Source organism: Thalia democratica, chromosome 8, assembly GCF_965202585.1.
Source record: "Thalia democratica chromosome 8, ktThaDemo2.hap1.1, whole genome shotgun sequence".
In the NCBI taxonomy this organism is placed as follows: Eukaryota; Metazoa; Chordata; class Thaliacea; order Salpida; family Salpidae; genus Thalia; species Thalia democratica.
The window spans coordinates 38,903,697-38,975,785 of NC_139172.1; the positions used below are offsets into that span (position 1 = coordinate 38,903,697).

Genomic DNA, 72,089 nt, shown 5'->3' on the forward strand with positions numbered 1-72,089 from the left:
CTCAGGATAAGTCAGAGAACTCAGGATAAATTCAGTATTATAAAATTTTGAAATTTAATATAGTTTTTTATTTTTGACTTGATGAGTAGCAATCCTCTAAGACTTAATTTAAAAAAAAAACTTTAAGTCAAAATTATATGTATTCAATACAACCTTTTAAAAAAATAATCTTCAACATGGAGTTTAGTTTATTTTCTGTGAAAACTTATTTTATGAACTAGTAAGTAGATTTACTGTTGTCTTTAGTTATTTAATTTTTTTTTTCACATAAAGTAAGATAATTTTAAATCGATTTTTTTTTTATTTTGACATCAAATATAATTTTTTTTATTAAGATAGCTCTAAATTTTGCTAATTTAGTTTACCATGCTTTTATTTTGACTACAGTGATACAATTATATACTATTCTCAGTTAAAATTTTGTATATACTTTTAACCTACAGTTATTAATTTTATTAAATAAGTAGAATTTTTTACATTGAAATATTTCTGTATATCAAATCTTTAAAACCTTTAAAAAAAATAACACAGAATATTTTGTCAATCAAAGCAGTCTATATTAATGTTTTATACCAATATGACATAAATCTATTTTATATTTAAGTATTTCAAGAGAGTTTTATTGATTAATCAGTTTTTTGTTTTTAAAATGAATAAGCTTGGAGGCAGCATTGTGTCAAATGAAAGTTAGTAATGCTTATATAATACTTTTAAAACTTCTAACGTAAAAAAAATCAAGTTTTTTAAGTTATCATCTATTTAACATAAAAAAAATATTTTATTATTATTTTTTTGTTTTTAACTAAATGACAATTATTTTAAAAACTATTTTATCTTTTTCAGATTTGAATCAAGCTGAGATGTTGATGTCAAGCTTGAAACAGCTTATTAAAAAGCAAAACTCAGAAAATCAAAATTTACAAGACAAGAATTTCAGTTTGGAATTGCAAAATAAACATCTTGTTAATAAAAATATTGAACTGTTAAAAGAAAATAAGAAGTAAGTGAAAATTTTGATTTTAACTACAATTTGTACAACTATAGTAAAATGTTATTAAGTTAAATAAAAAGTGAAATGATTAGTTAAGATTATATTTTTGAAATAAAAAAACTTCAATAATTTATATTGATTAAGTTTGAAAATATAAAATTATCACAGTTTTGAAATGGAAAATAAAAAATTGATTGAAGAAAAAGCTAGTTTATCAGATAAAATTGAGGCATTAGAAAAAGACCTCATATTAAAATGTTCACAGTAAGTGTTATTATTTCCACAGGTTATTAAACTATTCAACATTTTATTAAAACTATATGCTGTTGTTGTAATACTTATAATTGGTATTCATACTTTAATAATAAGTTTGAAATATTTATGATAATAAAAAGCAGAGATGAGTAGTCTTAAAGTTTAAGAACAAGATAAATAACCTAAAATATTTTATTTAACATAAATTATGTTTAAATTTTACCATAGTTAATTAGTTTTACCATATTTTAAAAATTGTGCTTAAGGTAGTTTTTTTACATTTCTTACGACATAATCACTGTAGTTAAAGTAGCTGTAATAAACTCTATAAATAATAGTTTCTAAAAAGAAGTCTTGATAATAAATTTATGCAATTTAAAATAAGTCAATAATAAAAACAAAATCTCTCTTTCACTATTCAACTATTTATTTTTTAGATTGAAAAATATCAAGAGACATTTCTTATTGAATCCATTGACTGAAAAAGATGAAACATCATGCAATAATCAGAATGGTAAAAACAATTTTAATAAAAAAAAGTTTTGTAAAATGTATGCTTTAAAAAAATCATTTTATTGCAGATACCACAACAGAGTCACCAGAATCCATCGCTGCAAATTCATTGGTTGATGACTTGAATGAATTCAAAGTAGAACAAGAAGATTTTCATGATCCTAGTTTGAATCAATCAAAAGGGAATGAAGTTACATCCAAAAATGTTTTAGTTGAGTTTGTTGACAAATCTCATGAGAACAGGACTGGTAAGTTTGAATTTTTTCTTGATTACTTTATTTATATTTACACATTTTCATAAACAGAAGCTGGGAACTCAAGTTTTAACAATCACACTATGAATGCAAGTGATATTAAATCTATGCAAATTAATGTAGATGAGTTGTTTACTGTTGGTGGAAGTTCTGACATACCTGACAATATTTCAATACAAGGAGTAAATAGTGGTAAAAAACAATAATAATAAATATTTCATATCATTAGAAAATACAAATTGTTAAAATTAGTAAATGCTACAAATAATATAATGTTATTAATTTTTTATATAGACTCAATCAATTCGTTTACTTCTCAGATAGTAAAATTTACTATATCTTTGAAATCTGTATATAATTAATTTTTATCTTAACATGTTTAAAATAGTTATGCTATGATCTACTGACTTTCTTAATATACTAACTCTACAGGCATTGAAAAAATTAGAGCTAACACTTGCATAAATAATGGAGGTGAATTTAATAATCCTGAAAACATTCAATCAGATAATGATATAGACTTAAACGCTGAAGGTAAACAATTTGACTAATTTAAAGTTCTACATATATTATTGTTTTTGCAATTATATATTTATATACTGAAGTTAGAATAAAAAGTTTAAACTACTTTTGAATTAAACCATTTGGGCCATGATAATATTTTCTATTACTAACCACTTAACTCAAAAGCAATGTTTTTTATTATATAAAGTTTTTTTATTTTTTTGTTTCTCTGAATGTTTTTAAATTCGTTTTTACTAACAGAGGTGGAAAATGATTACTCAAAAACCCTCAATTTAAATTTAAAAGAAGGTAATTTGGTAGAAGTTGACCCTGAAAGTGCTGAAAATTACAGTTTGCATTCTGATGGTGAAATTCAAACTACTGGTGACAACAACATAACAGGATCTGCTAACAAAAGTAAATGTTTCCTTTAATTATTTTTTTAGTTTTTTTCTTTATAAGTTTAAAATTTCATAAGGAACATTTTGACCTGTAAATACGTTAAGAAATATGTTCTTAAGAGTATAATTATTTTTAATATAAAGTAATTTAAACCAATGTGTTTGTTTTGCCTTAAAATGTTTTTTTCAGCACTTTAAGAATCATAATCAGTTTTTTATTCTGAATTTATTTATTTATTTTCAATTTCATAGTTTTGCCTCTTTTTTTATGTTTTATTTCTTGTGATAGAGCTATGATAAGTTTTACTAAATTTAATTTTATAAAAGTTTTCATTTTGTAATTGATGAAGCTTAACTAATTTTCTGGTTTTTAGCAAAAAAATTCATTAAAACTTAATGCTACAATAAATCTGTATTAAATAACATTAAAAAGTGTTAACTTATGAAAAAACTTTGCTTAATTTTTTATTTAATTTTTTTTTCAAAAATTTAAGTTAGCATACTAATTTAACAAAGAATATTCTTTTACTATCAATAAATAATCTTATTTTTTACAAACTAAGTACAGTTTTTGCTTGTAAAAAGTGATTTATAGTTTTAATATTTCAATTAATTTACTGTAAAATTTTTTATAATATAATAAAAAACCTAGAATCCTGATAAAACCTTAAATTTGACAATTTAGGCCGAAAAAACCTAAAAAACAGTATAGTTTAACAGTTTTTGAAAAAAAATAATTTTAAATAAAAATACAAAAAAGACTGGAATTTTGAAGACTTTTTACAAAATAGAAAATAAGTTTTAAATTAAACTATTTACCATTAACAAGTAATTAAATTGTAGTAAACTATTTTAACTTTTTAGTTTAATTTTAGTGTGTAGATTTTAATTATACTAAAATTTTAGTTCAATTTTATGAATAGGTACTTTTATATGTTGTGCTTAAAATATGTCAAATTTATCTTTAGGTTTGAAAATTCTCTACTACTTGAATAACAATTTTTTATGTCATGGGTGGCATAATATGTGTAATATGGTATAATATGTGTAATAGCTGATTTGTTTTGCTGAGACTGTTATTTTATTTTTTTTGTTGTGGAAGTAAAAAAGTATTTTTTAAATAATATTTCATAATTTTTAAAATTCGATGATTATTTATTGTGAATTATCATGGTTGTTGACTTGCAACTTATTATATTAAACTACAAACTTTGTTATAGCCTGGTCTTGTTAAAAGAGTTGACATTATTTAACATTTAGTTAGAGTTCTGCAGTATAATGTGACATTTACTTTTTTTAAACAATTGTTTGCATTATCTTATATTAGTAAAACATATTTGTTAATAAAAAAGTTACCTGTTTTCAACAGTCAAAATTTAAATAAGAACAAAAGAAGTTAAAAAAATGATTGACTTTGATATAATTTATTCAAGGGCATAGGGGGTCAAACACCATTTTTTGGTTTTTGATTTTATTTTATATAATTTTTACTAAGCTTTAAGGTGCTTTTTACAGATTTGAAAAATCTAAAATAATTTTTGAGATATAGCCGGTCAAAGTCGGAGGCAACAATAGGATCCTTATAGGAGGCGCAAAATAAAACAGCAAATAACTAGAAATCACTAAAATTCTATCTTCTCCTACATTTTTTGAGAAAACTACCTTAAATTTTTACGAAATGTTTCTTGTAATATTTAAAAAATTCTGTCAGAACAGAATTTGAAAAAAAATTAAAAAATAAAAATTTTATAACAAAAAAACTAAAAAAAACTTTTTTTTTGTTTTTTTTTTATATAAAATATTTATTTTATAATTAAAAAAAAATTCCTTCCTACCGCATTTTTTAAATATATTAAGAAGCATTTCCTAAAAATTTAAGGTAATTATCTCAAAAGATGTAGGAGAAGATAGAATTTTAGTGATTTCTAGTTATTTGCTGTTTTATTTTGCGCCTCCTATAAGGATCCTATAGTTGCCTCCGACTTTGACCGGCTATATCTCAAAAATTATTTTAGATTTTTCAAATCTGTAAAAAGCATCTTAAAGCTTAGTAAAAATTATATAAAATAAAATCAAAAACCAAAAAATGGTGTTTGACCCCCTATGCCAGTGGTTCCCAACCTTTTTGATGCCCCGCACCCCTAAAATCTCTTAATTTGATCTTGCACCCCTAACACTATATGCTATAATTATTTAGTAGTAATTTGATTATAAAATTGTTGATTTCATTAATTAATAACTTGTATTTAATTTTTATGATAGTTTTCTATATTAACAAAAATAAAATACTTGGAAATTTAAAAACATAACAAACTATATTCGAACAAGTTTTATCTATTTTTTATAAGGTAGAAAACATCATGCTTCAGCCTATGACTTCGTCATTTAGTTTTTTAACACTTAAAAAAATATTAGAAGTGAGGAAAAAGCACTAAAAAAGTAATAAATATTAGGCTTAAACTTAAATATCATACTGCTGCACACCAAATGTTAAGGCCCTTATAAATCCACACAACAAAAAACTCACGAAAAAATCAGATAAAAACGAAAAACTTTGTAATTGTAGATCAAAAACAAACTGCCCCGTGGATAACAAGTGTTGCCTAAGTAATGTCATATATCAAGCTAAAGTTTCCACATCCGTAAATGACCACAAAATTTATATTGGTTCAACCAAAAGAATATTTAAGTCTATATATAATGAACACAAAACCTCTTTCCCCAAGCCTTTTTAAAACAAACTCAAAAATTGTACCCAACTTGCAAATCACCTATGGGATCTATACAGTAACCATATAAAATACTCAATTGAAAGGAAAATAGTAGAATCAATAAAATCTAACACAAACCATACTAACATGTGCACTTTATGCAACCTAGAAAGACTCCATATAGCCCTAGCAGACAAAAGAAAAACCTTAAACAAGAGAAACGAGCTGATAACCCAATGCCCACATTACTTAAATGAATATCTATAGTTTATATCTCACATAGGTATAAATTTTATTAAGATATTTTATTATTTGTATATGTATTATAATATTATTCCCATTCTCAGTCTAAATTGTTAAAACTATTTTATTTTTATATATTTTTTTTCAAGTCTGTTTATTTGTAAAATATATTTTATTAAGATATAAGATAAGTTGTGCATGCTTTAGAATATACCCATTTCCAGTTGTAAATCATAATTATTGGAGAATTAGTATAATTTTTTTTTTTGAGTTGGATTATTATTAGTTTATACTTTATAGCTTTATAAAAGATTACATTATAAATGTAATGGACTTAACAGAACCTGTTCTTAACAGCTAATAATAAACCTGCTGAAGATACTAATTTTTATCTAAGTATTTCATAGATGCTAGCTCATAAACTGTTTTAAACAATTAATGGCCAGTTAAGAAAATAAAATATTTAAAAATAGATGATTAAAGTTCACAGGTGTAAAACTCTAAGAAATCTTTATTAAAACGTTACTTCTAAACTAACAGCGATTAAATGAAGTTAGTAAAATGAGTTTACTTCTAGAAAAGCGCTCTTGCTCTATGACGTATTAATAAAATTAATTTATTCGAAAAATTAGCGCCAACTTCTTTTTATAACAAAATGTACTTTTTAACTTTATAAACTTTATCAGAACCATACTACTCTATGTGACTGATTTTCCTCTGAATCATTTCAAAATTTGTCAACTACTTGCATCTTAAACTCACCATTTAAAACCTTTATGTCTGTATTAACCTGATATAACAAACAACTTTTATACTATTCCCAAAATTTTCTTTTAACAAAAGTACATTGAGTTTTTAACTATATTTAGTGTTGTTTCATTAGTATTAAACCTTTTAATCTTTCAAGAAATGATTTATCTTTAACACATACACAGAAAACAGTACAGCAAGTTATTGATAAAAGCTTGCTAGTGCATTCATATGAACTAAACAAATTGTTGATAGATAAAAGATTAGAAAGAAGTAAGTAATAGAAGAACAGAAAAACTTAAAACAAAAGTAAAAATAAACCTCATACACATATGCACTAACAACCTTTAAACTTTGCTTGCTGTGAACTGCTTTGTAAATGCATGAATGCAAACTTAAAATTTGGAACATTTTTCCATTTTGTTTACTAAAAAACCTAATCCTGATATGGTCAATATCAGTAAATCACTATAAATCAACCAATAAATAGAGTTTACATAAGATGAACAGAGCTTTTTTCATTTATTTATAAGCAGTAGGCTAGTATTTATTTTTCATCTTAGTAGGTTTTTATTTTTTTTGAGTATGTTAATTTGGTTTCAATGGCATTGGTTCAGTCTAGTTTATAGAAAATATTAGTACGTTTTTTTCTCTGTTTATAGTTTGTTAGTGTATCAGTAAACAATTTCATTCAATAATCTACATTTCATTTGTGTAAACGAAATCATTATTTTCTTTATAAATTTTTGCTAGAAAAAAAGAAAGTTAAATATATAAATCATAAGCTGAAACTACTGATAAAATCTGAAACTAGTAATAGGTTGACTTGTTTTATGATTACTATTGTTTTTCATTATTATTATTTCATAATTTTTAAGTTAGATCACCATAAATTTAGTTGTCTTCATGGGGTACACTTGCGCACACTAGTTAACAAAGAGACTAACCTATTGTGCACAGAAAGTTTTTAAAACGAAAAAGTATTTTTTATTGACGTATTTTGACTTTTTTTATTATATAAAACTATTTTTAACTTAAAATTTGTAGCTCTTATCCTGTTAGTATAAAAACATAAAATAGAAAAAAAGAAGTATTTTAAAATAAAAATTAATACAATTTATAGTCTAGTCTGCACAATAAATCTCCTATTTCTCCTTATTTATCATACAAAAATGAAATGCCATCTCGCACCCCCTGGATTGCTGCCTCGCACCCCCAAGGGGTCCGAGCACCCCTGGTTGGGAACCCCTGCCCTATGCCCTTAATAACATTATTAAGTTTTAATTTCAGTGTTGTAAACAAGAAGTATGATTAAAAAAATTAAATATGTTTCACTTTTAAATATAAACCTTTACTTGTTACTTTTAATAAACTTCAATTTTTTTATCTGCTTATACTGTATAAGTTGAAGTTCTGGTCTGTTAAAGGCTTTACTATTTAAAATAATGATTGACAAAAGTTTAAAAGTGATTTTTTTTTTGTAAAAACGTAAATTTTCAAATAAAAAATATCAAATATTGTATTTTAATGGTAAGTTGTAAGTTTTAAACTGCATTACTTTTTTAGTTTTAACCAAAAGTAATTTATTTATATTTATGAATTTTGTTAAAATAATGTTTTTATGGTATATTTATTATTTTTGACTATTTCTGCTAACGTTTTATATGATTCTTACTAAAAGCAAGTTTTTGTCTTGAATTGAGGGTGGCTACTAAGCCTGGATTTCTTGAAAAACTTGGAATTCGAAAGATTTAATAAAAAAAGCCTAAAAAACCATGGAATTTTAAACAAAAATCATTAAAAATCCTTGAATTTTTAAAGTTTTATAAAATGTGATATTTTAATACAATGCAAAAAATGTGTTATATAGATATTAATTTTTGGTCATAATCAATTTTTTTCAAGTAGTATACATTATCTTTTCAATGTTGTTATACTTTTTAAGACAACTTTTTACCTTAGACCTATTTAAACTTCATTTAGACCAAAAAACAAGCAATTATAAAATCCTGGAAGAAATTTTGTAAACAATATGATAGATACATAACGGTTCTTTTTACGGATCAAAACTGTTTTATAATTTTTCAGATGTAACTAGTTATGTAAAAAACCTGGTAAAAATACTGTGCTTTCTAACTTTAATCATTTTATATAAAAAAATACTTTTAGATTTTTAAAAATTGTACAAAATAATTTGTAGCTTATTTGTAATTTGTAGAATAAGACTTAATTGATGTACTTAAAAACAGCTATATGTTAAATAAAAACTTAGTTTAGTTTAAAAAGTATTGAAATATGAATTTATTCTTTCAAGAAATATAATTTATTTATTAAAATCAAAAACATATAATAAGTATGAAATATATTAAAATTGTTTATTTTGATACGTCTGTTGTATTTTTGTATTTAAAACTATTTAGCTGCCACAGGAGGCCAAACAACTTTTTATTAAATTATTTTTTTGTTTACCTAGTTTCTTGATTAATGTGTAGTAAATTTATGTTTAACTTTTTAGCAAATACAACTACGCACAAAAGGAATAAAAAAGTTTTTGAATGTTCAAAGTGCAACAAGAAGTTTGCGAGTAAAATAGGTTTAAGTTATCACAAGAATATCCATGACAAAACTTATCAGTGTGAAGTTTGCCTGAAGTGTTTTGGAAGTAAATTTATTCTTACTAATCACATGAGAAGCCACACGGGAGAAAAACCCTTCGTGTGTCATATTTGTTATAAAAGATTTGCTACAAAGCATACTTTACAAAACCATCTGGCATCTCACAGTGATGAGAGAAAGTTCAAATGCAAGATATGCCCAGATAACAGATATTTCAAAACTAAAAGTCAACTGAATAATCACATGCGTTTTCACTATGAACCAAAACACCGCTGCATGCAATGTAACAGGAAATTTTACACTTCAACTCACTTAAACCAACATATGAAAACTCATTTCGAACCAGCTCATTCTTGTGAAGTATGCGATAAAAAGTTTTTTGTTCTATCAAACTTGAAAACACATATGAAGTATCATTTTGATCCAACTCATTTATGTGCAAAATGTGGTAAAAAATTTTATACATCAGCCGACTTAAAACAGCATGAAAATAAAATACATGTTAGCTTTGTATGTACTTAAGTATTTTCAGTGGTAATTGACAGTGCTTCAAAAATTAAGATTTTTTTTTTAAATGTTTAAAAAACCTTTTTAGTTTATTTGTGTTTGTTTATTAAATTTTTCAAAAGTAGTAGCAAATATAAAAAAAAACGTAAAGTTAATTTTCAATACTTTGTTTGAAGTTTTATAAAATTGTATATCTAGAATCTATCCAAAAACAGTTTTTAAATATGTTTTTCTAATTAAATTAAGAAATAATAGTTTGTTACTGTCGTTAAAAAGTTGTATATTATTAAACACTATTAAAAGTAATATAGTTTTTATACTAAACATTACTACTCTATTTTCATAAATTGTCATACAATTTAAGCTGATTTAACGCCAACAAAAGTTTTTTGCAGTTTTAATTCAAACAAAACATATAAAACAAGTTTTGTTGTAATTTTCAGATTTAATTTTTTCAAAAAAAAACAGGATTTTTTTAAACAGGATTTAAAAACAATGTTTTAATTTTTTTATGTTCATGTTTAAGGTAATTGTAGATTTTCTAACTTTTATTCGAAGTCTTATTCAAAGTATATTTTCAAAATGTTTCTATAACTGACGTTTGATAATTTTTAATTTTTGTATTTTAAACACAATATGTTGGTTAAACAAATAGATTTTCAATGTAAAATAGAATTTTTTGGTCATTTAGAAAAATATATTTGATTCTTATGTGTAATATAAAACTTTGTCTCTACCCTGTTAATTTTGATTTTTTAATATGCTGATATTTTAAATTTTTTGTTTATTTAACTAAAATTTCTTATAAATTTGTTGCTTTACCATTTGTTTTTATATTTTATTTTAATATTACTTAAAGTCAAGACACTTGACAAATTACACACCTAAAATTCTGTATATAAAATTTAATTTGATGACATTTTTATATTTTTGTATTTGAAATGCGCAGTGTGCGCTGGTTGTTTTCTATCATAGTAGTAACATTTATAAATGAAAAATACACCTAACTCAGTTGGTTTTCATAAAGTTTTGAACTAAAATCACTAAAAACATGGAAATCCTTATACTCTGAATAACTTTACATGTTTAATTTTGAAATATTGTACAAATGTTTCGCGAAACCTTTTTTTAATTTTTTTTTAACTTTTTGTTTTGTGAACTATGCGTATTAACTCAGAGTTTATTATTCAGTGGTGTATAAAAGTTTATCAAATGATTATTTTGTTGTTCAATTAATTAAAAATACTCTTACAAGAAATTTAATGATTAATATAATATGATGGAAATGGACAAACTAGAAAAAAGCAAGGTGTTAAAAGAAAGTAAGTTTTATTTTTACAAAATATTAAAATCTTGTAAACTTGCCAATATCTTTTTTAATAGGTTTTATCATAATGTTTATCAGTAAAAACTTTGTTAAGTTATAGTATTTTTTATGTTAACAATGATAAATTTACTTCTATTTGATAGTTTAAAGTATAAACTTTTATTTAGTTTGTTAAGAATTTGAAGATTTATTTATTAAGTTTTGTAAAATTTTTCTTAACATAAATAAACAGAGAGAAAGTATTTTTTTATTAGTATGTGAGAATTATATATAACGAAAAGTATATCTCCTTGTTTATTTCTACTACAGATGTTAAGTTTTCAAAAAAGTATGTTGTATTTAAATAATAAGTGATAAAGAAGCATTCAAAAAGTATTTATAATGTAATCATTTTGGTTGTAGTATAATAAGTATAATATTTTCAAGGAAAAAATAAATATAATAAAGAGAAAAACATCATACATTAGTATAACTGATTTTATTAAAAACGAGACTGAAATACTAAAAACATTGACTAAAATATGAGAATAGCTAGACTTTAAATAAAACTTTCTATTTTTTAATGTTATAATTACCTTTTCCATATATTACATTCATAGATCTTCCTTACTTTGATTTTCGAAAATAACTTTGACTTTTTTTTATCTGTTGCAGGTACATAAACTGTAAGTAAACACTTAAAGCTAAATTAAGTTAAAATACAGTCTTACCTTCTTACTGATAATATTGTATTTTTATATAAAACTAAAAATGTCAAAGTTCTGAATAGTTGTTGTGTTTTTTAGATTTAAACCAAGCTGAGTTCTTGATGTCTAGCTTGAAACAGCTTATTGAAAAGCAAAACTCAGATAATCAAGATTTACAAGACAAGAATTGCAGTTTGGAAAGGGAAAATAAAATTCTTACTGATAAAAATACTGAATTGTTGGAACTAATAAAGAAGTAAGAAAGTTTATTTGAATTAAAACACATAATTTTCAAAATTAAGCTTATTTTATTAAATATATTTGTAAAAATTTAAATAAATATGTAAACAATGAAAAAGCTTGACTTTAGATAAGAAAATTTACTACTCATTTTTATACAATTACATAACACAGCTGTTATTTATTTTAAATTGTTACAAATAAACAAAAGTTTATATAGTACTAGTGCCTAGTTATTCATCAGTGAATCTAATATTTTTTTACAGTTAATTTCTTAATTTAATAGTGAACCAGTATACTATATAATGATTTTTTTTCAAATGTTCACAATCTTATAAAAAAATTAAGTTAACAAATGTAAAATTAAGATAGCTTTGAAATTGAAATGTAAAAAAAATATTTTGGCACACAATTAATTAATAGACAAATTTAATTCATAAAAACCCTTTAGCTTAAAAATTCAGGGTAAGAAACAGTTTACCTACATTTTGTTAATTTTGGTTTTGACTTTATTAAAGTTTAATTAAACTTTATATTATAATGTTATTATTATAAAAAAACATAGAATTTATACAAAATATAACAGTCACTGTAAAACATATTTTATTAGTAATAAGCATAATAGAGTTGTTTAACAGATGAAAAGCAGCTATTAACTAGCCAAACTATTTTAAAATTTATAATTAGTATTTTAGTTTAGATGTTTTAAAAAGCTCAAAGCTCAATATTACATAGTTTCTGTAAAAAATCTCTAGTTGTAATTTGTTTTTAGTATAAGAAAATATTGTTTGAAAAACATTCATGATGACAAAGTATGCTGTTTCAAATAGTATTATTTGAAATTAAAATTCTCATATTATATTTTAATATTAGCTATTTTAGATTGCAAAAAATCAATAGAAGTCCATTAGTTGATCAAATAACTGAAAAAGATGAAACAATAAACAATATTAGGAATGGTAGTAGTAATTTTTAATACTAAACTTATTGGTTCATAATGTTTTCATAAAGTAATGTTTCACTTAATTATTACGACTAATAAGATCCTTAGTTATGAAAAATATCTAAAAATTATTAGAAAAATATAAAGAGACATTAAAACATTTAGTTTTGTTAATAGGGTTGCCAAAAAACCTTGAATTCTGGAAAAAACCAAAAATGTAGAAAAAAAAGAGCTGAAAATTTAATCAATTTTTACGTGTAAAGTAATGAAATTTCATCTAAAAAAAATCTATCATATGAATAATAATTTTTTAAATCATTTATTTTTTTTTAATACAAATTTTAGTATCTTTTGATTGTTGCTGTACTATTTAAGATTTATTTTTACCAAAAACTTAATTTTGTAATAAAAGTAGACTTTAAAACTTGTACTTGAAGAAATTTATCTAAAGTATTTGGCAACCCTGTGTATAAAAATGTTATAATCATAGATGTTTACCTGTAAAATAACAATTTTTTGATACCATAACAGAGTCACCAGAAGTCATCTCTGATAGTGCATTGGTTCATGACTTGAATGAAGTCAATGTAGAACTAGCAGACTTACATGATTCTTATAGAAATCCAACAAAAGGAAATGAAGTTACATCAAATAATTCTGAGATGCCTCCATGTTTTAACAAATATCCTGAGAACAGGACTGGTGAGTTTGAAATAAATATTTGAAAGTAATACTTAAGACCATATGGGAGGGGGTGTATTTTTTATTAATTTAGACTATTTTATTCCACAAATATTAAGGTTTATGTTTACTGTTTTAAAAAAAAAATAGCTTATTAGATATAATGTTCGTTTATTTAGTAGGTTGAAAAAAAAAACATTTCACTAGAAATATATCTTCTCCTTTAGTTTTTAAGTAATTTTCATAATTTTTAAAGTCAAATTTAAAAAAAACGACTGTATGTTAAAGATTTTATTAATATGTATATACATATATATTTTTTTTTTTCAATTAAAATTTTTCATTTAATTTCATCTTTCTATTATTTATTAACTTCTCTTTCTACAAGCTGTTTATTGTACTATGAAAGAATGTTTCCAGAAAGGGTGTCCAATATACTTAAAGAGAAGGAAAAGGTATACTTTTAGTGAATTTTTAAGTTATGGAAAAATTAGCCAATTTTAATGTTTTGTTATAAACTTGGTATGTCTCAAGGTCTAGTTGATTTATTTTGTTACATAAAAAAATATAATAATCATTCAAGTAAGAGCCAATGTTATTTTCTCTGATGAAGTATATTGGACACCCCTATAGCCGCAAATTATTTAAAATTTAATTTAATTTCAACATATACAAAACTAGAAGCTGGAAACTCAAATTTTAACAACCACACTTCGGATGCAAGTGATATCGAATCGATGCAAATTGAACCAGATCAGTTGTTTAGCAACGAAGAAAATTCAAACAAGAGTCACAACAGTTCAAAACAAGGTGAGTTAATTTTTTTTTTTTCTATTTGAAATGAAAACATTTATATATGTTAAATGTTTTATACTAAATTTTGTTACTTATTAATAGTCTGAGTTATTATGTTAGCTTTATTTAGGCAAAATTTACTATAGAAGCTCTAATTAAACCTAGTGTATTTCAATAGCTATTATGTTATGATAAATATTATCCAATAAAATTTAATAAAATGATTACATACAGGAACAGGATTGGTTGGCATCAGGCCACATCAGCAGGCTAAATCAGGCTAAATCAGTTTTTTTAAGTTAAAAAACGTAAAGCTAAATTATTTTTTTGTTTAAAAATCTGAGAATATTAGTTTTTCTCAGTTGAAATGCTTGAAAATATTTGATAAAAAAAAAGAGAAATCTTTTTAAGATTAAATTGAGATGTGAAATTATTTCTAAATATAAATTTAGTTATTAAACACAAAATCAGTGAGTATTTTTAAAATTAAATGCTTAAAACCTTTTGTTGAACCTCTAAAATATTTTTAAGAATTTTCAATTTTTTGTTTTGAGTAAACTGTATACGTCATAATTATTAAAATTCATAAAAAAATACAGTTTGAACATTACAGTTTAGTTCAACAACTTAGCTGTTTGTTTGAATTAGTTTACATCATCTATGTTTTTTAGAGCTTAGTTGGTTGAACTGTATTAATTTCTAATTTAAAGAAGTTATACCAAGTATTTTTTACATTAAAACTCTTAGCAGTTAATTCATATATTTTACTGTTTGTATATTTAAAGTTATTACAGATATCCACAACACTAAATCTTAGCTTTAAGACATGAGTACTAAGTTTTGTAGGAATAAAAATTTTAGGTACAATTCATATTTCTTTACAAGAACAAAATATTAAAGATTTTATTTTAAACTAGTTGTAAGCATTTTAAATCTAATATGACACCAATAATCTCTGTATTTTAGAGTTTAGGATTTATAATTATGTATCAATCTACAGTACTAAAAAATACAATAACAAACACTCTTTACTTATTTTAATACTTGGTAAGCCTTTTATTTTTAAGGTTTATAAAACACGACAATGCAATTTGTTTTGTTATAGATTTTCTGGTTATAATGTTTTTACTTAGTGCTTAATTAAATTTAACAGTTGTGTTTAGTAATGTATATTAAATTTTTACACTTATAATAGATTAGGTATAACAATTATTTTAAAGCTTATCAAAACTTGTTATGTTAAGGGCATAAGGGGGGGGGTCAATCATCCTTTTCAAAATTTAGTCTCATTTTATTGAGTTTTAACTAAGCTATGAGTTGCTTTTTGAAGATTTTTTAAGCTTAAAATGTTTATTGATATAAAGCTGGTTAAAGTTGGAGACTACAATAGTACTAACAGGGTTGTTTATTTCCTGGAAAAACCTAGAATTTGACAATTTAGGCAAAAGAAAAACTTAATTTTGAGGAATAATTACTAAAATAACATGAAAATTTAACAGTTTTTACATGTTCAGTAGTAAAATTTTAATTTGACTCAGCAATATCATATAAAAAATTGACATCAAAATTGTGTCCTCATCAATTTTTTTTTTATTAAAAAACATATTTAATGTAGCTTTATTGTATCTTTTCAATAATTTTATACTATTTAACACAGTTTCTAACCTAAAACTTTACTTAATAATAAAAATAGACCCAAAAGTGTGTATATTTAAAAACCTGGAAGAAATTTGGAAAACTTTAAATAATTTTTGAAAAAACGAGTGGCAACACTGTACTAATCAAGACCCCCCAATACCCAAAATGAATCGTAAATGAAATTTTCCTTACTTTGAAAAAATATCATGCTAAATGAAAATAAAACCAGAGCTAACATCCACATAAATTGTGAGGTGATTGTCAATATTCTGAAAAAAAGTCAATCAGATAATGATATACACTAAATACTGAAGGAAAATGATTTAAGCAGTGTTTGCTTTCACCTTTATAATTTTACCACCATGCGTTAAACAAACAATGAAAATAAAAAATTATAAACATAAAACTTTTATAAAACCTGTTAAGCCACAAAGTAGTTTACAAACTTATTATTTCAAAAAGCAATAAATTCTACAAAAATTAACTAAATTGTGTGCTTAATTCTCGATTATGTTTTAGATTTTTTTACTAACAGAAATGGAGGATGATTGTTCAAAAAACGTCAATCAAAACTCAAACGACGATAATTTGATAAATATTGATCTTAAAAGTACTGCAAATTTAAACTTGCATTCTGAGAGTGAAGTTTCAACTACTGTGGACGAAAATTCTAAAGAACCCAATGCAAAAGGTAAATATATATTTTAATTATTAGTATTTGGTAATTCTGTAACTAATTTTATTAGTTTTATAAATAATATTTGTGTTTTAGATATTAATATTTTACAATAGCTTTGAAAAAGTTTCCTTTTAAGAATTTTTTTTCGCTTTGTATGTCTCTATGTTTCTTATATTTAGAAATTTATCGTTCAGTATAATTATATTTTTCACCGTAAGTAAATATAAACAGTTTTAGTTTTACTTCCATGTTAATGTTGCTTACTAACATTTAATTTATTTTCTTGTTGTTTTTTTTTGACATATTGTAGATTTAGAAATAAAGTCATAAAAATCTAAGAAAACGTTTACTAAACTTACAAAACAGACAAGAACAAATAATTAAATAAATTTTCTATTTATCAACTCATTTAATTACGAGATTTATAACTCAATTAGGTTTAGTTTAATTAAAATAAAAGCACAACTTAATTAATTATTTTTTATCTATTGAAAAGAATAATATAGTTTGTTTTATGTTATCCATTAAAAGTGAACACATATACAAGTTCGAAACTTTTGCGTAATCAATGAAGTTACGTCGTTTGCTGCAATCGTGCAAAAAGTCATTAAAATTTCACACTACACTGAACAACTTTGCTACTATTTTGAAAAAGATAACTTATTAATAAAAAAAAGTTTTAGTTAAAGTTTTTTTTTTGAAACTTAAGTTAATGCACAAAAGTACAACGAAAAAACTTTTGAAAATTAAAGTTTTTCACTTGAATAAAAAAAATTGTTTATTGTTGTTTATATCTTGATGATAAATTAATGTTTGATGTTTTACTTTGCCATGGATGATTTTTATTTGTTAAAATTTGAGCCAGTTGTTTTAAATCTTATTTTTTAAGTTTTTTATCATGTTTAAAGTCTTTTGGTACTTTCTAAGCTCTTACACAGTAAAGATTTTGTTTTTTGTATAGTAAGATTATTTTTGGTTCGTGTAAATGAGTTTGACTGCTAAATTTTTTATTTATATTATTACATATTTGTTCAACTCTTCGATTTAAAGATAACTTATAAATAGATGCAATTTTATATTTAAGAGTTCTAAATTACTAACAATTATTTTTAATAAGCTTCTTAAAATAGTTAAGTTTGTTTTTGTTGTTTAAAACCACTAAACAAAGATAATAAAAATTATAAAGTTTTATATCACTCATACAATAAATTTAAGGCTATTAAAAAAGCTCAAGCCAGTTTTTAAATGTTAAATAACTCACACCAACTCAAACTGTTAAAAACCTTTGAAAAACTTAAGCTTGTTTATTTTTACGAAAACTTATGATAGATTTTTTAAATCTCTTGCTGTTTTTAACAACTTAATTTTTTTTTTATGATTATGTGTTTTTATTTAATCGTTTTTTTACAGTTTAAAGAATTTTTATTAAACGTTAGTTAACATTAGTTTAGTTTTTAATTTTTATGAACTCTTGTTGACTCAAGCAAGCTTAGTGTAACTTAAACTAGTTTTTGGTCACTCAGTTTAGCTTTACTACCTTAAAGAGTGGCAACCCTATTACATACAATTGTTAATTAAAAATATTATTTTATTTGTTTTGTTATTAGATACCAAGTTTAATTTTTGTTAATATTACCAGTAGAAGTTTTAAAACTAAATTTCAAAATTTTGTCTGTGTTTAACTTTTGTTGTTTATGTTTTTGAATGATACTTTAAAACTTTAATAACATTTGTTTTTTGAACAGATGTATGCATTACGTAAGTGATTAAAAAGTTTTAAGAAATTAATTAACTCAAGCTGAACGTTTTTATATTTAAGAATGTTTGTTACAAATATAGATAATTTATAAAATTTCTCTGCTTAATGGATTATTAAACTGAAATTATAATAAAAAGAAACTAAAAAATTTGTTTCTTTTTTTTTTTTGTAAAAGGTTAAAAAATGACTAGTTCAACCTTATTAAATATAGTAAACTTTATTAAAGGAAAAGAAAACATGTTGTACAATTTTTTAAATATTTGTATAATAACCTAATTAACCATAGTATTGAATGCTAACAAATGTTTATTTATAGTTATTTTAAATAAATATAACTATTTTTTTTAACTATAACATTTTTTAAACCATTTTTTTAATTTTATTAACTTTTTTTTTTAATATCACTGTTACCCCTAAGCCTTACCCTTGGTCAGTAGCTTTTTTTTTTAATAAGTTTATAATTTGTTTTTGATTTTTTTTATTTTATTACTATCACTCTTACCCCTAACCCTCGGTCATTTACTTATTAATTATCATTTAGTATTTTTCTTTTTTCATTTAATTTTTACTCGAGTGCAAAAATGTAATTCGTGCAAATTTGGCTCCGTGCAATTTAGTCCCCTCGTGCAATTTATTAACCTTGTGCAATTTTGTCTTCGTGCAATTTAGACCCGTTTCCAAAAATTGACCCTAAAATGTGTAATATTTAAAACTTGGGAGAAATTTTAAAACCTGGATAAAATTTTTAAAAGCATTTGGCAACTTTTACTTACTCTTAATTAAAATATTCAAAAAAATTCTGTTGTTCTGTTTAACTAATTTTTCAAAAAATAAATTTGTATATGACATATATTTTTTGTTGATATATAAATTGCAAAAGGTAGCAATATTACTGTAATAGTTATAATTAAATTTGTAAAACTTAAGATTTTTTTACTTAATAAAAATATCTATTTTGTTAACTGAAGTGAATATAACTGTTTGAGTTACTTTTTTGTTTCGTCTAAATTTAGGGTATAGCATTAGTTAATTCATTTTCGTGTTTTATTTAGTTTTCTTTTAATATTTATTCTGTAACTATTTTTTACAACTCTTAATTAATATTTCTTTTTTACTTTTAACAACTGCCAAATTCCAAAAAAGAAATACAAATTAGCTTAATTCAGTTTGTAAATAAGTTTACACAAACCAACGTTTCAGATTGTGTAGCTGCATCCCGAAGAAAAAAGAAAAAAATTTCTTGCCAATCATGCAACAAGGTTTTTGCCAGCCAAAGTGGTCTAAGGTCACACAAGAATATACACAATAAAACTCATCAGTGTGAAGTTTGCCTGAAGTTTTTTGGAAACAAAGTTCTTCTTACTACTCACATGAGAATGCACACGGGAGAAAAACCCTACGTGTGTTCAAAATGTGGTAAGGGATTTGCTTAAAACTCTCATTTACAAAGACATCAGGCAACTCACAGTGATGAGAGAAAGTTCAAGTGCGAGATATGCCCTGATGACAGATACTTCAAGACTAAAAATGCACTGAGTATACATATGAAGTACCATTGTGAACCAGAACATTCATGTGCTTATTGTAACAAGAAGTTTCATACTTCGTCAAACTTGAAAGACCATATGAAATTTCATTTCGAACCGACTTATGCTTGTGCAAAATGTGGCAAAAAATTTCATACCTCATCAAATTTGAAAGTCCATGAGAAAAAAAGCATATGTTAGTTTTGTTTTTTTTATAGATTTGGTATAAAGATCAAATTTTGGAATTAGACTTATTTACTGTAGTGAAACATGTTTTATTTTTATATGTACAGTTATTAATAATTGTTTTAGTTTGTGTCTTTGTCATTTACTAACACTATTAGAAACTCGATGTACGCTCAAAAAGTACTATTATATATTTTTATCTTAGTTTTTAAAACTTTCTACTGCTAATCTTAGCGTTTTGCATACATGGTTTTAGTACAGTTATTTTTATAAGCAGAAACTATTGCTTGATTTTTTTTTCAGTTAAGGAACTTTATGTATGGTAGTATATATGGTTTCATAATAACTTGTTTGATTACTTTTATAAGTTTAAGTCACGTCACTTGTTTATAAAAATTGGTTACTAACCTTTTCTTACGTTTATAGTTTGAAAACTAAAAAAATACTAGTATCAACATTTACATTTTGTGTTGATTTAAAACTGTATACAACATATTAAGAAAACTTAATTAGTCTTTTAATAAATTACACATTTTATTTACTATTATGTTATTTTTTACTTTTTTGTAAAATTTTAAGATTTTAGAAAGTTTATTTAATTTTTACTATAATGACTTGTATTTTGCTATTTTGTTTCATTTTTCAGTTTATAGACTTAATTTTTCCTTACTACTAAATAGAATAACTTTTCTATAGTTATTAAAAAGTTTAATCTGTACAAACTTTTCCCTTTTATTGAACTAATTTATATCTTTGAAACGTTAATTTTTTAATAATTAAGTTGTTATACAAATAAGATTTCAAAAACTTAAAAGTAATTGCTTCTGAATTAAATCGTTGTTTATGTTTAATAAATTGAAAGAAGTGTTTTACTAAGACTAAATAATTTCTAAACTGCGCACAATTACTTTATTTTTTTGTACTTATGTTAATTTTGTATTTGTAATTATTATTAATAAGTTTAAAAAATTTTGTTTTTGAAAATCATTATTTCGACCAATAAATTTGTTTGTATGCTTACCAAAAACATATATATATAATTCAAAACTAAATGAATGTTCAAAGATAAAACTGGTAATAACAATGATTTTTCAAATATATTAAATAAAAATAAATTTATAATAAGAACGAATATTTGTATTTACAATAAATTAATCTAAAACTATTTAGTTTTTGTCAATATTAAACATTGTTTTATTAAATTGGGCTGAATATTTTGCAAAAATGGTTTTTATATTTTGGTTGATTAATAACTTTATAAACTTTTGAATGAGCAAGAAAGCTGTATTTTACAGCAAAAATTTAGATATAACTCCAAATAGCTGATTTAACTAAACCTAATAAGTGTTTTTAAAAAATTTATTCTTTTTGGTGAAAAAAAATCTTTATAGTACAAGTGTTTCACAACGAAACACAATTAAAGTAAGTTTTCAAAAAGTAATAAAATTCAATTTATTAAATTTCGCTTTAAAGGAGAACATTTTTGTCAGCATTTCAAATTTAATCATTCTAAATGGAAAAAAAAGCACAACAGAAATTAAAATGTGAAAAGTTATCTTTAAAATAATATAACATAAAGGTTTAGTCAAATAAAATGCTTTTAAAATTAAAGTTTTTAAACAAGATTGAAATCAAGTTGATACTATTTGTAACACATATTTAACCGTTGCTTAGATTTTTCCTTTATGAATCACAGTTGCTTATTTTAGTTTGTATAAATAATAATCTTTTCGTTTTAAACTTCAATTGATTCTTTAAAATGATTATTTTTTCTTATGGCCTAATCATCTTAAGAAAAATGCAGACATTATTAAAAAGTTAAAAGTAACCTCTTTTATGAATAGAACACTTGGTTTTAAAATTCCAACAAATAAATTGTTTTTAAGTGATGTTTAATTTAAAGCTATTCAAATTTTAACAACATATAAGAATAAATCTATATAGGGTAGATCAAAATAAAAAACAACTGAGACCAATAAGTTTCACACATATATTATAAATATAGTATTTACCTTGAGGAGATATGATAGCTTCATGTTAGTTAGTTTTATCAAGTTATCGTTTGCTTGTGGTCAAGTTATCAAAACAGAAATAAATTTTCAAACAAGACTCTTTGATGTTTTTTTTTATTTGTTCATCAATAAATTTAACTTCTTTTTAAAAAGACACCATCTAAAACGTAGCTTTGACTTTATACTAGTTTTTATATCATTTTGTAGCATAACTTTTTATATTTTTGACTTATTAAAGAAAATAATTACTTAGGTTTTAAAAGCTACAACTAAGTATATACATTTATTTTAAATGAGCAAACTTTATCATATTAAAGAACTTGATTATTGATAATATGATGATTATTGTAAATACGTTACATTTGCTCCTAGATCAAGATAAAAATATGTTTTATGTTATTGTTAATATTAAGTTAGTTTTTATTGTTGTAGAACATTATGTCTGCATTTTTAATATCGCCTAATACAATAAAGCAGTGTATAAATTTAAAACTTGATGGTTTTGATTATCGAATTCAGCACTTAAAGTTTTTTTTTTTTTCTCCCGCAATCTTGTCATTAATAAGAAAGTTTCCGGACGTCGCTTGCAGACAATAATAACTTTAATTTGCAGTTTCTTCTAAACCTTTGTTTTGCTGTTGAATTCTTGGCATCAAAGTATTAAAACTTCAAGAACGCTTGTTGATAAATTGAAGTAGTTAGAAGAACACATCACAAAAGTAAAAATTTATTAACTTCGCAATTTTAAATAAAGGCTTTGTACTGTACTCAAGGTTCAATAGACGTGATAAATTTGACTTTCGAAAAACATCTATTTTTTTAAAGATGACAAAAACGGATCCAAAATTTTGTATGGATTGTTGCTGATTATCATGTAACGCAGACCATATTTTATTATAGATATGTTTTTTATTAACATTATTTTTTTCAAAATTATTTTAAGAAGTATTTTATTTACTCGTATCAAATTTACTACATTTAACTCAAAAAAGCAGTGTTTGAATTAATTCATTGCGTCTTTCAGTTCATTAGAATTAAAAGTAAATTTAATTATTTTGTACTTGATATATACGTTTAAACTTGTCAAAGTATTACTAATCACCTCTAATTACTTTCCTTTATTAATATATATACATAATGCATTGGACTGTCGTTTTTTTATTGTACTTAAAGATCTTCTATAAATCAGTGAAATAGTGGTAGTACTGAATCAACGTTGGTATCTGAACGTTTTGTTATTATTATGATTATTGTTATTGTTCACGTTCATGTTTAAGCAGTTTGGTTTTATCGAGCTAGACACTTTGATAGTTAAACAAATGATAAAAAAAATATTCAGATGTATTTTAAAACAAGTGTCTCAGTTTAATATAGTTTAATAAGTAATTTTTAAAGAAAACTTACAACATATTTATTTGAGACAAGAAAGAAAAAAAAAGTGAAAAAATGTCATAAAAGCGCATAACTTTGTTGCTAACCATTCAAAGCCGCAATGAAACTGTTGTTCGCGTTAGTTTTTTGTTTTATGTTTTGCCATTATCGGCTCAACTGCAGGTCACCAATGTAACCAGTGTGTAGATAAGTCTGCACACTCTAAATACAATACATTAGAACCTGCTACTTGTGGATCATGGCAGAGATAGAAATACTGCGGAACTTTATCAATTGTAAATCAAAATGGTGAAACACAGATAGAAAAGTCGAGAATCATGCAGCTTGCAAACCAGGCATTTCCGTGAACGTAAATAACCCTACTGTTGCGAAGTCTACATTTCTTTGTTGCGAGGGTAACCTGTGCAACAGCTCGAATAGACATCACAATCAAAACGTTCTGTTCATGGCAATCTTGTTGGGATGGATTTACAGTGTTGGTGGTTGGCTGTTCAACTAAACATTTCTTTGATGTGAGCATAGAAAACTCTCTACATTTTTGCAAACAAGTTGGTCTATAACATTCTAATGATTTTGTTTTATTATTGCAGATGACTGTGTATCTGTACAATTTTACATGCAGTTAAAAAAATGTTGTACAAATTATATTTTTTTTTTAATTATTTTGTAAATATTAAATATCAATTTGAATTCTGATCGTTTGTTTGCAATTAAATTGACAAAAAATATATATAAAATAACATTTAAGTTCTAAGTTAAGATATTTAACACATAATAAAACATTTTTAACAAATTTAAATTTTATCAAAAGTTTTAAAATAAAAGATTAAATTAATACGTCAAACAGGATTAAAAACATCGTCAAAATTTTTAATAGCTTTTAATAGTATATTAATTTTAAATGAATATGTTCGATGTAGATTTTTTTATTTAACGTGATATATATTGATTTATAATTTTATTTTTAGATAAACATAGCATTTACATTTTTTAAACATATAAGTAGATTCGTTAATGTTATTACTTAAAATTTTTACTTAATTGGTATTAAAAGTAAGTTTTTAAGTGTTTGAATACTTCAATTCTAAAAGATGGTCGAACATATAATACTTTAAGGATAAAACCAATTAAAATAATATTTACAACGAAAAAAAAAACGTGTCTTTAACAAAACTTTATCCGAAAGTTGTTTATTTTTATAGACATAAAGTTTAACGATTGTATGTTTTAATGAGCACAGCAAAATTATTCTCTATAACTTATTTATTGTAGGCGACTGTAACAACAAGTTATGTAGATAATTGATAAACGAAACAATAAAACACGTCCTTATCGCTAATTTGAAACAATGTTAAATGTAAAACATTATTTGAATACTTGTAATTTTATTTTTTCATTTTACATTGCTATTATAAAATAAAAAATGACAGATTTAAGTTAAGTTGGTTAAAAAAAAACATTTAATCATTCATTTCAATTTAATCTAAAGTAAAAATAGCAACTTTTGAAATAGCTTTACTTAGAATTAGTTTGTTCTATAAAGAACAAACATTATTATTAGTCTTTAATGGTAGTACTCATTTATTATAAAATTAAAGTTATTGTAGTTAAAGATGTTCTTTTTTAAATTGCTCTTTATTTTTAAGTTTTTAATTTGAGTAGTAAAAAAAAATATTTAAGCCTATAACAGTATAGTCTTCAAAAAAAGGTTTTTACTTATTTAACTTAAGTTTTTGTTTTAGTGATAAAAAACCGTTATTGTTTTCTTTAATAAGGTTATATATATTTTTTAAATTATAATACAATATTTTAAGTATTAAGGCTAATGTATTTTAAAGCTCAAAATACTTTTAACTTAAAAAATACAGTCAATACTTATTAACCTAAAATCAGACGAAAAACACGAAACGAATTTAGTAATAGATAGTCAAAATATTTAAAAACAAGATTAATCATCTAATAAGAATGAACAGTAATTGTGATTTTTTATGGTTTATTAACATAGAAATAATAATAGTAAAATTAGGCTTAACTTTTCTCTTAAATTACGTGCATAAAATATATTCTTAGTTTTTATTTCTGTTCAGGAGTAAAAACAAAATTATAGTGCTTATGAACAAGCGTAATGGTAACTTTTAATATTTTAGTTAAATTATTAGCATTTCCACACTTTCAAAAATTGAGATAATTTAATAAAAATTTTAAACAAAACTGTCTTGTTAATAAATAACAAAATGTAAGGATTATTGACACAAATGATACAACACATCATGAAAAACAGTAACGTTTTTATATTTTGTGAATAAATTAACCGAGAAAATGTCTATATAACACTAAAGAAATACTTTTTGATAAATATAAATTTTAAAGTTTATTTAGAGATAAAAAATTGAAAACTTATTTTGTAGTTATAGGTACTTAAAAATCTTTATAATATATATACTTATTCTCAATAAAAAGCAAACACTTTAACTTAACAATTACAAACAATGAGTTATGTTGTTTATATTTAAGTAAAATTTACTTTTTAAAGTTTTTGTGGTTGAGAAAAACTTAACAAACTGCTAAAACAAGAAATTAGAAATAAAACATACATTTTAAAAACACATTTTTAAATCAAAGATATTAAATAAGTATAATGTAATAATTTTTGCTTGCCGAAAACCACACGGAACTTCTAAAGAAAATAAAAAACAGTAAAAAGTATACAAACTATAAACAAAAATACCTATAGTTCATTGTAACACTTTTTTCAAAGTTAATTATTTTTTAACGTTTGTTCAATGGAAAATAACACGAATTTTTTAGTTTAAACTATAACATAGAAGTATTTAAGAAAAAAACTAAAATATAAACTAAAGTTAATATTTTAAAATTATTACAACTGTTAATAAAAATTTCAAAGTTTGGAAAAACATATTTTAACAAAAATTTAAAACTAGTTAATTAAAAAAATTGTTATAGCAAAAAATATTACTTATATTGAATAAATTAACTTAAAAAAATTAAATAGAAAATTGAATACTTTAACTTTAATTAACAAAAAAATTTATTTATTTATTTTACTAAAAGTTACGACATTAGAAAAAAAAGAAAAACACACGAAAAATTCAAATTTTAAAAAGAAGTAGTTGTAGTATATATCATCGATGTTTGAAGTTTAAAGTTAAAGAAGTTAAATTTAAAGGAAAAATACAAGTAAGTTTCAAAACAAACTTACACAGACAAAGTTACGTGTAATAAAAAGTGTTTGAAGAATTCAAAAACTTTTCTTTGAATTTTGACTATCTTAAAAGCCTCCGAAAGGAGACTTAAGTGAAAAATACAAGTAGTTTTTGAAGGAAACTTAAAGCAAAAATAACTGAGATAACAAAAGAAAAAGGCAAAAATCTCATAAAATGCATAGTTTATTACTAAACAAGCAAAGTTGTAATGAAATTTTTGTTGGCGGTTGCTTTGATTTTTGGTTTTTGCCTCATCAGCTTAGCTGTTGGCCATCAGTGTTTCCAGTGTGACGACGGAATAGCGGAGGAAACCTGTAATGGAGATGAAAGCCCGGTGACTTGTGATGAAATGTCTAGTCAGCAATACTGCGTGTTGGTATTGTACGTAGAACCATTTGGTCACAAAAGCTTGGTAAGGGGCTGCATGTCAGCTGATAAAAAGTGCAACCCAGGTGAGACGGTATACGTTGCTCATCCTGGTTATTCTGTAAAGAAGTATATTCGCTGTTGCGAGGGTGATCGGTGCAATGATCCGGAACTAATGTCTAGCTCGAATAAGCTGACCAATCAAAACGTTTTATTCGCCGCAATGTTGTTGGGTTTTGTTTACAGTGCCGTTGACTGGTCGTTTAACTGAGTATTTTGTTTTTACAAGCAATATGTTTTTCATATTAAGTTATGTATTTTTCTTTAAAAAGTATATAGATGCTTTATTGCAACTGCGATTTAGTTATGACTTTTGAATTATTTTTATATAAAGTTATCGCATAGTTTAAAGCATGTTAGTTTAAAGCATTTTAGGATTAAAAAAATTTCTATTTCTTCACAAACTATTTTTTGTATTACATCATAATGAATATGTTAATACTTGTTATTTCAAAATGATAGTGTATCTGTACATATTTGTCTGCAGTTTAGAAATCTTATAGAATTAATATTTTAGTTTAAGATTTTTCTAAACAGTTCAAAAATTTCTTTTTATTTGAACTGTTAAATATGTTAATAAGTCTTCAAATGAACACTATATGTATAAAACAATAAAAAGTTTCTGCTTCTTGTATAGTTCATTTATAAACATAAAGTTGCTTTGATGAGTTTTATGTTGAATTTTTGTTAAAAGTTTTTGAACTATTTAAACATGAGACTTAGTGTTTGACATCAAGCCATAAAATCTAAGTTTTATTTGAAAGTTCAATAAGTATCAAAACCATTGTAAAAATGCCTATATAGTAATTATGTTATAGTAATTATTTTATAGTAATTATGACTTTATAATAATTTGGTTAAATCAAACTTTAAAAAAAACAATTTAAAACATAAGTAACTGTAAACATTTTTACAATTTTAAAGGTAGTTAAACTGATAATATTTTAAAGACAAATATTAAATATAAAATAATTAGGAAGATATATAGTTTTATTATCTTAGATGTAGTTCTAGCGTTAATCGTGCATTGTGAAGACGAATATACTGTTTTAATAAAAATTTCAACAATAAGGAATATATTTTAGGTGACTTGATCGACAGTTTTGGTTATAAAAAATACAAAGTAACACATGAGTAATAAAACTTTCATTTTAAAGGTCTCAAGTATTTTTTTAGTTGTAACTTTAATTTTAAAATGCATTCTCAAATTAGTAGTTTGCTTTGTTTTGCTGGGTTTACATTAAACTGATTTAATTCAAATTATTAACTCACATTAATTAACTTTTTTTTTAATTTAAAAAGTAATAAAGATTAATAATAAACACTGTAGTATTAACCTATTATTAATAAATATGCTGCATATTTTTATTTGGAATAACATTACATACTTGCATTACAACATCGCTTATATTTATAAAGTTAGAACTGATAGGTAAATATGATGTATGTTTAACTATTTTCATACTATTTAAAGTACAGATGAGTTAAACATTTATCGAGCTTTGAAGTAATATGAAAAGAATTTCATTTTGAACTAATCTAAAATAAGATGCGTCGTATAATAATTCTGTTTTACTATAAAAGTAAATTGTTCTGCCGACCAATAATTTTTATTTGCCTAAAATTAAGCATCAACTGTTATTTTTATTTCAAACGTTTAATTCTGACTGACTGATTAATTTTAACTAAATATATCATTGTAGGACTGTAAAAAAAAATTACAATAACGTCAACTATTTTAATAAATAGAAAAACATAGAATTCTTATATTGACTTATGTCTTTTTAACGTGTCTTATAAACTATTATGTTTAAAACTAATAGTTATTTGTTTTTTTAAGATTAAACAGATAAAGAACTATTTGAGGAATTATAATTATATCAGAGATAAGGATTTTTACAATAACTTATAAAAGTCAAACAGGTACATTAGTATTTTTTTTAAAGCTTATAAAGCTTTTGTTACATTTAGTTCTGTACAATAACTTTTTTAAGTCGTTTTAATAAAAAATAATTTAAATTATTGTTAGTTATCGAAGAATAAGAACTTAAGACGACTGAATACGTATTTTTTTATTAAGAAAATATATTAACTGCTGGAATGAAAGTTTTTAACAAAAGAAGTGTTTAAATTGTTCTGACTTTTTATTTTAACGAATAAAAGTATGTTTAGTGAACAAAAACGTACTAAAACTAACAAGTTTAAATATTTTACAAATTAAAAGCGAATATAGTTTAGATAACTTAAAGCACAAAAAAAAAATTAAAGCGAAAAATCCAGAAACAAAGAAAAACTATATCTTATGTTTTTATTTTCTTTTGTAACTTTAGTGCTTTAAAAATTAAAGATCTCTTTTGAAAGTAAATTAACAAGTATTTTTTATTCAACAAAAGATCAGGTAAAATAATAGTTTAATAGAATATCAAAATTTATATAAAAAAAAATATTTCTAAGAAATATGAATACTGGTAAAGTTCAAATATCACTGTCAAGTGGAAAACTGCAAGTACTTTTAAAAGGCCACTTACAGTAAAACTAACTGAGACAACAAAGAAAAAAGGTAAAAATGTCATAAAAGCGCATAACTATTTTTCTAATGTTTCAAAGTAAGAATGAAACTGTTGTTTGTGGTTAATAAAAAGTAGTTTAGTGAGATAATCAATTTAAAAAGGCAGTAGTTTCGTAAAAGCACACATTTTTATTACTAACTACTCAAAATCGCGATGAAACGCCTGTTGTTATTTGCTTTAGTATTTTGTATTAGCTCAGCATTCACCCACAAATTTTACTTATGTTCACCTTAAACAATAAAGTTTGTTATTTACACAAAAAACTGTTTTTGTTCTTATAACTTAAAAATTTAACAGTATTATTAAAAGTTTACCCTGTAGGCTTTCGCTTAAAAAATAACTTTCCTCTTTAGATGACTAGTATAAAATTGAAAAAAAAAAATCAGTTTATCTTTATTTTGAAAACTTATTTTCAGAGTACTAGTTAACCTTCAAAACAAACACAAACTACAAAATAAAAAAAAGTATTAATAGTTTTCTACTAAACTTTCATATTCTAAATGATAACAAAATATTATTTTTCGCTGATTTTATCGAAGTGTTGCTGGGTCATGACATTAAATAAAAATAAATATGTAATAAAAATTGTTTACATAAAAATAAGCACTTGTAAATTAAGTAAAACTATTTAAAAAAAAGTGTAAAATGTTTTTTTTTTGTTTTGCATCACATTTTAATAACTTCACACGATTTAATTACTTAAATGTTTCATACAAAATAACTGTAAAGAAAAATTTACACAAAGTTAATATTGAATTCAAGTAAAGATTGATAATTGTTTTAGTTAGCTAATCAACAAATTGGTTTCTTACAGTAAGTAAGTTTATAGAAAAAAAAATTAACTCGAATACTTAAATACCGATAAAAACAAAACTAACTACTGACAAAACTGCTTAAGTTACAAAATAGTTTTTAACTATTTTAAGTACTAAATAGAAAACAAAATATTGTACTATCAACAGGCTGCTTGAATGAAAACTTAAAATGCAGTTATAATAAAAAATATCGAAGTCACAACTTTTACACAAATAATAACGTGACCTTTTCACTTAGAACTTCTCCTTTTAACAGTTTATTTTATTACATAGTTATATGAATGTGCTAGCTACAATTTAAACAAACTAGTAATTCTTTTTATAAGCAAAAACTATACTTACAACACAAGTTTTAGGCTTGCAGTTAACCATTATGAAAAGTCTAAACATTGATATTAACGCGGTTTTTATTTTTTAACCGGAAAAAATCAAACTATTAACTAAAAAGCTATTTATAATATATATTTAAAAAAATATAATATGCATATAATTAATTGGACTAAAACATTTAAAGATACTTTAATCTTTTATTTATACTTTTTAGTAGAAAAAAATGAATGTTCATATATGTGTATCAATAAAAGACCCTAAGAAACTAGGCCTTGAAAATGAAAGTTTAGTAGTTAAAGCGGCTATAACTGTTGATAGTCAAAAACTAAAGCTAATTTTTAAGATAAATATCTACAACCATTAATTATGATATTAAGTTAGTTGTTTTTCTGTTTCTAGTAATGTGGATTTTTTTACTTAAAGCTTAAAAAAAAAATTATAATTTAATTTTAAAAAAACACATACAATCTTTAAAAAACAAATAGTTTTCGATAGGCATTACAAAACTTTAATAAAAAAAAAATTAAAAAAGTTACGTCAGTATTAAAGCAATAACACTGAATCAAAAATAAAACTTGCATCAGCAGTTTTGTACTAAAGCTGTACAGAGACAAAAATAATCTTCTGTGTTAAAATAATGCGTGCTTAGCAATTATTAGTTTCTTTATTCTGATTTCAATTTATTGTGAAATTAGCATTTTTGTTTCAAATAAGATATTAAAAAACTTTTAAAAATCTCATGCGCTATAAAACTTGATAACAATTATGGCTAATTTTTTTTTGTTTAACAACAAAAAAACATTTTCCTAAAAATTTATTAGTTTTTTAGTTTTTAATTTAATTTATGACCTATATAAAATGATTAAAAAGTATCAAAAATTAATTTAATTTAAAAACTAAACTTATGCTTTTACTAATTCTATTTGCTTTGAAACAGTTTAAAACAAGATGTAATAAACATAAACGTATTTGTAGGTATACTATCAAAATCCACCCGCGTTCAAAATCCACCCGATCAAAATCCATCCGCGTTCAAAATCCACCCGATCAAAATCCACCCGGTTCAAAATCCACCCGATCAAAATCCACCCAATTTAAAATCCACCCGATCAAAATCCACCCAATTTAAAATCCACCCGATCAAAATCCACCCGGTTCAAAATCCACCCGATCAAAATCCACCCGGTTCAAAATCCACCCGGTTCAAAATCAACCCGACTCTAAATCCACCCGGTTCAAAATCTACCCGATCAAAATCCACCCGATCAAAATCCACCCGGTTCAAAATCCACCCGATGAAAATCCACCCGGTTCAAAATCCACCCGATCAAAATCCATCCGGTTTAAAATCCACCCGATCAAAGTCAACCCGAGTCAAAATTCACCCGAGTCAAAATTCACCCGATCAAAATTCATCCGAGTTAAAATCAACCCGAGTCAAAATCCTACCGACACAAAATCAACCATAGTAAAAATTTAACCGAATCGAAACAAGCACCTTGCTTTATTTATTTCTTTTTAAATCAAGTATCATCTAAACAAATCTCACCACTCTAAAGTACCAATCTCAAACAACTTTTATTTAAAAAACACTTATAAAATCTTGTATTTTTGTCCCTTATAAATTGAACTAAGAATAAAAAAACTGTACTACAGATTGAACTTATTTTGTGAGGTTTTTTGAGTTGTTATTTAGTATTTTTGCTTATTATAAGGAATTTTTGACAAAAATATTTTTGTTTTTTTGATTACTGAATATAATTTTGAATAGCTACAGCCGGCAAGCAGCTTTTAAAGGAACTGTTGTTTTTGATATAAGTATAACTATATGAGCTAATAAAGTTAAACAACGTCAGGATAAATAAATTAAAGTTTTACTATACAAATATGACTATATTAAAACTTTTAGAAAACTAAAGAATGTGCCAGAAAAAATAATCTTGTATTATTTCAATCACAATTACACAATAATCAATTATAATTTACTGTTTCTAGGTATAAAATTTAATAATTTAGAACTTTTAAGTAATTTTTAAACAAATACGTCACACGATATAATTTTTATAAAAATTGAGTATTACAAGTGAAAGCTACCATTTATACTACAAATTAATTTATTTAATTTAGGGGTCAGCAAACTGCGGCCCTCGAAGTGTAAATATGTGGCCCTCGAGCATGTAAATTTGGTCCGCTAAACAAAACAAAATTTAAATTGAAATTTTCAAAAAAAGAAAAAGAAATCATAATAGTTTGTTTTTAAGTTCCTGAATATCATTTAAAAACCATTTATTATGCTTAAGCCTTAGATGTGAAAAAAGACAGATAGTAAATCTAGGAGTTTTTCATTAAAGTTTAGACTTTACTTTTCCCTTTAAACACAAAAAGTTTCATAGATTGCTTTCTTAATTATTAAACAGATAAGTGGTCATGAAAATTAAAAGTTTGTTATTTAATTTAAATAACCTTGAAAATAATGATAGAAATAATAATATGACACAAGTTTTTTAAAAAAATAGTTTTCGACTTTAGAAAAAAATATACATTTTAAATATGCCAGGCCTGATCCCTTTAAGTAGATAAACGTGACGAAAACAGATTAAAAACAAAAATTGAATAAAACAACGGCTCGCGGAAAAAATTGAAACATGAAATTTGGCCCGAGATAAACAATTGTTTGCCGACTCTGATTAAATCCAACTGCATCATCGTTACTTTTTATTACAAAAAATTTATATTTAATTATGATTGACTTTGGGAAATTAAATTAGAAGGAAGTTTAAATGTATTAAAACTGAGCGTAATTCTTTTTTTATTTTTTTTTAACTTCTTTTTTTAAAAGTAACACCAACACTACTAACATTAATAAATTATAAACATTTTAAATACTTGTAAAGCTACTATGAATATTTTTTTAATGCTGTTTAATTATATTGTTTAACTTATTTTTTTAATTATTTTATTAAATAAATTAAAATTTCTTTATTTACAAATACTTACTTTTTTTTATACCAATAGTTGTTTAAACATATAACTTTATTCAATATTGCAAAATTCTATTAGAAATTAATTCTTATTTCAAAAAAAAATGAACTCGGGTTGATTTTGTTCGGGTGGATTTTGAACCGGGTGGATTTTGATCGGGTGGATTTTAAACCGGGTGGATTTTGATCGGGTGGATTTTGACTTGGGTTGATTTTGATCGGGTGGATTTTGATTGGGTAGATTTTGAACCGGGTTGATTTTGACTCGGGTGGATTTTGAACTGGGTTGATTTTGATTGGGTGGATTTTGAACCGGGTTGATTTTGATCGGGTTGATTTTGATCTGGGTGGATTTTGAACTGGGTTGATTTTGATCGGGTGGATTTTGATCGGGTGGATTTTGACTCGGATGGATTTCAATCGGGTGGATATTGAACCGGGTTGATTTTGATCGGGTGGATTTTGACTCGGGTTGATTTTGACTCGGGTTGATTTTGATCGGGTTGATTTTAATCGGATGGATTTTGAACCGGGTTGATTTTGATCGGGTGGATTTTGACTCGGGTTGATTTTGAACGGGTGGATTTTGACTCGGGTGGATTTTGACCCGGGTGGATTTTGATCGGGTGGATTTTGAACCGGGTGGATTTTGATTGCGGGTGGATTTTGAACGTGTCCCTATTTGTAAGCTTATGTTTAACGCAAGTGAGATAAAACTAATTAGAAATATATAAGGATTGAAAATCATTGTTTTATTTAGCTGTTTTTACAATTATAACTACATAATTTTCACTTTTAAACAACTTGTTTTTGAAAATTATCTCAAAAAGTGTTAAATAGATTTAAAAAATAAGCGCCAAAAAAAACTTAAAAAACATTTACCTCCTTTTAACAATTGTTTTTGTTTACAAAAATACTTTTCCAAGTGTTTTTTATTATTCGTTTTGATCTTTTATGATTAAGAACTTAAATTTTTAAATGCAAAAAATTAAATAAGTATAAATATATATCTTGCAATCTTTTATCTAAAGGCACAGTTAATTTTATTGCAAAAACTTAATTAGTTTGTTAGGATGAGTTATTTTATTGTTTACCAGCTGACTTTTGGCTGTCTGCTGTTTTACTTAACCGTAAATCTTAAAACTTTCATATTAAAACAATACACTTTTGAACATGTGACTAGAAAAACTGTCAATTGAAATTATAAGTGCTTACAAAAACAAATTAAAGTTTTGTGCCATAAAAAATGCAAACTGAAAGTGGCTAACGAATTTTCTGCAACAATTCTTTTTATGAGCTTCATTAAAAGTCTGATAATCGTTAAAAAACTTAAACGATTATTTTTTAAGACTTGAAACAGAAGACAACCTAAAAGTGATATTATAATTATTTTATTGATTTTATATAATTTACTTATTATCTATCACACTAATTTGTACCTATCATTGTACTTTAAACTTTTGAAATCAAGCGAATAGTCTTTTTTATGAGTAAAACGTATGTAGTTACAATTAAGTATGTGTCTAATGATTAAACTATAACAAGTTAAATACCTTGCAATGTTTAAAGTTAGAAAGTAGAATAAGAAATAAACTCTTTATTAAAGTTAAAGTTCGTTGCAAAACTTCTGCCAGAATTTATATTTGATGAGATACTTATACTTTGATATATTCTTATATTAATAAAAAAAGCTTAAGTTTCGAAAGTTTCTATATATGAACAAAACAAATATATTAAAATAACATATTACAACAACTTCGAATTCAAATTGTCACAAAAGTTGCTTACTCAAAGTTTTAAATGATACTATTTAATAACTTATTAGATAATAAACTAAGTTTTTGTTTGAAAAACATAGTAACATTTTTTATAGCTTTGTTTACTATTGTTTACTATATTTCTTTTCGTGTTAAAAAGTACATGAAAGCATTTTAAAAGCAAAACAGATACGAAAATTAATATTTTTAGTTTTACTACAATGCAATAAAGTATTTTTGCAGATTGTAAAAGTTGTTACTGAAAAGCTTATCAAAACAAATAATTTATATTAAAATTGAAGTATATAAAAAGCTTATTTCATTAAATCGATTTAATATTTAAAGTATATAAAGCTAACTTGATTAAAATCTGTTCAAAGTTAATGTAATTTAACAATAAAATATTTTGTGTTTATTAGATCGTCTATAGCAGTATGTAAATTAAAGCTATTTTTCATCATTAATTATATGTTTTTACCTACTTTTAAATAAGGTAAAAGACTTAGACAATATTTATCCAATAGGTTATACTTAAAACTTTGGTAAAACAGTAAACTAAGTTTTTTTTCTAAAAAATTAGAAAACTTGTAGTCTTGAAATGATTGTGATTTAATGACAAAATTAAGTAAACATGAAAATACTTAAAAAAATTTTAACTGTTAAATATTTTTTAATAAAGGAAAACTTACTCCTTTTTTGCATTGCTTTTTTCAGACTTGTCCATTAAAAAAAAATAAAATTTCTGTAGTATATAATAACAAGTTCTTTTTTTTTTCAAACATATCAATTTATTAAATATTAAGTAATGTACTACTTTACAAACAATTTAAAAGGAAAGTTTACAAAAATTTTGAACTGGAAAAACACTTAATCAATAAAAAGTTTAATAAATAGAATAAAAAATTAACATAGTTTAACCTGTAAATAAAACAATAAACCAAACATAAAGTTTTATAATAAGTAGTAATTTATATTAAATATTAAAAGAAGAATATCCTTAATCTAATTTATAATTTAAGTTTCAAGTGAAATGTTGAATGTGAATTATGAAAAAAATTACATTTTCATTTTTATACAAAATAGAATAATTGGTCACTATACATTTATGATTTAAAAGTAAACAAAAATTTAAAAAAAAAAATTGTAACACACAATAAATACAGGATTACTAAAACTACTGAATAGTTATTTTATAATTAAAATTGACACTACCAGTCTTAAATATCTTTCACTCTGAACAATACAAAATAGAATTCAAGACTACTTTTGTATAGATTATAAACAAAAAATGAATAATAGGGACATTGGGGGTAAATGTTTTTTGGTGGATTTTGTTGTAGTTTAAATTGTTTAAAGTTCTATTATACAAATTGAAATATTTGAAAGCCTAAGGTCTTCAATACACTTTTTTTTACAAACTTTCAGTTTATATTAAAATTTTAATACATTTATTTTATTAGAATTATTTTTAGTAAGTATCAGTTGCTTAGTAAGTTAAAATTTTATCACAATAAATTCATTATTAACTGTTTCATAAACTTAACTGAACTTAGTATGAATTGGAATGTTTTATGACTAAATATATATGAATACTTTCTTTAAACTTGAAAAAATTTTTATTTCTTATGAATTATGACAAACTACTAAAATTGTTTCTTTATAATAAATACTTTTATGATCATTTTTGTCCTTTTGCAAAATATCTGTAGTTAATAGTAGTATATTTTGAAATTTAGTTAATACTTTCTCTACAATTGTTTTAAATTTACAAATCAACGAAATGTAGCTGTGTTTAGAGTTGCCATGATCACTAATAAAGTACTCCTAACACAAAATAAACGTTGTTTTGTTTAACTTAAAGTTAATGATTTATTATGTATGTGGTCACTTACATTATAGTTTAAAGTTATTTCTATTTGTCTTTTATCTTTGTCTTCATTTTTACACGAAAGGATAAATTTTACCAAAAATATTAAACTACACATCCAAAAATTTAATTGTAATCTGAGTTACAACCTATAATTTCCAAATGATAAAGTTTAGTTTACAAAATTTTTAGTTTTCTTACCATATAAATTTGTTCATATTAAGTTTGCTTTTTGTTTATGCGTTTATAGTTTAAATCTTTCACTGTTTTTAATTTTCTTAAAACTCTGCAACTTTTAAACGTCATTAGGGTTTTTACGAAATGTATTATATATTGATAATAACTTTGTGCACAACAGTAAATCATAAAAAAAAAACTTAAACTATTTAATAAAACAGAATTTTTTTATAATTGTTCAGTAATTATATTAAAAGTAAATTGTATTTTAACGTTTTTAACCAATGTTGTTTAGAAATGAGTATATTTTTGTTTTATTAACTCTCATAGTTTACTAAGAGCAATTTAAACTGTTATCATTTTTTCACAGACTAAGGTTTTTGTAAACCTTTGTAGCGTATAAAAAGCCTTTACAGTCTTAAATTTCAAAAGATTTTGAGGTGTTGAGGGAATAATTTTTGAAGACTAAGTTTTTCAATATATAATAAACAATTTTGTTTTGATCAACATGTTTTATAGTTTTGATTCATCTTTAGGTATTAAGCAATCAAAGTTGTAGACAAAATGTAAAAATTTTATTGTATTGTAAAAATACAAAACTTATAACTTTTCAGATGTATAGAAATTAAATATTCAAAAATGTTTCTTTTAAGCTATATATGAATAGCAGTATTAAGTTATAAGCTTTGTTATAAGTCATTGCAATAAACAAGCACCTTATTGTATTAGTTTTATAAACTAATTTTGTAATACAATTTAGTTGTCAGTATTTATCGTTTATTGTTGTTTTAAATGTATTTAAAAATGTATATTTGTTACCTTTAAGGTGGAAGCATAGGATCTTAGCGACGAGCACGAACTTAGCTTGACAATATTACTGATGTACCGGACTCACTATCCTGGTCCGGATCCGGCCGGATATTGCCATTTTTGTCTGATATCCGGATCCGGCCGGATCTTGATATGAAAAAATGTCCGGCTACGGTTCCGGCCGGATCCTAATTTGAAAAAATGTCCGGTTCCGGCCGGATTCTAACAGAGATCCGGCCGATTCGGATCTTGTTAGTAAAAAAGAGCATACAGAAAATAATTTTTTAAAAACAAACCCTTTGTAAATTAAAAAGAGTCATTTTCGACAGTTAAAATTAAACACCTACGGTGATTGGCTCATTTTGAACACGTGACTAATTTACATATGTTTACATTTAAACTATGAAATAAACATTTTAGAAATGCAACTCTTTACCTATGTTGTAATATTAAAAACTTTACTACCAAATTGTTAGGCTACTTTTAAGATTTTCTAAAAACTCAGGATAGTTTTCTTTTAGATTTTGAATGAGTTTGAGCTGATCCAGTTTTCAATATTTTGTAATTTTCTAGTTAATTTTGTTCAAGATTTTGATTTTAATTGATTTTAGATTGGTAAGGCTATAGGGGGGTCCTCCTTGATTTTTACAGGTTGATCTTATTTAATAGATTTTAATCTTAGCTACCAGATATTGTTTCTGTGATGTACTTTATCTTTCTATTAATTTTCATTATACTAAATTTAAAGTTATTCATAGTTTTTTATCACAAAAGCTTTTATAGAAATGAAATTTTAAAAATAAAAATGTAAGCTCTACTTTTTATGTGAGAACTAGTGATGTACCGGACTCACTATCCGGATTCGGCCAGATATTGCCATTTTTGTCTAATATCCGGATCTGGCCGGATCTTGATATGAAAAAAAAGTCCGAATCCGGTTCCAGCCGGATTCTGATTTGAAAATATCCGGGTCCGTCACATCACTAATCAATATAGAGTAGCATTTTTACATTACAAGTGTTTTTAAATTAAGATATAAATCATAAGTATAAATACAATCTGTAGCAATAAAATACTAAGTTTCGTCACCAAAAAAATTGTTTTCAATTAACAACTGATAAAAAAAAAAGTAGAATTGTTTACCTACATTGTTACTTCTAGTTGTGTTATAAAAAAACAAATTTATTTCACTAAGAACAAATAATGCAATAAAAAAGTAGTTAACTTGAAATGCTTATTTTCAATTACGGCTGTTAGAGAATTGTTTATCCAATGTTTCTAGATAGTTAAAATAGTTTTTTTAAAGTGGATTCATTTCACGCATATTTATAATTATAAAAAATCTTCAATAAATTTACAGACGTTTTATTTTTTGGGAAATTTTCTTATTTTTTATATAAAAATTTGAGTTTCAGAGCGATCTGAGGAGCCCATTTTTTAAAACTAAATTTTATTTTAATTTTTTAACAGGTTTTCATTAAAAAACGTTCATTTCTGCATGTTTTACTAATTCTTATAAGTTAAAATCAAAACTCATACTTTTTTTTGCCTTGATTATTTTGAGTTTTTTCTTCAAAAGTCGGAAAAAGGATAGCTACTCAAGTTTTACACTTTTGTAGGGCGTAATAAATGTAATAATAAATTTAGGTCTTTCATTTTAATTTAAATAACTTAATACTATAATGTATTTCTTTTCAAGCTTTTTTTTTCTATACAAAACTAGATTTTTGCTTTTTAGAAATATAAAGACATGTATTATACTGTTGCTAGAAATTATTTGACTTATTTTTAGGATGTGTTTGTTTATGTTTTAAAAATATTTTCCTAAATCATAAAAAAAAGGTAAATATAAAAAGATTTAGATAGATATTGCGATTTTTGAGAGCCTTTTTCCAAAATGAAATTATTTTATAAACATTTACAAAACACTTTTTTAATACGGAACGTAAATTTATTTTAATGATGTTTTAATCATTTCAAAAAATATTTTAGTTCTAAACGGCTTAAGACACTAAAACATTAAAGTTAAAATGTTACTAACTAATTGTCTTGAACAAGAAAATTTCATATAATAAAATATTATTTATTTTAGTTCTCCGAAACTTTTCAATTAGTTTTTACTCACAGTAGCTTAAAGTGTTTATAATTTGTATCTCTGGTAACGTATAGTGTTTAATGTTTGAAATACTTATAACTTTGAACTTAATTGCCCATAGTTGTTTAAGACCTATTATATGGCATATATAGAGAAAATTTCAAACATCACAGTAGGGTGCATCACTACAACTATCAAATCACAGTAGATAGCAACTATCACAATACAGTAGACCGCAACACTACAACTATCACATCACAGTAGACCGCAACTGTACAACTATCACTTCACAGTAGATCGCAACACTACAACCATCACATCACAGTAGATCGCAACATTACAATTTTTGTATCACAGTAGATCACAAAAAATTCAACTATGTTGTAACCATATTATCCTATAAAGTTATGTAGAAAATTCTAAATCAAAACCATTAAGTACTAGAAACAAAACTAATATTTTTGTAATTTATTAAAAATATATATGCTGTGTTTATTGACGACCTCCTTAAAAGATGTTGCAGTATAAACACTTGTTAAAAAATAATGTTGTTAACCCAGTAAAAATATTTGTCCTACAAAAGTTGACAATGAAAATTACTCTGTAAGTTTAGAACTATATTTCTTTACGAAAAATGAAATACTATTAACGAATTAATACAAGTAATATTGAACTGACTTTGTGAAGAAGAAGTTGTCAAAACTTTGGAGATCAGGCGCAAAAACAGAAGTTTCTGACCTGTGACGTATTTTTCAGTATAAAAATTATTTTTTAACATTCAAATAAAGTTGTGCCTTTTATGAATATATTTTATTAATATGTTCTTAACTTGATATATTATATAGTACCTATTACTTCTTATTTATCTTTATTTTATTATAAATTTACTTTAAAGATAGTGTTGTTATTGTGGTATATTTTTAAAAAAACACGCAACACGCAAACACTTTAACACCTAAGTTCATTAAATTTTAATACTTATATAATCTATTGAACTTTGCATTAAAATTTTATTTTTATGAAACAATTAAAAAAACCTATTATAAAATATAGTTTAAGAAAAGTAAACTTAAAAATAATACTTTTAAATACTGTGCAATGTGTTATTTGATTTTCTATTCCTTGATTATATTTTATAATTGTTTTTTTTTAGTCTTTACATAAAAAATACGTTTTTACGCAAAATTAGACAAGTTTTTTTTTTAAGGGTAACAACCTTTTTTAATACTTACAACATAACTAATGCTTATAAATATGCTGTTTGTTATGTGGTAAAGTGAACTTTCACAAAGACTACAACTTATAAATTAAAAAAAAAAATCTTTTGTTTAGGTTAATAGTATCTTTACAATGTGATAGTTGTAGTGTTGCTGTTTACTGTAACGTGATTGTTATAGTTTTGTTGTCTTCTGTGACATGATACTTGTATCGTTGCAATCTACTGTTATCTAATAATATAGTATTTCTATTTATTCTGATGTGATAGTTGTTTTGTTGCAATCTACTGTGATGATATAGTTATAGTGTTGCTATCTACTATTATGTGGTTGTTGTAATATTGTAATTTACTGTGATGTAAAAGTAGTAGTGTTGCAATCTAATGTTATATTATAGTTATATTTAAATAAATATATCTTTCTTGGTTCAGTTTATTCACAAACTAATTACAAGAATGATAAAGTCTGTAACACAAAACATAACTAAAACTAGGTAAATACTTCTACATCTCCACCCAGATTTTATCTACCAAGGAGATAAAACGGCAAATTTACATAGCAAAACAAATTTTTTTTTTTAACAATTTGTTACAACTTAAACGCGTTTTTCAGGTCTAAAATTCAACGAAATTAAACTCAAAAAGACAAAAACATTTCAAAAATTACGATTAACCTAGTTCACTAATAAATGATTTGTTAAAACAAACTACAACTTAAACAAACAAACTGTAATAAAAATTGAGACTTAATCTTTACTTTCTTCACTCAGTTGCTTAATACAAGCATTTAAAAACTTAATTGCTTCACCGATTCGAACTTTTCAGCTTTGAAGAACGAAACCACACGTCATTCATCTAATCATCTTGAAACTTCACTTCATTTGCTGATAAACATCTTTATCATATTTTTGACTTTAAACAAAGTAGAAGGTGCATTACTGATAGCATTGAACACTGACGAAATACTGCTATACTTATTTTTCAAATACTCGATATCAACCAACAGTTCGAATTTTTGAAAGTCAATCTCTGCGTCCTCATCCAAGATCACTTTGAACAGATGGCTGTTAGATAAGTCTGCTGAAAAGTCAACTACAAACTTTAGGACGTCACCATTGGACTGAAACTCATTCATTAGGCTATAAAACATTAATTTACAGTTATCATTCCAACTTCACAATAAATGAATATCAGTAACATCGGTGGCACGAAGCTTTTGAAAAGCATCGTAAAGTCTTACACGGAAATGCTGCAAATAATCCGATAATTTCACACACTCATCCCGGACACATTGTTGTTCGCAGTAAATTTTGGCTGTCTGTTTGCTTTTCTATAGAAAATATGAGTCAAAAAAATATAGATCAAAGCAAATCCGAGCCATTCCAGTTCAACATCAATTTCGAAGAAAACCATTAGTACAGAAGGAAATTACACAATGCTTCACAAAAAGAATTTTCCTTCTATAAAACACAGAAAATTAAAACTTTTCTTGACATCTTTTTTCTCGACTTTACCAGAATAGACAAAATTTTACAGTGGTATGTTTGCTTTTCTCAGATAAGGAATACTACTTAGAGATTTGCAAACAGGAGGTGTAAATTTTCTCAGAAACTTACGATTTTGAGCAGTTAAGCGACCTGATCCATCAACTTTGACAACACATTGATGGCAGTCCTTCACTTCCACCACCACTCCACTATTCCCCCACTTGCTAGGAAAGTTACCTGTTCGATTTAGTATCACGACATGATCACCGCAATTCAGTGGTGGCAACGATTTTGTGTTCTCACTTATATTTTCCAGAGAATTAACAAAACAAATACTGAGAGATTCTTCCTTTTTATTCCAAACGTCACGCCACATTTTTGAGATCTGCGGGTTATTGTAGGTCATAACACTCTTTCTGACGTAAAGTAATGACTTCTTTAAATTTCGTCGCGATCCAGTGTGTAAAAGTACGTTTTTCTGTCCCTGTCCTCCTTTTTCTTCTTCGCGTTTTTCTGCTCGAAAATACTTTTTATACGACCTCGGCTGCAAAGGCCATCAAAGTTTTGTGTAAGCAATTCACCGACTAGAAGTGAACTTGACTCATCAGCATAATTTTGATGACTTTGATAAACTTTTTTACGGGACTTTATCCAGCATTTTTTACAGGCAAAACACTCAATATACCTCATATTTTTACTGCTCCAAACAAATTTATCAGTTGATTTTCTACATATGCTACAAGTTGTTTTACCACTTAGTTTTTGTGTGGATTTCTTTAAGGATTTGCATACATTTGGTATGTACAATCCACCAACTAAAGTGCATTTGACTCATCAGCATAATTTTGGTGACTTTGATAAATTTTTTTACAGGACTTTAACCAGCATTTTTTACAGGCAGAACACTCAATATACCTCATATTTTTACTGCTCCAAACAAATTTATCAGTTAATTTATTACATGTGTCACAAGTTATTTTACTACTTGGTTTTTGTGTGGCTTTCTTTGAGGATTTGTATGAGAAAACTGATGCTGTAACAGCGGGTTTTGACATTGCATCATGTGCCATCTCTTTTCCTTCAATAAAACCGATTGTCTCATTTACATTTTTCTCATCTAGATTTTCCCATCCTAGCACCTTTTTACGGATATCCTCATCGGCTAAACCTGTTACCATGACATCTTTTAGGATTATGCCTGTAAAATCTATCATTTGATTACAGCCATCCTTTAGGCATTTACATGTGTACGAGCATGTACTGGCTTTTCCCTTTAAACGGGCAGCAAATGATCTAGTGTTTTCAGTCAAATCCTGTCTTGCACTAAGAAAGTCTGATCGTCGTACAACAACTGAAACAGGAATAACTGCAAGCTGCTTGATCATCCTTAAAAGCTCTTGCTCACTTAAATTTACTACATATTCATGTGCCTTCAGAATAGCTTCGCCTAAATCTTCCTCACAGCACTGGTACAGTTGACGGCGTTTTTCTACATCTGTCATCTCCATGCTATCTTTAAAGATAGTCCACTTTTGTACAAATATGTTCCAACCCACTTCGTTGCAGTCTGTCCCTATTCGAGGACGGTCCATCTTTGGAAGCTTTGGTTCTGAAGAATTTGCATTAATGTGTACATTGTTGTGAATGATAAGCAAAGAGGTAACTACAGAAGCATCGACGTCTGGTGTTTCATATATGCAACTCTCGAGAGGGCATTTAATCACAGGCATTGTTGATTCAATTCAGCTTGACTTTATCATAAATAAATTTATCTTTCTTGGTTGAGTGTATTCACAAACTAATTACAAGAATGACACAAAACATAACTAAAACTAGGTAAAAACTTCTACAATATTGTTGCGATCTACAGTGACGAAACAGTTGTATCGTTGTAGTCTACTGTGATATGATAGTTGCGGTGTTACAATCTACTGTGATGTAATAGTAGTATAATCGCAATCTATTGTGATGTAATAGTTGTAGTGTTGCGATCTATTTTTATGTGTTAGATGTTTCAATTTACTGTGATGTGATAGTATAGTGTTACATTCTACTATGGTGTAATGGTTTTAACGTTACGATGTACTGTGTTATGATAGTTGTATGATTTCAATCTACTGTGATGTGACTGTTGTAGTGTTGCGATCTATTTTTATGTAATAGTTGTTTCGTTGCAATCTACTGTGTTGTGATAGTTTTATCGTTGCGATATACTGTGTTGTGATAGTTGTTAAAGTTGCGATCTACTCTGATGTTTTAATTGTAGTTCTGTGATTTACTATATTGTGTTAGTTGTCCGATGCGATCTATATTTATGCGAAAGTTTTTTTGTTATGATCTACTTTGAAAGTTGTATTGTATTGAATTAACTAAGTGTACAATTTTTTAAAGGAAAATATTAAGAACTTGAAAAATTTAAACAAGTTTATCTGTAAGTCAGTTAAAAATAGTTATTAAGATTAGGAGTTTTCTTTAATTAAAACTTAAACATTATTTTGTTTTTGTTTAGTTTCGTTTCTCAAAGTTTTTGAAATTGAAAAAGATGGATTATTTTTTAACTAACAACATTTGACCAAAAACCTGTGTGTCTGTTTACTAGTATGATTTTATTTTAAGTTGGTTTAATTAAGGAAGTTTACTAAACTAGTGTTTGTAATTTAAATGCATACAAAGCTAGCTAAATAGTTTTTTTTACATTGAAAGTATTACTAGCAATGTTTGAATTATCAAAGCTGTTTTAATAAACTTTTAAAACGTGTGGAACTTTTTTTTTTCTGAATAGGAACAAAGTACTATATAGCGGTGTTTACAGTTTAAAGTTGTAGTGCTGCTAATTAATTTACTAAATTATAAGTAAAATACAGAGATTTTATTTACCAAAAACTATTCTTCTAACTGAAAATGATACATTGCTGCTATAAAATTTGTTTTCAGAGTATTCACAAAAAGTTTGATTTGCTTCGTACATAAATAATGCTAAGCATAAAATATTTAACTAAAAATTCACCTTTAGTGAAAAATAAAAATTCTCATTTAGAATTATACTCGCCTATAAAGGGATCGGCTGAAGTATATAAATCATTTGACTAATATCATATTTGAAAAAACTTTACTTGGAGTATTTTTTCTAACAAAACTGTGTATCAATCACTTCCCATTTTAGCAACAATATTCGTCGATCTCCTTTAATGTGATAGTTGTAGTTTTGTTATCTACTGTGATGTGATAGTTGTAAAATTGCAGTCTACTGTGACGTGATAGTTGCAGTGTTACATTGTACTGTGACGTTATAGTTGCGTTGTTTCAATCTACTGTGACGTAATAGTTGTAGTATTGATATCTTAATTGATAAGAGAGTTGTAAAATTTCAATCTACTGTGACGTGATAGTTGCAGTGTTACAATCTACTGTGACGTGATAGTTGTGTTGTTGTAATCTACTGTGAAGTGATAGTTGTAATGTTTGTATCTAATGTGATTTGATACTTGTAGTGTTGCTATCTACTGTGATGTGATAGTTGTAGTGTTGCTGTTTACTGTGATGTAATAGTTGTAACATTGCAGGCTACTGTGACGTGATAATTGTATCGCTGCAATCTATATGATGTGATAATTTTATTGTTGCTAGTTCAAGAAGTTAATAAATGTCTGAAGCCGTTTGTAAATCAAAAAAATCTAACATTCAAGTATCACAAAAGTTTTCTTAGTTTCACAAAGACAAAAAAAAACAATTTAAATAAAAGTCTTTATATCAACTAAAAAACAATGAACTTTTATTTAATTCACTATCATAAAATAACTATTTTAAAAAATATACTAAACCCGAAGTACTGAAAGATATCTGTGTGATCTTAGAGAATAAATGCTTTTAATATTCGTAAGTATTCTAGAACATTTTAACTATCTGAAATTATTTAACTAAACATTAAGACGAGCTCGACAATAAAGAATTAAAAAAAGCTCCTTGGTGGCAAAAAGACAAAAAATAATATAAATAAGTTTTAATTTCAACTTTCCACTTAAAAATATTAAATTATAAACTCAACTTAATCGGATTAAATAAATAACTTAAAAATAACTTTTTATGTCGTATACTTGCAAACTAAAAGTTATATGTATAATCATAAAAGTTAAAAGCTATTTGTACTCTGATTACTGCGAATATACTCTAATCTATTTTTGACGTTAAATTATTAAGATTATCTTTAATAAAAATTCTGAAAAAAAAAACTAAAATTAAACAAAATAACTTGATTATTTTGAATAATTTTTCTAGTAAATAAAGTTAAGAAATAGATATAAACTTACTATTAAGTTCTATGTATTTTCTCATTAAAAAAAAAAGATTAGGTTTATAGATATAAACAAGATATAAGTAATTTTATTGTTTTACAAAATCAAAGTATCTTTTTTTTTTAATAATCATAAAACATATGTTTGTTTTAAAATTAAAAGTGATTTGTTCACATTAATTTAACTGAAATGAACCATAAAATTAATGTTTCAACAGAAGTTATTTATTGCTATCAAAATCTTAATATTTTTTTTGCGCCTGAAATAACGGTCACTTTTGTGAAGTATTATTACTGAAAGTTGTAAGAACTCTAATTATATATTAAGCTTCTAATAATTCAATGCTTAACACATATCTTTAAAGCAAAAATCAAGCATTACTTGTAAGTTTTTTAAAGTTAAAGTATATATATATTGTAACGTTCTAAACAAATTTGAATAGTTTTAACATTAATATCAAATAAAATTTAACTACATGATAGTTTTAAAACTAGCAGTAATTAAGAAAGTTAAACAGGTAACAATTAAAACGATAATATTATTATTTATAGTAAAATCACTTTGATAGACTATTTAAAAATGATTGATATTATTCTGATATCATTTCACTGATATTATAAGTGTTTGGCCATTGAAATAATTAAACAATACAGTATTCTTTTGGTCTTAAAATGTAGAAAATATAAAAATAGAATATAATTATTAAAAGAACTAATTTAGAAAAATTAAAAAAATTGTACGACGTTACCAATTAATAAAGCTAACTAAAAATACTTAAAAAAGTATAGTTGAATTTATTGAAAGTACGTGTTTATAAAAGAATTAAATATCAAAATAATTAATAAGAGTTTACATTAAAGTTATAAAAATACTTAATATTCGAGTTATGTGTTTATAACAATTAAAGTAAAACATTAATCAACCTTAACTTTTTCTAGTTTTTTAGTTAGGGGCATAGGAAATTCTATTTTTTTTTACAAAAATTAACACTATAGTTAATATAAAAGTTTAAATACATAGTATAAGATACTTTATACTTTTATCAGATATAAATTTATTATTAATATTTAATATAATATCAATTGTGTAAAACGTTTATAATACAACCAAATGAAGGAAAATGAACAAATGCTGATTTTCTCTAAATTTAAAAAAATTACTTGAACTTTATAACTCCTTAATTTTTTGTCAATTAATCTCAAGCCTTTAGTAAATTTTCCTTGTATTAGAGAAAAAATATCAATGCGTAAAAAACTATTATTCAGAATACAAAATCCTAAAACAGAAATGTAAAATATTTAGTAAAGATTAAATTGAAAAAGTTTTACAACGATCGCTTAAACATTTTACGAGAACATACATTTTGAATGAAATAGTTTTCTTTCACCTTTTTAGTTGGTTCTTCACTAAGGAACCTATAGTGCTTTCCGACTTTGAACCCTTATATCTCAAAAACTAATTCGAATTTTTTAAAACAAAATGAGCAATTGTTGCTAGGTTAAAAATCTTTAAAATAAGATTAGTATGTACAAAACTGCTTCCTTATGCTCTTAAATTATACATGTATCATTTACTAAAAAAACTAAAAATTCTGCTTCTTAAAATTCTGCATCTTAAACTTTTTGTTTAACATTTTAGATCAAATACTAAAACATTAATAAATAAATGTTGTGCTTCTTATCTTTTTATAACTGTTTGTTTCAACATTTTTATCGAATTTAAACTTCTGAATAAAATTTTAAAACAAGTTAAAAGAAACTCTATTTAATAGGGTATCAGAATTACACAATTCTTTAAAACTGGTTATTAGTAAATTATTTTAACAATAAATATTTTATTTCAGGAAAAGACAGAAAAGTTAAAAGTTCTGAAATTTAAACAGGATATATTTCGATATATAAATTATGTTTTGCTACTTATTTTTATATTTAGGATAATAATAAAAATGAAAATTTTAAACAAACACAATAAAAAAGCTAAGTAGTCTCAAAAAGTATAGAATTATAAAACTAATATTTTCTTGAAAACGTTACGTTTGATAATGTATTTTTATATTTATAAAACATAAATAACAAAAAAACATTACAAAACTTAAATTTACATTATACGTAATAAAGGTAATAAGATTTTTTTTAAACAATACAGTTAAACTAGTATTCAGCAAAAATCTTATTTAATTGTAAAAATTTAAGATGTTATATTTGAATATAGTATAGTATAGATAGGTAGTATAAAAACATTTTATACATAAATGTGTAAAAAAAACGTATTTCTTTGTCTCAGAAAATTTTCTATCGATTAATCATAGTAAAAAAAACGTTGATAAAAAAATAACATTCAAAAATCTCTAAGCTTTCGACTAAATCTTATGTTATCGTAGTTTTTAACTTTTATTATCAAGTCTTATCAAATTTAAGACAATGGTTAGAAGTAAGAACTGTTTGTATACTGTTTTTGAAATAAAAAATGCACACTTACTTTGAATACAATGAGCTATTGTATTTTTAGAAATTTTATAAGGTATATTTTGAGTACTGTATGTAACTATTTTAAAATGTTTTTGATATTTAAAAAAAATATATCAAGCAAAGTTTTTATTAGAGGACGGAAGCAGACATGGTAAAAATCTCCGCCTTTGAATAAAACTAAAACAAATACTATTAAAAGTCCCTGGCAGTAGGATTTTTTCATCTAAAATATGAATAGAGTTTTACAAAATAGTTATAATAGCTTTTTTTTTTTCTTAAATTAGTTTTTTTATTCTGTAGATATAAAATGATTTTAACAAAAATATTATAAATTTCATCATTAAAACCTTTGATTTATATTTAGCCAAAAATTTATACTTTGTAGTTATTTCATTAAAAGAATTAAGCCCACTTTTTTACAACTCTTATTTGTGGACTTAGCATTCACAAATCAAAACTCTCTAATTAAAAATTAGAAAAAATATTCTAAATAAGACATTAAAGTATTTTTTAATATATTTGTGTCTTCCATTTATTAAGAAGGATGTCAAAACATTTAAGTTTTAAACATTTTAAAGAACTTATGCATTTAATTTTTTAAATATGTTGATGCAAAACAAATTAAGTCAACAAATAATAATTTAAAATAAAAGGTAAAGTTACAGATGAAATTTATTTTACACTATAAAAGTTATTTCGTTCTTTTTTTAACTTTTAGCTTAAAATTCACTTAAGAAGAACTTATTTTTTGTTAATAAAAGTAATTAAGTTATATGTAAAAATTATATTATAAACTGTTTTAATTTTACAAACAAGGTGTTAAAATAATAAAGTACACTGTAAATTAAATCTTTTTTTATTTAACATGATAGTAAACATATTACATAGAAAGTAATAAAAGTTAACTTAATCAAATTTGATAAAGTTTAAAATATGAGAAAAAAATTAGCTATAATTTGTTACTTTATCTTCCTAGTTACTATAGTGATAAAACAGCTGTAACTAATGATTTTCAAATTTTACCATGCATGGACGGCAGGCAGTTGGTTTTCGCGGACCAAATTAAAAGTTTCAAAATTTTCAATAGCTGTGTTTTAGTTTTGGTTGTATAGTTCCACTTTTTTAGTAAAAGTTATCTTTTTGAGTAAAAATAGAGACAAAGATCAAATACAAATAGAAAATACTTTAAACTATAAAATAAGCGACCATACTCATAATAAATCATTAAATTTTAAGTTTAAGAAAACAAACATTTATTCGGTATTAAGAGTACTTTATTATTAATTATGGCAACTCTAAACACTACTTATACAACTAAAGCTACCTTATATTAATTTATAAATTTACAACAATTGTAGGGAAAGTCTTAACTAAATTTTAAAATATAATATTTACTATAGATGTTTGGCAAAAGGACAAAAATAATCGTAAACGTTTATATTATAAAGATACAGTTTTAGTAGTTTGACATAATTCATAAAAAATAAATATTTTTTCAAATATAAAGAAACTATTTATATAATTTTAGTCATAAAACATTCCCATTCATACAAAGTGCAATTAAGTTTATAAACGGTTTATAATAAATTTATTGTGATAAGTTTTTAATTTACTTAGCTAGTAACTGATACTTATTACATACTTATAATAATATTAATAATATAAGTGTATTAACATTTAAAAGTAAACTAAAAATTTGCAAAAAAAAGTGTATTGAAGAGCTTAAGCTATTAAATAATTATAAATTGTTTATTAGAACCTTAGAAAATTTAAACTACAAGAAAAACCTCTAAATAGTAGTTATACTTTTTAGTAGCTATATTAAAGTCAAAGCACATGTTTTTTTTTCTTGTTGTCCCTGACAAACAAAAAGTGTATATTCTGAAGTAATTTTTGTAGTATTTTTGGGGATACACCGATTTAGCAACATTTTCTTTGAAAACATTAATCATGATTAAATTATTTATTTATATAAAAAAGCAAAATATAAACTCTTACTGCTTTGGTCACTGACTGTTAAGATAGACCTTAAGGTCATGAGCGATATACCGTTTGCTTTTAAATACTTTTGGTTCAAATTCCTTAGGATAATGTCCCACTAATATCAATATAAAAGTAGTTTCAGTTTGATATTGAAAAGCTCTAAATTAAAGTTAAATTTGTTAAGTAATAAACTTAAATTGCAAAATGCTAACCATTTTTTATGCTCATCACTGCCAATATTTACTATGGAAGCCATAGTCTACCACTGGCAACACAGATATTCAAACTAAAAAAGCTGTTTTGAAGAAAAATATTAAAATGTTTCTATAATATTATAGTAATTTCACAATACCACTTATATTTTAATAAAACTTATTAATCTCACAAAAAGTTTTGTGATTAATGTATAAATGAATTAAACAATTAAGATCTTTTGTATTTGGTTGATTGTTTAGTACAACTAGTAAAATGGTAATTTAAACTAATCCATAGATAAGTTATAATTTGCTATATATAAACAACTTCTATATAAGATTGTATATTCAAAATCTAAGTACAATTTATTATGCCATGGTTGTTTTCCTTCCATATTCTAAATGTAGGTTATTTTGCTGAAGTGATAATGTAGTTTTTGTTTTTTTTTGTACAAGTGAATGTTACTTGAAAATTTCAACAATGTTGAAATATATCAAATTACATTTTTTTGAAAATTCATGCTAATTTTGTAAAAATTTTTGGTTATGCTTAACTTTAGGTGAGCACCAATATCAAGCTAAAATTATAATGCATTTAATGTTTTATTTAATCATAATTTTAGGCTAAAAACTTATTTTTTATAAATACATCAACTAAATTAAACCTAGATCACATAAACTAATGAACTTAAATATTTAATTGCTTTTATTTTACAACATTAATTGATTTATTAGTATATTAGTTTGTATTGATTACGACATTGTAAAAAAAATATTGATTAAGATTTTTAGTTTATAATATATAGATTTAGTTCTTTATCTGTATTTATATCGCTTGTTTAAAACAAAGTATCATTTTTTAGCCTGAAGATATTGTTAAATAAGACATCGAATGTACTATATTTTCAGTTTGATATTGGTGCTCACTTAAAGTTAAGTATAACCAAATTTTTTAAACCTTGTTTATATTTCAGAATTATTCAGTATCACATGACTGGTTTTTATACATAGTTAATTTTTTCTAAAGTTTTTAACTTTTGTTCAAAAAGAGTAATTTGTTTTTTATATGTTAAATTGTGGAAAAGAACTTTAACCCAAACCAACTTTTATTTGTTGGTCAAAATTTTTAATACATTGCAAACATAGAATATACATAATAAACATTAATCTAAAGTTGTATTGCAATAGAATGCTCACCTGCCATTACATTTGATTAAATATTTAATAATTTAAAGTCAGTCAATGGAAACACAAAACACATAGTTTAAACAGAGCCTATGAAATATTCTCTTATGTTGAATTATTCTCAGACTTTTGGAACTTTTTAAAAAGTATCACCTTGTCATTTTTGATGTGTTTTACTTTAAATTCTTGAGAAATGTTCTTTTTAATATTACAAAAAACTTGTAGGTACACTTTTGAAAAAATAAGTTAAGACAATTATCAACAATATAAAAAATACATATTTTTGTTTACTTTTCATAACTGTTTCTTACAAAACAAAAATGTATTTCCCACAAGTTGTTAATTTCTTGAAGACTCTGAAAAAGTTTCAAAAATTTTTTTTTTTAAATGAAGGAAAAAATAGTTTTTAGTGATATGTTTTTTTTATTTTGCTTGCAACTCCCATTATGATCTGATAGAACTCTTAAAGCTTAAATCTGAAAAATTATTTTGAATTTTAACAAGTAGTAAAAAAAAACTGTCACGGATATTAATTATGTAAAGAAACAACATAAATTTCTAAAATAAATTTTACTCTCAATGCCCTTACTATTAATTTTTTGTTTATAATATATACAAAAGTAGTCTTAAATTTTATTTTATGTTGTTAAGGGTGAAATATATAAAAAACAGGTATTTTGAATTTTTATTATAAAATAACCTTTTAATTGTTTTAAGTAATCCAGTAATTATTGTAGGTTACAGTTTTTATTTTCAATTTTATGTACTCTTAGATCATCGATGTATAGTGTGCTAATCATTCTACTTAGTATAAAATTGAAAATACCATTTTTTCATTATTAACATTCAATATTTCACTTAAAACTTAAATAAATTAAAAAAGGTTATAAATAAAGTTAAGGTCTTTCTTCTTCCTTTTTATACAATTTAAATTCATAAAAACTTTTATGGTTGGTTTATTGTGTTATTTACAGTTTAAACTATGTTAATTTCAATTCTTTTTATAACATTTTTTAATGATTAAGTGTTTTTTCTGTTAAAATAAAAACATTTTTTTTAAATAATTTGTAAAGTAGTACAATACTTAATATTTAACATATTGATATGTTTGAATAAAAGAATTTGTTATTATTTACTTACAGAAGTTCTTTTTTTGTTTAAAATGGACAAGTCTGAAAACAGAAATGCTAAAAATGGAAGTTAGTTTTTTTTTATAAAAAGTATTTAATAGCTGCAAATTTTTTTAACTATTTTCATGTTTACTTAATTTCACCATTTGATCAAATTCATTTCAAGGCTACAGATTTTATTAAGTTTTAAAAAAAAAACTTAGTTTACTGTTTTACCAAAGTTTTAAGCATAAGCTATGAAATGAATATTGTATAAGTAAAACAAGGTAGATAACTTAAGAGATAAATCAGTTTTGCAAGTTTTTTATATGAAAAAATAAGCCAATTTTCACAAAGAGTAAAAATGAAAGATTTTGTTTTTAAATTTTTGGTTTAAGAATTTTTTTTGAAATGAGAAATAAAAGAATCATACAACAAGATATACAAGACACAATTTCAATATAACTAGATATATTTTGAGCAATTCCCATCAGTAGAGTACAAAGCTAACAAGTAATAAGAATTTACAAACTTATATAGTAATAATTAGTCAAGTAATCATAAGGTAATCAAGAGATTAATAAAAGACAAATGCAAATAGTAACAGTTTAAATCATTTAAGTTTACTTTACAGTAAAACTAAACATAAATGAAATAAAAACAACATTTAATGTTAACGAAAAAAAAGAAACAGTATAGACAAAATCTTTTTGCTTACATAAAACAGGTTTTCTTAACAAAGTACAAATAGCTTCTAATTTAATCAAATCGGAAACATCACTACAATTTTTAATGATTTTGAATCTATTTAAATTAAAGCTGTTTGCACAAGTTAAACTATTATAATTATAGCATAATTTGATAATAAGATTAACAATTTATTGAGCAAATCAAATGTACTTTATTGATAAACCTAAGCTGCACAAGTTTTGAAATTCTTTTTTTTTTCGGTTTTTGCTTACTTAGTTAAATACAATTGGTATATATGACCAACAGATAACACAAGCAAACAACAATCTGATGTTTTAGATGTAAACTTTGTACAACAATCATTGCAGTCAGATAAACTTTTAAGCTTTAATAAACAAGGTAAGTTGTTTGATATCAAGTTATCTTTTAAAACAAAAAATTGGTATGTAATTTTGTTAAATTTTAGAAATTAATTCAACTCAAGTGATTTTTTTTAGTTTAAACTAATAATAATGTCTATAACTTCAATAACATTTAGGTAAACATGCAATACAATTTAATTACTGTAAATTACAAGTATACTCCATTTTAATAGTTTATCAACGTTTAAAATAAAATATTAAATTGTATAATTGATTAAATAAAAATCAGTTTATAAAACCCAGAATCATTTTATTCTGTAGTTATTTATCCTGTGCAACAACAATAAAATTATATAACAAAATTTATTTTTTCTTATTCATATAATTTTATAAAAGTTTCAATTGTAAACATAGGTTAAATAGTATTGATTTCAAATTAAAAAAAACCTGGTTATAGAAATAGAAATTGTTTTACTTTTTAAAATGGTCAATACAAGTCAAAGTCTGCAATAATTCTAAAATAATGAGTTAGGAGCATGTTATGTTAGATAAAAACTTTAACTTATTGTGACTTGTACAATTCTTATTTGGCGTGCTTATAGATGGTAGGGTTTTATTCAACTTTATTTTTACTTAGTGGACAGGTGTTTTGTTTATTGGAAGTCTGTGTAAAATTTAATTTTCTTACTTGCTGCTGTTGTAAAAATTCATTTCTTTGATGGTTATATTTTCTTGAAAATTCTTTGTTTTTGTGACAGTTTTGTCTAAACTTTGGCTGTCCCTGACCATTGATTTGTTGCACTGGAAGTGTTCTGCCCTTCTTTGGTATAAAAATTGCCTTTTTATTTCTAAAAACACCTGCCAAAGAAAATTTATAGAATGTCTTTGCCCATAACTGATCTGCTTAACTTGCAGATGTTTTCTTTTTTGGTGAGAGACCTGCTGATTTTGTTTTTGTTTTTCGAAACACCTGTTAAATTTATTTTTTAGATAACCTTTTTATAAACTTTATGGTCTGGCAGTTTATTTCTTTTTGGTAAGATGACTGCTAATTATTTTTTCCTTAAACACCTTTTAAATAAATTTTTAGGATATTGTTGCCCATAAACAACTTTTTTGTCTGATAGTTTATTTCTTCTTTGGTAAGAAAACTGTTGGTTTTTTTGTTTCTTTAAACAACTGTCTTGTCTTGTACTACTTTTTGTTTTGATCACGTCTAAGTCACATGTTAAAATCACATATCTTTAAAATTTTCAAAACCTAGTGATAGGCTACTGGATATCTTGTCTTTTAACTGTTTTAGTATGAGGTGCTTTCAAAACAATTTCTGCAATATTTCTATTTCTTTTAAATCATTAAGTCACTTTTTGACTTTAAAGTTGAGGTCCTGGCCACTGTCATAATATGGTTGCTTTTTTGGTAGTAAAATCCTTGTCAACACTTCACCATTTCCTACTAAGAAAGCCTGTGAGCTTTTAATGTTTCTATCTCTACGGTTAGTGCTTAAGGTTTAGTTTTTTTGGACTTAGTTTGGCCAAAAATCAAAATTATCCAGTATTTTTCAGTTTCATTAAAATTGTCATGGTCAGCCACACGTTTGTCAAAATATAAAAAATGTCTTTGGTCTTTAATATCAAAGGTTTTAATTTAACTGACTATTTTAATCTTAAATCTTTAAAGTTTAAGTTATGTACACCTTGTTGGTTTGCCATCACGGCTCTATTGATATTTCTGATTTTACAGGTGCTTTTACTGACATGTCCTGAGTCAGCTAGAACTTGTTTAAGTCTGATCACCAATTATAATCCCCGACCTTACTTAAACGATTACTTTTAATTTTCAAATACAAACTAGTATTAACTGTCAAATATACATATGACTCTAGTTATAGTTGTGCTCAATAATGTTTATTCAACAAAGCAAAACAAACATACACAAACTAATACTTTAACAAATTATAACACAGATAATAAAGAAACATAAATACTCTCTGGTGACAACTTTATAAATAAATGTGGTAAGAAATAAATATTAAAATTAACAAATTTGATATTTAGTTACAGTATGTGCATCACGTTAGATGGAGCACTGTAGCAAATGCTCTACCTAAAAAAGTCGATTAAATATAAAAGGATTACAAAAGTTATCATTTTTCTATTAACTTGTGTTTATAAAATGATATATGTAATTCTAGCATTTTAATCATATTAAATTAGTTTAAAAAATATCAAAATAAGAAAATTTCAAATACTTGCAAATTTTTCTTTATTTTACTTAAAATATTGCCTTTATATGGGGTACTTTAAATCAGCAAAAAATTATCACAAGGTACTTTTGTGATAATTGTCACATGTAAAACAATTTTCAGCTAAAGCAACATCCCTGGTCGATATGTTAGAAACCTTTTAACAAACATGCAAATATCTCAAGAGTTTATTAAAAGTTTTATAGTCTATAAAAAACTACTTATAGATTAACTTTTTATATGAAGCCAACGTAATTTATCTTTTCAATTACAGACAATTCAACTGAAAAGATCTCTAATGTTTTAGATGAAGATTTTTTATCCAAATCTATGCAATCAGATAAACCTTCTAGCTCTATTAATCATAGTAGATTATTTTGTTTATTTTTGGTACACTTATCATGCTTACCTTTTATGAGTGAACTATATTTAAGGAATATACTTTTTCTTTATGCGGATAGTTAACACATTAGTAAAGTTTAACCAAAGTCAAAACATTTTATTTATGTTCAGGACTCTTAATAAATTTATAAATTACTTCATAGTGATTTTTATAGTGATTGCTGGTTATAATACTTAGTGGATCTGTAAAAATTTTTAAAACTCTAAAAAAATTGATTTGTTACTATTATAACTATTTAAAGTAAGTTTTTTGTTTGCTTTTGCTTTAGTTTACATTGATATTGAATTTAATTTGTAATAGATAATTACAATAGTATAAAATCACTTTTTTAGAGAATTAAAAATTTTTACAGATTTACAAAGTATTATAACCAGCACTCACTTAAAATTAGTTCACTATGAAATAATTTAAAAAATTTATCAAGAGTTTCTGAACATAGTTTAAGTATTGATATTAGATAGTAATTACATTTAGTTTTATATATATTTTAACAATAAACTTTGTTATTAAATTTAAGTGAGTGCTTTTAGTACATATCATAAATTGTTGAAACGATAAGGAAAATATATTTAAGTTTAAAAGCAATAAAAACTAAGTTACATTGTTATAGTTATACAAGGTTTGTTTTGTTGATCATATTTTAATAAACAAAATGATAATTTAAATTCAAAACTATTTTGAATAAAATTCATTAAATTATTTGCAGTTGACATATATAGTGGAATCGAAAACAAGTTTGAATGCTCTGTATGTGAGAAGAAATTTTCATCTAAAAATAGCTTATATAAGCATATGAATATCCACGATAAATCTTACCGATGTAAAGTTTGTCTGAAGTGTTTTGGAGGTAAATCTCTTCTAGCAGTTCATATGAGAAAGCACACGGGAGATAAGCCCTACGTGTGTTCTACTTGTGATAAAAGATATTCTTCGAAGCAGAACCTTACTATTCACATGAGAAGCCACAGGGGAGAAAAGGTCAACATGTGTTTGATTTGTGACAAAAGTTTTTCTACAAAGCATTCTTTACAAAACCATCTGGCCACACACAGTGATGAGAAAAAGTTTAAGTGCGAGATATGCCCAGAAGAAAGATATTTCAAAACTAAATGTCAACTAAGCATGCATACGAAGCTACATTACGAACCGACTCATCAGTGTGAAGTTTGCCTGAAAAGTTTTCATTCTAAATCAGATGTTGTTAGACACATGAGAACGCACACGGGAGAAAAACCCTACGTGTGTTCTACTTGTGATAAAAGATTTTCTCTAAAACACCACTTGAACCAACACCAGGCAATTCACAGTGATGTGAGAAAATTCAAGTGCAAGATATGCCCGGATGACAGATATTTCAAGACTAAAAATCAACTGAGTGGTCATATGCGTTTCCACTATGAGCCAAAACATTCATGTTTTAATTGTTACAAGAAGTTTCACAATTCAACAAACTTGAAAAACCATGAGAAACTAAAACATGCTAGTAAAATTTAAATTTTTTGTGCAAAATATTTGTTTAATACTTAAGATATTCAAGGTTTTTCTAATTTGTTACATTGAAAGTATTAGACATTTCTTTCAAAACTTGAACTTTGACTAAACGCTAAACACAAGTATGACTTCTAATACTTATAAAATCATAAACGTTTCGTAAATGTTGTCTTCTTTCAATAAAATACATTTAAACAAGGTTTACTTTAGTATGATAATAAACAATGATTTATCATTAGATAGAAATTTCTAAATATAAATAATGAATTTGTATAGTTTTTAATATTTGGTTTAAAAATATTTTGATACTTTTATCTACATACAGCAGTATTTATAGTTTGAAATTCTTAAGTACTTTATAAGTGTTTTAATTTTTTTGCTTATTTAATAAGTTAAAGTATTTTTTTAAACAAAAATATAAATCAAATTATGTAGTTAGGTAGTTACCTTGAATTTATACAAACTATGTGGCAACAAAAATTTTCAAGATAAAACTATATTCAAAATTAATTCTAGTAGTGTATATTCAAGTTTAGTACTGTTATCTAAGCTTTTGTTTTAACAAATAGGTGTTTTAGGGTATTATATTAATTAGTTAAAACAAATTGAATTTGTGATTAAACTTTAACTTTTTTTCAAATGTTTATTCAGATTTACAACAGTGGCAGTTGTTTTCTAGTTTTATGTTGCTTGTTTTACAAGTAAATCACCTTACAATCTTAAACTAAATATGTGAAACTAAATGTGTGCTTAAGTTGTTTAAATGTTTATCTTGTATAATTGCTATGGTTGCTATATTATCAATTACATCAAACAGCCTAATATATGGCATAATGACTCAAGAGACTTAATGACAGCTTTAAAAACTACCTGAGTTAAACATTTCAAGATCAAAACCCAGTGGCCGTCTTAAAAAAAAAAATTAATTTTAAGGTTAAAAAAAATTACTATATAAGTTTGATTTCTGTATAAACAGTTTATGTAAACTTATTAATATTTTACAGCAGTAAATTTAAGTTTTTTATTAGTGAGTGGCATTCTTTTGCCTTTTGAAATATTTTTTTGTACACCATTTAATATTTCATTGGTCTTTAATTAAATAAAAATTCATTTACCTTTTACAGGGTTGTCACACACCTAGGATACAAAAAATATTTTGAAATTTTGAAAATCTCAGGTAACTCATAGAACTCAAGAAAATCTAAGGAATTATATTTTTTTTGAACATGAATGACTCAGGATAGATAGTTTTAACTTAGAAATCTGAAACTCTCTATAATTAAATTTGACTCTTTTCCAGTTGATATATTTTTTTTTACAAAAAATCTTTAAACTTCAGCTTTAAAACCTCAATCAATTTACACAGAACATTTTTGTCAATGGAAGCAGTATATGCTTTGTACAAATATCACATAACTATATCTTTTATAATAGTATTTCAAGACAGTATTTTTAATTTATCAGTTATCTATCTTATATAATTATACTTCAAAAGAGTATTGTTGATTAATCAGTTTCTTAATAGAAAAATGGATAAACTTGGAGGCAGCAATGTGTTAAATAAAAGTTAGTATTATTTATGTATATTTTCTAAATTTATATAAATAAAATTTTATCAAGTATTTTAAATTATTGTCTCTTCAATATAAAAGTACATTTCGAACTTTTTTTTAATTTTTAATATAATCTATTTAATTACATGACAGTTATTATAAAACAATTTTTCTAAATTTTCAGATTTGAACCAAGCTGAATTGTTGATGACAGGTTTGAAACATATTATTCAAAAGCAAAACACAGAAAACCAAATTTTAGAAGACAAGAATTGCAGTTTAGAAATGGATAATAAAATTCTTGCTGATAAAAACACTGAATTGTTAAATGAAAATAAGAAGTAAGTGAAAAAATTTGAATTTTAACCACACTCAATGTTTCAAATAACTATTTTTTTTTATAACATTAAAACATAGTATTTTAAATAAATAAACATTGACAAAGATTATTTAAGATGTTTTATGGTATGAAAAAATCCTAAATATGTTATGTCGGTTCAGTTTAAAAACACAAAATTATCACAGTTTTGAAATGGAGAATAAAAAAATGGCTGAAGCACAAGATAGATTAAAAAATAAAATTGAGGTGTTAAAAAAAGACCTTATTTTGAAACATTCAGAGTGAGTATCAATGTTTCTAAAAATTCTTAAATTGTTCAAGTCTTTATCAAAATTAATTGCTTTTGTTATAGTTTAGTTTTATAGTTTATATTCAATAATTCAATAGTCATATAAAACATGCTATGTTAGTGAGAAGCAAAGTAGTATGGTCATAGTGTTTAAGATTAATATAAACTACTTGATATATATTTTTGTTTCATTAGTAATATTTTTGGAAGTACCTAAGATTTAGTATTAACTATTAATTAGTATCGAAAACATTGTCTAAGGTAGTCGTTTTTGCATTTTACTCCTCATGACATCATCACAGTGAAAAAATCTGATCAAAACTAATTATTTCTTGTTAAATAAATAAATTTTCATGTCGAAGTATTGCTTGATTAGAGTTTTATGCAATTAAGTCAATCATCAAATTAAGTTTCTCTTTTTTTTTAATAATTTAATTTATCTAGATTACAAAATATCAAAAGATGTTTCTTTTTGGATCAACTTTGTGAAAAAGATGAAACATCATACAATAATCAGAATGGTAAAATAAGTTTTGAATTTTTTTTTTTTTAATGTACACTTAAAACATTTTTAATTTATGTAGATACCACAACAGATCCATCAGAAGCGATCTCTGAAAATGCATTGGTCAATGATTTGAATGAATTCAAAGTAGAACAAGAAGATTTTAGTGATTATATAGTGAATATATCAAAGGGAAATAAAGTAACACCAAATAATTCTCAGTTACCTCAATGTTTAGACAAAACTCCTGAGAACAGAACTAGTAAGTTTGAAAGTTTTTCTTAATTTGTATGACAATTTTTTTATACATTTAAACTTTTAGAAGCTGAAAACTCAAGTTTTAACAACCACACTTCAAAAGCAAGTTATGTTGAATCAATGCAGATTGAACCAGATGAGTTATTGACCACTGATGAAAATTCAGGTGACAGTAGTTTAAGACAAGGTAAATTAATGGTTTCAAAAAAAAAATACAAGCTTGTTAGAAATAGTAAATTGTTTATAATGTTTTAAATGTTATAAGCTTTACAAATAGTCACAATCAGCTTGTTAAGCTTTAAAATGGAAAATTTACTATATATTCTATTGAAGTCTGCATATAATTAGGTTTTCATGATATATATTTAAGGTTTTTGTGTTATGTTTTACTAAGATTATTTATACAATGACCCTACAGGCATTGGAAAAACTAGAGTTAAGAATCGCATAAATGATAAAAGTTATTGTCAAAGTTATGAAAAAATTCCAATACATATTGATATTAACTTAAATTCTAAAAGGTAGATAGTTTAAGCAATTATTTATTTTTTAAGTATACTGTTCATTTTTTGCTGTCATTTAGTGTAAATAAAATTAAAACAAAAGAACTTTTTTTCGTATAAAACCTTTACATCATTTAAATTATGTTTTTACTACTCCGACTTATATTATCATGCAACAATTTCTATGGTATGTGTTTTACATCTCAGTATTTTTAAAAGTATTATTTATTAACAGAAGAGAATAATGTTAACTCAAAAAACCTAAATCCAACTTCTAATGGAGGAATTGGGCCTGAAAGTGATAAAAATTTCAACTTGTATTCAGATGGTGAAATTTCAAATACTGTTGACAACAGCTCAACAGAATTTGTTGACAAAGGTATTTATTTTAATTGTAATTTGATTACTTGTTTATTTTTGATTATACCAATGTACAAAAAAATGGTAAAATGTACAATATAATAATTTATTTGTAAGGTCAGTTTAGTTTTATATTTCTTCTTTTTTTCAAATTAAATTGCTTAATAATTAGTATTTTATTACAAAAGGGCAAACTTGTTTTCATTTTTTTTTAATTTACTATTTTTTATTTAATTTATAAGTTTTTACCTCTTATTTTATCTTTACATAATATTTTCAACATGAAACAACTTCTAACAAAGCAAACAAAAGAAAATTTATAAAACAAATAAATTAATTGACTGACAAAAACAAGAGTGTTAATAACATTGTTTGTCAAAAAATCATGCCTTATAAAAAATCATAAACTTTTTCTAATATTTAGCACTAAGATCTAACTTCTTATATTTATGTAGGTGATACATATATCGGAAATGAAAAAAAGTTTCAATGCTCTGTATGTGATAAAAAGTTTGCCTCAAAAAAAACTTTATGTAATCATAAGAAGATACACGATAAAACTCATCAGTGCGAAGTTTGTCTGAAGTGTTTTGGAACCAAGTATCAGCTTACTGTTCACATGAGAATACACACGGGAGAAAAACCCTTCGTGTGTTCTACTTGTGATAAAAGATGCACTACAAAAAGTAATTTAAAAAGTCATCAGGCAACTCACAGTGTTGGGAAAAAATTCAAGTACAAGGTTTGCCAAGATGACAGATATTTCAAAACTAAAGATTAATCAAGTAGGCATATAAAAATTTTTTTTTATGTGACCCAACATTCTTGCACTCACTGTGAAAAGAAGCTTCACACTTCATCAGGTTTTAATCAACATATGAAGCTTCATTACGAACATAAACATTTTTGCTGATAATGCTAGAAGATATTTTACTATTAATCTTACTGAAAAAAGACATGAACATTTTGAACCCAGTTACTCTTGTGCAAGTGTTGTAAGACATTTTATACTTTAGCAAGTTTGTAAAGACATGAAGTTACTAATTATAGAATTGCTAAACTATTTTATTATTTTACTTGCTAAATGATAATTACTTAAAAAAAAAAAGTCTATTTAATCATATTTGAAATTATTTAGTAATTATGGTTTCCTATGTAAACCATTATAGAAAATGTAGTCTCTTGTTTTAAATAATAAGAAGTTATAACATCTATATTACTGTATTTTGTTTATTTATATGTAAAAGCTTGTTTATGAGATTTATATTAATTCAATTTTGATAAAAAAAAATTAGTTTTGAACGAAAATCACTAAAAACCTGAAAACCCTTTACTTTTGAATAGTTTTACATGTTAGATATTCTAACAATAATACAAAAATCTTTTACAAAAACATTTTTAAAATTTTATTCTTACTTTTTATTTCTTGATGTGAAATTATTCATTAAATAATTATTTCATTATCTAATTCATTTTAGATACATTTGCAGGAAACTTAATAATTATTATTTTATGATGAAAATGGACAAAGTAGAAAAAAGCAAGGTGTTAAAAGAAAGTTAGTTTTATTTTTAAAAAATATTGAACTTTTGTAAATTTGTCAATATATACCTTTAACAATTGGTTTTATCTTATTTTTTTAATAAACATTTTTTAAAAACCATGTATTTTTATTAACAAAAAAAAAGTTAACCTTTTAAAAAAATTTAAATCATAAACTTTTATATATTTAGAATTTATGGATTTATTACATGTCGTAAAACAGTTCTTAAAATTAATGTTCATCATGAAAGAAATTAATTCTTTTATTTACTTTTAGTTTATTTTTTAAAGATTGTAGTAAATTAGCTATAAATTTCTTTATGCTATACAATTGTGTTTTTTTTTTTTAACTGGGTATGCCTCAAAAGCTAGTTGATTTGTTTTATTGCATAAAAAGTTTAGTAATTTTTCAAATAAAAGCCAATGTTAGTTTCTGTAATAAAAAACAATTTAAACACCCCTACAGCCACAAACTATTTAAAATTAAATTTAGCATATACCAAACTAGAAGCTGGAAACTCAAGTTTTAACAACCACACTTCGAATACAAGTGATGTCGAATCGATGCAAATTGAACCAGATCAGTTGTTTAACAATGAAGAAAATTCGAATAAGAGTCACAAAAGCTCAAGACAAGGTGTGTTTAAAAGTTAAAATTAAAATTTTTACTCATTGAAATAAAATCTTTTATACCTCTTAAATGCTGTATACTAATTTTGTTACTTATGAACATTTTGAGTTAACTATTTTAGCTTTAAGGCAAATTTTTTTTATAATAGCACCAATATATATATATAAACTAATGTATATAAGTAAACGTTCATATTATGATAAATATTATACCATAAACTAAATAAAATGATCACTCTACAGGGATTGAAAAAATCAGAGCTAACGTCTACATAAATGATAGAGATAATTCTCAAAGTTCTGAGAAAAATCAATCAGATACTGGTATAGACTTAAATGCTAAAGGTAAATAACTTAAATAGTATTCACTTCAAATTTTTTGATTTTTCTACCAAGTAAACAAATAAAGTAAAAAAAGGAAATTTTAAACTTAACACATTTGTAACACCTGTTAAGTCACAGAACAGCTTACTAATCAATTATTTCAACATTCAATAAGTTCTATGAAAACTAACTAAAGTATAAGTTTTAATTTTCAAATTGTTTTCATACTAAATGAATTAACAGATGATTACTCACAAAATGGCAATCAAAACTCAAATGACGACAAATTTATAAAAATTGAACCTGAAAGTACTGAAAATTTAAGCTTGCATTCTGATGGTGAAGTTTCAATTGCTATTGACAACAGAACAACAGAATCTGCTAAAAAAAGTAATTATTCATTTTTATTTACTTGGTTGTTCACTCATTAATTAATTTATAAGTTTTAGAAATAATTTATGGAGTTTAGAAGTTGAGGTATTTTAAAATAAATTTGAGAATTTTTGTTAGTAAATGTTTTTTTTGCTTTATATGCCTTATGTTTTATTTTTCATAAATTAGTGTTTTTTTTTTCTATCATTAAATTAAAAAAAAAAAAAGGTTATATAAAAAATGTTATTATTCATCACAATTAGATTTCTCCCGAATGATATAAATATGTATATATTATTTACTTCTCTGTTACTTTTACTTCTTAACATGTTTTTGTCTCTTTAGTACATATTTGTCAAAGAAATAAACTAACAAATCTACAAAACCAAATTATGATAGATTGTATAACATACTTACTGAATATCAACTAATTTATTTTGGTGAGTTATATTTTTTTATAAATCAAGGTTTATAAATAAATATAAATGAGTTCACAATTTAAACACCTATATAGATGTATTGTATAAAAACAATTGGCAACTATTTTAGATATATATTGAAAATATAATTTTCATATAAGTTAAAAACTTTTGCAAAGCTAAAAATCTTAGGAATCACTTTAACGTAATTAATGAAGCTTAACTAATTGGCTGCAACTAGGCAAAACGTCATTGAAACTTTATGCTTCACTAAATTGTTTCGCTGCTTACTATAAATAATAGTTCACTTAAAAAAAATATATTTTTAATTTTTATTAGATAAATATAATTTAGTTTTAAAACAGTAAAAACAATAAAATAAAAAATTCGAAGTAATTAACTTTTGCACCTGAATAAATAGATTAACAATTTTTGTTTATGTTTTTGTTTAAAAATATTATTATTTTCTTCTCATATCTGATTTTATTTGTTAATATTTGTACCAGTTTATTGAATTTTTTTTTATCATCCTTGAGTCATTTGGTACTTTCTTATATCTTACACGGTTTAGGTTTTGTTGTGATGTTATAGAGTATATTTTTTTGTGCTTTGTTTAGACGTTTTGACTACTAAATTTATTTTTTAATACATATTATTTCACTTTTTCGTTTAAAAGATATTTTATTTAAAGTTGCAATGTATATTAAACAGTTGTAAGTTCAAAACAAAAAGTTTCTTAAAGTAGTTAAGTTTATTTTTGTTGTTTACAACCACTGACATTAAATTTCTGATGTTTCAATGAATATAATTAAAAATTTGTACATTATAGCAACTAATCCAAAAAACTCTTTACAAAATATCAAATAGTTCTTATACCTAATAAGTTGCTGATAAAACTTGAAGTTACATGTAATTTGTAGTAGTTTAATTGAAACTGATAGTTTCGCTTTTAATGTTGAAAACTGAAGTTAAGGAAATTACAAACTTTAAACAATATATGGATTCATCGAAATAAAGCTGTAAATATAGATGTTGATAATTTTATTAATATTTGTTTATAAGTTTGGACATTATAGAATTATTTCATATATTAAAAATATTTTATAATTAGTTTTTACAGTTAAGCATACAGTTAGCTAATGTTTTATTTTTTTTTTGGTGTACACTGGCGTAAGTAAAGTGAACTAATTTGTATTTATTTTAAGTATTATTTACATACAAAAAATGATTATGTTTAAGAAATGTTAAGTTTTATATTTTATAAATTTATTTTTCAAAAACATAAAGAACGACTACTTAAAAAGACTATTTTTAATAATAAAATTTTCCGCACAATGTGTAATAATCTTAAAATCAAATATTTTTATTTACACAATTTATGTTTTAGTTAATTAACAGATAATTCAAGTGAACAAAGTTCTGCTGATTTAAATGAATATTTTGTACCTAATTCTTTGCATTCAGATCAATCTTCTAGCTCTAAAAGTAAAAGTTAGTTGTTTTTAATCGTAATAATGGTAAATTACCCTTGTTTTTCCTAAAAATCGTTAAAAATAATAATGTTTTGTATAAAAGTGTTATAAATTAATTTTATGCTTTTATTGAAACTATTTTTTTAAACTTTATATGCATATGTAGTGAGTAAAACTTTTAAAACATTGAATAAAAAGTAAGTTTGCAAAACTAAATAAAGAAATTTCTTTTTAGTTACTTCATGATTTTGATTTTGAACGAGATAATGTTATAAATATGAGTAACAAAACTTATATGTAACTTTTTATTTAATAAATACTAAGTTGGGTTAATTTAATGGTTGTTTATTTGTTTTGGCAAACATATAACTTATATTTTTATTTTATATGAATGGCTAAAAAGTATCAAATAGTAAGTGTATATTTGAAAATGTTTACTTTAAGTTTTGTTATTAACTTTCTAAACAGTTTATATGAAAAGTTAATACAATTTAATTACTTAAGTAAATTTGATTATATTGATGCTGTTAGTTTTTGTTATAAACTATTAGTTTTTTATAAGTTTTTTGTTGTGCTATTAAATAGTTACTCCTTATTTAGTATAAATATTTTATTTATAAAATTTAATGTAATAAGATAAAAGTGTTCAAGTTTAAAAAATGAAAAAACAACAAAGTCTGTTTAAATTTCGTACATGCTTTTCAACTGATATACATTAGAAAAATTCAAAGATTATTGATTTATACGTCACATTTTTTGGTATAAAACAAAAACTGGCTTACACGTTTTTTGTATTTAGAACTCAATTAGCAAGTGTTTTAGAATAAACCAATGTTTTTCTCAAAGAATTTTGATCTGCTTTGCTTATAAATATCAACTGAATATTTAACAAAACACCACATAATCTACTTATTTACAGTGATTTTCATTTATTGTTGAACTTGTTAGAGACGTTTGTGAATATAGCTTATAGGTAATCATTGAGATCAAAATGTACGTTAGAAACTGTTTATTTTTATTTTAACAATAAGCTAACTTAAATTGTAGTAATACTATTATAAGTATATTTATTTACTTTCAGATAGTAGTTCGGCGCTCAAGAGAAATGAAAAACAATACAATTGCTCTGTTTGTAAGAAGAAATTTTCTAGTAGAAAAACTTTTTACCGCCACAAAAATGTCCACAATAAAAGCCATCAGTGTGAAGTTTGCTTGAAATGTTTTGGAAGCAAAGTACTTCTTACACGTCACATGAGCACTCACACTGGAGAAAAACCCTACGTGTGTTCTACTTGCGATAAAAGATTTGCTCGAAAAGATGCTTTACAAAACCATCAGGCAATTCACATTGATGAGAAAAAATTTAAGTGCAAGATATGCCCAGATGAAAGATATTTCAAAACTAAAAATCAATTGAATAATCACATGCAGCATCATTATGAACCAAAACACTCTTGCTTACGTTGTAACAAGAAGTTTCATACTTCGTCACATTTAAACGAACACATGAAATATCATTTTGAACCGACTTATGCTTGTGCAAAATGTGGAAGGAAATTTCACACATTAGCTAATTTGAAAAGACATGAAAAAAGAAAAATAGAATGCTAGTCGTAATTTGGTTCAACTACATTTTAGCAACTTTATTTTCGAACTCAGTTACTTTAGATAATTAAAAACAATTTATTTACTAATGAATTTTGTAGAGAAAATTAAAATATTTCAAGTAAATGTTTCATTAAATGATGTTTTTGAAACTTTCATAAAAAAGTTTTTATAAGTGTAAAATTGGTATATTTGTGCAACTTTAGGTGTTTTTAAAATTAGAAATTGCTCAACATTTTCAATTAAATGACTTAAAGTATAAAAGAATCTAGTTTTTCAGTATAACTAGTTTTTTTTTAGTTTATGTTTTTTTTATTAACACTATAATATGTTCATATTATTTTGAAAATGACTTTGTTGGTTTTTTTTTGCTTTCTCTAAAAATAACTTGATTTTGTAATTACATCAATTTCAAACAACTGCAGTTTGTCCTAGAGGACGTTGAAAATAATTAGTAAATTTGTTTTTTACGACTCTGCTGTATCACTTCTCCCCACTTATAATAAATTAAATTTATATCCAAAAGTAGTTGTGTAACACAGTATAACCAAATTATATAAGTTTTATTCAAGTCTTATCTTTTAATTTGTTTGTTTTTTGAATGAAGACTTTAAGAATGTTAAACTAAGCAATCTTGAATTATTTAAATATTAATTAACTTTTATAATTTGACTTTTAGGATTTGCAATTTTTTTTTTAAATGCGTTTAAAACAAGTTAACAGTTTTTGTTACTGTAACTTTTTTGTTGATAAACTTGTTCTTTCTATCAAAACTTTTGCCTATTTTGTATTTAATAATATCTATTTATTTATTACTTTTAAAAGTGTCATTTTAACTAAGAAAAATAAATATTTTATGAACAACTTTAAGTATTGATCCTTTTTAAATCTGGTCTGAAAATGATGGTTTTTACAATAGAAAAAATAATACTTATTTATTTCCTTATGTGATGAGTTTTAAAGTTTTCTTGTTAATCCACTATTAGCTAGATTAAGAAAATAAATAGTTATTTTATTCTTTAAGTTAAAATCATATTAGAGGTGCTAACTTTTTAAACCAGGTTTTAACAAATAATATATTTATCCTTTGTTCTAATATCTGATCAACCACATATGTTTCATCGACTTCTTTTATCTTTTAATGAAATTGTTTACTAAGTCAGAATTATTTGCTGTTCTTTTATTCTTTTATATACGCAAAAATATGTAATGAATCTTTATTATTTTATTTAAATTAATAGGTAATAGTAAAATGTTGTAATGTTAATAAATATTATAGTTTATTGAACGACAAAAAATAAGACGCTCAAAATTTTTGGTCTTAGGAGCTGGTGCACAAAAAACCTTTCGGTTATCGAGCTGCACAACACGGATACCTTTTAACGTCTTGTCCATCTTAATAAACTTTAATTTAACATTTTAATCTGATATCTGTTGAATTAAATTTTTTAAACTTAAACTGAAGCCAAGGGTTGCCAATATTATATAATTTCGAATACTTAATAGTTTTTAAATGTTTTAGCTTAAAATGTTGCGCTCAAGTAAGTTAATTTATTTATAAAACTTTCAAACTTATATTCGGTGAAAGGTTATAACAAAAATAGAATTATAAATACTTAGTAAAATTAAAGATAAAGTTCAATACTTGTGAAATTAGTAATTAATAAATAGAATAAAATTTATACAATATCTGATCCATTAGCATCCTGCCGGGTCAAAATCTTATTTGAAATTAGAGTCAGATCTGGATCTTTGCAGTTATGAGAAATAAGGCTTAGAAAGAATGATGCAACAATTCATAAAAACACTTTTACCTAGTGATTTATAACAGTTATAAAAGCAGCTTATATTTTTTGCGTATAAAATTTTGTAATATTTTTTTTTGTACTTTTTTATAATAGATACATCACCCAAACTATGATGCCTAATTTAAATAAAGTAATCTAAATTAGTCTTTAGAATTGATGGTTAAAATTCACTGATACATTATAAAAAGTTAGTAAAAAAACATGTCGTATTTTTTATGTCCAATTTAAATAACACAAACACCAAGCTGCCCGCAGAGGGTTCTAACCACAAACGTGCTGGAAAGCCACCCCGTCTGTAGGAAAAGTATGGGCAAAAAGGTTAG

General features: G+C 24.3%; 2 protein-coding genes across 2 annotated transcripts; both read left to right on the plus strand.

The window, feature by feature from the left end:
- Positions 1–649: 649 nt before the first annotated feature.
- LOC145843221 (uncharacterized) lies at positions 650–9,760 on the plus strand. The gene is made up of 9 exons (XM_082950682.1): positions 650–686; positions 844–982; positions 1,160–1,255; positions 1,684–1,760; positions 1,828–2,007; positions 2,065–2,205; positions 2,446–2,547; positions 2,779–2,934; positions 9,138–9,760. Exons 1-9 carry the CDS (start codon positions 650–652, stop codon positions 9,758–9,760), a joined length of 1,551 nt encoding a protein of 516 aa, XP_082806808.1.
- A 1,177-nt stretch (positions 9,761–10,937) lies between these two features.
- LOC145843222 (uncharacterized) lies at positions 10,938–24,108 on the plus strand. Its single transcript, XM_082950683.1, has 9 exons — positions 10,938–11,067; positions 11,858–12,014; positions 12,881–12,957; positions 13,473–13,643; positions 14,304–14,432; positions 16,591–16,746; positions 19,694–19,893; positions 19,951–20,215; positions 23,909–24,108. Exons 1-9 carry the CDS (start codon positions 11,022–11,024, stop codon positions 24,106–24,108), a joined length of 1,401 nt encoding a protein of 466 aa, XP_082806809.1. The 5' UTR covers positions 10,938–11,021.
- The last annotated feature ends 47,981 nt before the right edge of the window (positions 24,109–72,089 follow it).

Coding starts and splice junctions, on each gene's coding strand:
- LOC145843221 (XM_082950682.1), top strand. CDS start 650: ATGAATAAGCTTGGAGGCAGCATTGTGTCAAATGAAA. Junction 983..1,159: donor GTTAATAAAAATATTGAACT/GTTAAAAGAAAA, acceptor AAATTATCACAG/TTTTGAAATGGAAAATAAAA. Junction 2,548..2,778: donor TATAGACTTAAACGCTGAAG/GTAAACAATTTG, acceptor TTTTACTAACAG/AGGTGGAAAATGATTACTCA.
- LOC145843222 (XM_082950683.1), top strand. CDS start 11,022: ATGATGGAAATGGACAAACTAGAAAAAAGCAAGGTGTTAAAAGAAA. Junction 13,644..14,303: donor ATATCCTGAGAACAGGACTG/GTGAGTTTGAAA, acceptor ATACAAAACTAG/AAGCTGGAAACTCAAATTTT. Junction 16,747..19,693: donor TAAAGAACCCAATGCAAAAG/GTAAATATATAT, acceptor CCAACGTTTCAG/ATTGTGTAGCTGCATCCCGA.